This window comes from Pseudopipra pipra, chromosome 3, assembly GCF_036250125.1.
Source record: "Pseudopipra pipra isolate bDixPip1 chromosome 3, bDixPip1.hap1, whole genome shotgun sequence".
Lineage (NCBI taxonomy): Eukaryota > Metazoa > Chordata > Aves > Passeriformes > Pipridae > Pseudopipra > Pseudopipra pipra.
This window is the reverse complement of record NC_087551.1, coordinates 60,316,231-60,388,319: the sequence shown is the minus strand read 5'-3', so window position 1 is coordinate 60,388,319 and position 72,089 is coordinate 60,316,231. Positions and strand designations below refer to the sequence as shown.

The 72,089-nt window shown below is 38.9% G+C and overlaps 1 protein-coding gene and 1 long non-coding RNA gene across 5 annotated transcripts in view; one reads left to right on the top strand and one right to left on the bottom strand.

The window, feature by feature from the left end:
* The window catches only part of LOC135411654 (uncharacterized), an 11,036-nt gene extending 6,301 nt beyond the window's left edge, over window positions 1-4,735 (top strand). Inside the window, exons 2-3 of one of the 3 annotated variants that reach the window (XR_010429247.1) lie at window positions 670-750; window positions 1,914-4,735. This is a non-coding gene — a long non-coding RNA (uncharacterized LOC135411654). Of the gene's footprint in view, window positions 1-669 lie in introns of all 3 variants that reach the window. The other 2 variants (XR_010429248.1, XR_010429246.1) reach the window with 2 other exon arrangements.
* A 30,635-nt stretch (window positions 4,736-35,370) lies between these two features.
* Window positions 35,371-71,650, bottom strand: MED23 (mediator complex subunit 23). Of its 2 annotated transcripts, XM_064649466.1 has the most exons (30): window positions 71,501-71,650; window positions 70,000-70,031; window positions 69,808-69,895; window positions 68,884-69,008; window positions 68,634-68,745; window positions 67,754-67,852; window positions 67,093-67,194; window positions 66,271-66,340; window positions 64,577-64,689; window positions 63,401-63,496; window positions 62,829-62,846; window positions 56,236-56,436; window positions 54,650-54,793; window positions 53,038-53,183; window positions 52,227-52,472; window positions 51,905-52,047; window positions 51,197-51,371; window positions 49,732-49,895; window positions 48,495-48,619; window positions 47,809-48,014; window positions 46,702-46,882; window positions 45,025-45,195; window positions 43,681-43,897; window positions 42,619-42,855; window positions 41,070-41,235; window positions 40,022-40,094; window positions 38,633-38,847; window positions 37,979-38,099; window positions 37,146-37,277; window positions 35,371-36,482 (listed from the first exon to the last, which is right to left on the bottom strand). In XM_064649466.1, the coding sequence occupies exons 1-30, from the start codon at window positions 71,558-71,560 to the stop codon at window positions 36,309-36,311; spliced, it is 4,152 nt and encodes a 1,383-aa protein (XP_064505536.1). In that variant the 5' UTR covers window positions 71,561-71,650; the 3' UTR covers window positions 35,371-36,308. The 2 variants fall into 2 exon arrangements, with proteins under 2 accessions (XP_064505536.1, XP_064505537.1); XM_064649467.1 differs by lacking the exon at window positions 62,829-62,846.
* Window positions 71,651-72,089: the final 439 nt, after the last annotated feature.

Below are 72,089 nucleotides of genomic sequence, written 5' to 3'. Positions count from 1 at the left end.
AAAATTAATGGTGAATCATTTTTATTCTTTCAGTTGAAATGAATGCAGTGCAAAATTCTTTTGAGAAAATGTTGACTGAGAAGCAGTCTCTGACAGAGGCAACTTTCTTCTGAGCCATCTTACTGCAATTGCCTGTGATTTCCCTGCTAATGCCCTGCTGGGTACTATGTGTTTCTCACACACAGCCATTCTACCGTCAAGATGACAACAAATGTGGGATGATTATTAGGGAAAGTCCTTGTGCGGACAAACTCTCTGCAGTGATACACAAACCCTTTTCTTACTTACAAACTGCTGCCAATGGCTCTACTGTCACATTTTTCTCTGGACTGGATTGGCAAAATCTCTACAGCATGGCACACTATCTGCGGGATCTCTGGGTACAGTAAACTCCTGCAACTGTAGGTGCCTTTGGGCACTGGTACCATCTGGTGTCTCTGGCTCTCAGCTTAGCACATACCATTTTGTTTTTGAAAGATTGAAGTATCAGGTCATGCCTCAGCTCCTAGGAGGAAAATTGACTGATCATTATGGTTTGTGATCTGCAGAAGGTCATGATGCAGATGTAGACACCGCTCCTGATGTGGCCTTCTGTAAAACTGATGAACTGCATTAAGACCATAAGTTCTCCCCAGAAATATTTAACGTGACAGTTTGTTTTTCTTTCAGTAACAACATGTGGAGGCCGAAGAACGTATAACCTATGCTTTGCAACCTATGATGCTGGAAGAGCATTGTGTTCTTCCTTTGGTAAGCCTCTGAGTCAATTTGCATTTAACCATTTCCTTAGCCATGCTGAACTCCTTTTGGTATTACTGATGAAGCTCATAGCTAGAAATGACACCCAGCTCCCAATGTGGGACTTGTCAAGTAGTTCCACTTCAGAGAAGGTAATGGCCCAAGGCCATGATGGTTTCACTCAGAGGATGGGGACATATACTTATGATATTCTGGTTTCCACAATATGGGAAAGGAGAGTGATTAACTTTGTCCTTTTGAAGCTGACCTTTGTGTTAGTATCTGCACAAAATTTCTTCATTTGTGGGAAGCTAAGTAGACCTCTTCCCTGAAAAATCAGTTGCTTTACAGTCTTCCAGATACCTGAAAGGTGCCAACATACTCTCCACCCTCACAGGAAACTTTAGGTGGGAAGAACTCCTAACTCTGTGATTGGATAGAGGTAGCAACTCCAGTACAAGGAGAGTGAAAACACAGTGGTGTACAAGAGGAGATAGAAAAGAACTCTACAAATTTGAGGTACTTTTTAAAAGAACAAAGCCAAGTGCACTTTAACAAGTGAAAAATTATGCACAATAAAGCAACTGCCCAAGTACAGAGTAGGGGACGTTGGTTAGAGGGTGCCCTGCAGAAAACACAACATCCTAGACTTGATCATAGTCTGAGAGCAAGTTAAAAATAGCCATCATCCTTAGAGGGAAAAAATGGAACACCATCTCAGAATGTAAAAAATGGAGTATCTATTATAGTATAGTAATACATAATTCCTTTGGTTTCCTCAGTACTGGTGAGACCCAACTGCAGAACCAAGTCCAATTTTGGTACTTCAGGAAAGAAACTGAGCAATGGGAGAAGGTCAGCTGAAGAGCAACAGGAATTATCAGTGGTCTAGGAAGCACAACCCACAAAAAAAGTTGGAAGGAACATAAATTGTTTGTCCTAGATAATAAAAGAAGCAGAAAAGATATGACACAAGTCTTCATGTACTTCAAAAGAGAAAATTTTAGAAGAAAGGCAATAATTTGCTCACAACATTTACTGCAGAAAAGACAAGAGCAAATTGTCTCCAGGAGACAAAAGATCAACATTAAAACATCAAAGGAGGAATGTGAGGCTCTGAAATTGATATGGTAATATTCCTCATTCATATCTATACTGTATGTTCTTATTTACAGGCACAGAAGGTCTCTGTTGAAAATTTTCCGCAAGATTACTTCCCATCCGTTCCACTGACAGGTGCACTGAGAGATTGATCACAAAGCTAAATCAAATGGTCGTCTGATTCTGAGGAGTTAGTACTGCCCTTCACTATATTACTAGGTGAAAATGCACCACAGCAAAAAAATTCTTACAGGAAGATGCTCTCCTTACTGTTCATTGCAACCACGCTGATTTTGTTAAATGTGCATTCACAGACTAGGCAGACCCAGACACATATGGCACGTAACTGCTAATGCTGTCACAGTTCTTAAAGGTGATTGCCAAGAACAATTCATTGAAGTGGGTAATTTGCTTACTGTGTAAAGAAAATTAGCACCTTTGAAGCCAAAGTCTGGAAAAAGAAGAAAATACCTTCACTATTATATATTTTTGTGAAACAAGCAGCAATTAATCTATGTGGGCAGAAGTGTGCACTGGGTCAGAATAGGCCTAGTAGGAGGATCTATGACCCTCTATTATCACTGAGAGGGTAGTAATTGATAGAGATACTTTGCTTTAGCATCCTCCCCTTGTGATGTGGTCAGCTTAGCTGCAGCTGCAGATGCTTTTTTTGTGATAAAACTGTGATTTGAAAAGTTAAGGAGCCTTCTGTTACAACTAATCTTTCCTTAGTTATGAGTGACCTGAAATAAAACAAATGTTGTAGAACCAGCATGGATGTTATTCTGCAAGATCACTCAGCATGCAGCCCCTTACTCAAGTGACTCATGGTCCTGGGGACTACAGGGGGGAACAAACCTCCCTCCCAGGCTCTGCACTGAACTCACAGAACTGGTCTGAGCTAGAAAGTGAAGATCTTTCCAAGAGTGATCAGCCTTGACCAAAGCAGTTCCCCTTCGGAGAAAGAACTGAGCCATGCCAGCTGGTGTCTCAGGAGTCTGCACACACAAAACACACATGCTTCAGCAGCAGAAGTCAGCGAAGAAGGATACCCAGCTTACTCAGTGTCTTTTGGAGCCTGACTTACTTATGCATCTTATAAAGCAAGACCTTGGTTTTTTGTGTGAAACCCATCACCACTAGCTGTTCACTAGAAATAATTTTGGAAGTACAGATTCTAGAAACCTAGTTGGTCTGGGGAGGAAATAGCCCAGAGATTTTGCTCACTGTGATTTGTAAGTTGTGCTCTGATTTCAAAAGCCCTGCTCGTGCACAAGCACTGAGGAAATAAGGCAACCCAAGCAAGTGCTGTCGAAGTGCTCAGCAAAGCCAGCAGGGCTGTGCCACCAGCAGTGCTGGCACCTGGGGCCTATCCATGTCTCTCGTTCTGCAGAGCTTGCAAGTGGGATGAAGACATGACTTAATGAGGCAGCTGGGAGCTGAATCTAAAGTGATAACAGAATACACAAGGGTGATAACACACTAGTGATCCCAGAAGACTATGTTTTCCTTACAGGGAAGAAAAAAATATTCTTTGTGAAGAAATTATCCTTAAATACTGTATTGTGTTTTGGGAAATATGTGAAAGATATAGGTCATTAGGAGGGTATAAGGTGAAAAGGGGATAGCAGTCAACTGGCAAAGAATTGTGGCTTCTTCATTAATAACTCCCAGCAGTATTGCAAAGCAGGAACAGCAGGCCATGTTCAGCCAGGAAGTCCATCCTTAGAGGAAACTTCTATTCTCTTCATATGTTATTTGTAAGTACTGTGTGAAGCTTGAACCTTAACAATTTTTTATGACATACAATTTGCAGACATACCACTGTGTTTTACTGTACATGAGAAAAGAGAAATCAGCATGAAATTTCAGAATGAGATATACATGTTGGGTGAGATATACCTTATATCAAATAACGCTTAACTGTTAATTTATACCTTTACCAAGGAGCAAAGTATGAGATGACATTGCTCTGCAGTACCATATGGTATCTAGTGTCCATCCATATTGGAAAAGAGAGGAAAAATAATAGTCTTGGAGAACAGGATGCTTTTCATAGAACAAGTGCTACGGCTATTCCTTTTAATAGCAGGAGCAGGAAAGCTGAGGCCCTAAAAACACTCTAGACACAGTAGCACTGAGAACAGTTGCAGAGCCTAGTTACTCTGCTCACAAACTCAGACACTTGAACATCAAATCACTTTTCAAAATAAAATTACACACTTCAATGTTTTATCTTTCAGTAAAATTCTGCCTTTAAAGAAGGAGATACTTTGATCTTTAATTCGTCCCTATTGATATGGCTGGAATGTGTCCATATGGCTGATGTAGTTGCTAGGCTACTCTTGATAATTTTTGATCAATCATGAAGACTGGGAAAAGTGCCTGAAGACTGGAGGAAAGTAAAGGACAATCTTGACTTGAAGAAGGGCAAGACAACTACAGGCTGGTCAACCCCACTTTGATCCCAGGAAATGAGAAGGAGCAGCTGATTCTGGAAACTATTTCCAAGCATATTAAAAACAAGAAAATCATCTGAGTAGTAAGCATGGATTTACCAATTGGGAAGTCATTCTAGACCAACTTGGTAAATTTCCATAATGAAATGACTGGCCTGGTAGATGAGGGGAGAGCAGAGGTTATTTTCTACCTGGACTTCAGTAGGACTTTTGGCACTGTCTCCAGAAAATCCTCATAGAGAAGCTGTTGATATATGGGTTGCACGAACAGACAGTGAAGTGGATTCAAAACTGACTTAACAGTCACGCACAGAGAGTGGTGATCAGACACAAAATCAGCTTGGTAGCCACTAACTAGCAAGTTTGCTGATGATACCAAACTTGGGAGGAGTGGCTAATATGCTGGCAGGTTATGCTGCCATCCAGAAGGACCTCAACAGGCACTTGTGAGGCCACACCTGGCATTCAGTTCTGGGTTCCCTAGTACAAGAGAGACATGGACATACTGGAGGTAGTCCAGTGAAGGGCCATAAAGATGATTAAGGGACTGGAGTACATCTACTGCAAGTAAAGGCTGAAAGGTCTGGGACTGCTCGGTTTGGAGAAGTCTTAGGTGGATCTTATCAATGTGCATGAATACCTGAAAGAAAGATGCAAAGAGGATGGAGCCAGGTGCTTTTCAGTGGTGCCCAGTGACAGGAGGGAAGGCAATGGGCATAAACTGAAATGCAGGAGATTTTGTCTGAACATTAAGAAGCACTTTTTCACTAAAATACCTTTTTTATAAGTACTTTCTTGTAAAATTGAAATAATGTATTGAATTATGTATTTCAAAATGAGATTGTGTACAACTGAAGTTGATAGCTCAGTTACGCAGGAACTTGACATTAATCTACTTTCTAATGCAGTGACTACAGTGTATTGCAGTTCTATTCTTGATTATTCATGAAACAAATTATTATGTGTGTCCTAGTTACAGGGGCTGGGACCAGTTTATTGCTATGTGGGTATAGCCAAAACTGTGTATTCTATACCCTCTATGTAATTTCTGATGGACTGTTAATAAATGGATTGTTTGCAGCAGCTGCCAGGGCACACCTGACATCTCAGGCTACAAGCTGAGTGTTAAAACCCTGTGAGGCAGAGGAGTGTTTCTTTGTCTTCACACCAATGACTTAGCTGTGATAACTCCCCTCCAGAAAGGCATTAACACCTTCACACCCAGCCTGAGGGGTCATCTCTGCTAATGGGTCACTATGGACTGGTATAATAGGCAGCTGCAACATTCGAAGATTCCAAAAATCTCCCATAACTCATAGAGTTAAACTATTGTGAAACTCCTTGTTCTGGGGGAGGTACTGGGCATTCCCACCTGAACTTGAGCATATATAAACTTCAGGTTTTGAGACTTCTGGTATCACTCATTGGATCGAGAAGAGGACCAGAACTTCAAGAGGACTGTGACTGCCACTTTCGACAGGACTGCAATCATCGCCCAGACCAACAGGTTTTCCTTTTCTTTTACTTTGCACCCAGTGGGGCCACGTGGTGCTCAGCATAGGGGCTAAGGAACACCGTTCTGTTCTTGTCCCAGAGTGCTGGCTTATATATCTATTCGTTGGGGGTGAAAAACAGTTTTCTCTGTATCATTGCATTTATTGTAATCTTTTTTAGTAAATTGTAACTCTGACTTGTAATCTCTCTTGAGTTGGGTTAATTTTTCCCACTGGTTTACTTCTAAACCAGCACATGTGTGTGAGCTGGATGGTATTATTCAATGTAGAATACTTACTTTAAAGTATGAATTTCTTCTTTCTGTGTTTGACTGGAAAACTCAAACTAGTTCTTAAGAAAAAGAGTCTTCATGAAGTTGAAGGATTTGCTGCTTTAAATTTCCACTGACATCGGCAAATGTCTCTTGCACCTTCCAGAGTATGCCCTTTAGCAGGTCTTCCCTTTCCTTTCTGCCAATCCTTCTACTAAGGTGTTGAATCCGAATATATGGGTGCAAAAATCCATTGCAGAACAGGTTTTGAACACCAGTTATTTCACACAAACCATTAGCAGATATGGGTGATTGAATAACAATTTTCACCCAGCAGCAGAAGCATCAGAGCTGCAACAGAACTTGTGACCTCTGAACAAGCCTCCACAGTTATGCCACCACCAAATGATTAGCCAAACATTTCCCCCTTTCTTCCATATCAGGAGCATTACCTCCTGATGGAATAATGATCATAATTGTAATAACAGCTGTGACAATTACGGAAAATGGAGGTCACATTGCATCATTATCAATTCCACTGCAGTGGCTGTACTCTCAGTTGTTTCCCTTCATTTCCGAAGCTGAGCATGACCCAATGAATAATTATAGCTTTAGTACTGTCCTCTATGCAGTGAAATGATTTAAATTGAAATCCCTGTGATCATTGTTTCATTTCAGGCTTTTGACCAAATGCCATCTGAAAGGTCTAGGCAAAAATCCTGGCTACTAGAGGTAGCACTTGGATGAAGCAAAATGTCATTGTATATTCGCAGAAGTTCATTCAGATTGTCAGCTAACTACATTTTTAATAATGTCCTCAGAGCACTTGGAGTCAAGTTGCTTTTTGAAAACTCCCTCTGCCATTCAATTAAATGAATTTTGTATCTTGGAAATGAGTCAGATTTCTACTTATCTGGAAATAATGTGGCAGAGGTCAACATACTTGAATTAATGTATGAAGTTTCCACTTATTGACTCTGACCTCTAAAGCTCTTTTCAGTTCCTTTTGGTGCACCTGCCCAATCAAATTATTTTCAGTCACTGGGTTTTTGTCCAAGCATCAGCCTGGCTGGATCTGGGCTGCCCCTGCAGGTATCTCCGTGGGCTTCTGGGGAGGCTCAAACCACTCATTTTTTCACAGCATCACAGATTAATGCAAAACATGTGCCTTTGGCTTATCTAGTCTGTTGTAAGAGCTTTTCAACCCCACTCTTTACCTCCAAGATTTCTGCTGAGAAATACACATTTCTTCTCTTCCATTCTCAGTGATCATATTTTTTGGGGAACACAATTCTGGAAAAGAAGCTCAGATCTCCATGCTATGCAGCCCATATAAAATAGAATTGTTGTTGGGGGAAAGAAATATTTGTGGCCAGAACCCATTTTGAACTGCAAGTCTAAATGGATGTATTCTCAGCCAAAAAGCTCTGGACCTGGAAACTCTGGGAAACCTTGAGGACTGCAGGCTTTTTAAATTAATTAGACATTTAGACACTTACTACTAGTACTTCAACTAAATCCCTCTGGTCTTGACTTCTCTCTCTCTCACCACTACACAGTTTTCCCATCAAAATGTAAGACCCGATGATGGCATCATCACTCTGTTCACACAACCAGACATGCAGAATTACTTGTATCACATCTGGGAACTGTTCTCCTGGATAGGACAAAAAAAACACCAATGAACTCTGCAAGGTGATAGATAATGCCACACAAAGAAAGAAATAGGCTCCTGATGGATTCTTGGAAAATGATAAAAGGATTAAAATGAAGAAAGGAGTGATATGGAGATAACACGGCCTTTTTTCATGAACATCCGAGCTGCCGGGAACTCAGGAAGTGGACCCTTAGGCCTATTTCATCTGTCTATCACCCCAGAATTAATTTATTGATTATAGCCACTCAAAAACTGCCTAAAGAAAAAGGTATAGAAAGAGATTTGACATAAGCAAAAAACTGAGGGGAAGTTCCATCAATGCTGCAGAGGTAACTGACAGGCTACCCTTTCTCCCTCAACCTTCTTGGGACACTTTGGGCTGAGCAATTGCTTTTTATACACATACACTAATTTTACTTTTGCTCTGTAGTACTTTAAGATCTTTACTTATTCTTTGTTAGTTCTTTTGGCTTTAGAGTTTTTGTTTATGTTTTGTGGTAGTAATATTCTTTGTAATCTCTTTTTGCTTTAGCATGTGTGCCTATGCTTTGTATTATTATTATCACTACATAGTTTAGGTGTGCTTCTTTTGCAGTTAGACTCTATTCCAGACACAGTGAACCCCATAAATTGTCACAAATTTGAATTAATAAACGTGTTATTTCATGAACTATTAGAGTGAGTCCATTTTTAGGTGCTGACAGTTTTGTCGATGGCGAAACAACTCCTAGGAAAAACCTGCTGAGGGGTTTTTCTACCGCTATTCGGTGTAGTCCTTATATAAATAGGTATCAAATGTCCTGTCCTCTCGGTGAGTCTGTTAAGTGAAGGGTCTCATTAGGCGAGACGTTAACAGACTGTTTTGGACATTAAAAGGCTTTGATCTCCTAGGTGACGCTGGTAGCCAAAGAAAATAAGTTAATACAGGTTGGGCAGAAAATTCTTGTTTTCTTCCCCTTTTCACGTGACAAAGTCTCAGTAGGTTGGAGCTCAAAAGCCCAGCTCATGCTAATGTGACTCCACACGTCCCTCTCATTGCCTATAAGATGTCTGTGAGTGGTATCCTTGCTGCACTGAGAGTAGCCCAAAATCCCAACTGTACTTAAAGCAGATGCTGCCAGGAATCCTTCTGGTTTTGTACCTAGAAAACTACATGCAAGAGTCAGAAAAGGTGCTGTAGAATCTGAGAAAGCTCATGGTGGTTGCAGTCAGTAACAGGGATAGGAGATGTTTCAGCTGATGCCAAGGGATGCAAATGTATTGTGTCTGGGCTGCAGAGTGGGGAAGACTAGCACTCTCGCTTGAAGTATCATCACAGTTGTGTGCCATGTAGATATACCTGCAGCTGTTCTTGGAGCTGTCCCCAGGTTTTGGCCTTTTGGCAAAGTGGATCCCATGGGGAAAAGAGAGTAGCCAATAGCTAAGGAGGGGGAGAGAGGGGTGGGAATGAGATTGAAATGAAAATGAAGACCACTGTCCCACTGCTGGTTTTAAGCTGTGCAAATGAATTTAGCTTTAAGCTTGTAGTCCCCCCTGACCTTATCTATAGCAGAAATGTCTGTGTTGCAGATTGCAGTGCTCTGGCTGAACAACCACCGTTTCACAGAACTAAGGAGGAGAATACGCTGAAATATTTAAAGGTAAATACACTGACATTTATTTGACATGTGGTCTTAGAGTTACTGACCAGTCAACATAAAGAGGCTTAAAAATCTTGCTAAATCTAACCAGAAAAGCAAAACAGGATGCTTGTCAGGCAATTGGATTGTCTAGGAGAAGCCTGGGTTTTCTTAACACAACATTGATTTATGTCTCTAACTTAAATCAGAAAAACACAGAATCATAAAATAACTTAGTTTGGAAGTAATTTGTTCCTAATTTACGCTCAAAGCAAGGCTATCTTCAAAATTAGAGCAGACTTCTCAGGGTTCCGTCCATTTGAGTTGCAATACCTTTAAGGATGCCTAGCCTCACTGGCACCTGTCCCAGGGCCTGACCAATCTTGCTGTGATGCTTCTTTCTTCCTATGTTCAATCATAATTTTTCTTGCTGCATCTTGTGTTTGTTGTCTCCTGTCCTTTCAGTGTGCACCTCTAAGAAGAATATGGCTATGTTGTTTCTAACACTATCCATAAGGTGGTTGGTTGAAGAACATGGTTACCTCCAAAGCCATCTCTTCTGGATGAACAAGCCCATCTCCCTCAGCCTCTCCTCCTATGTCACATACTTGTGTTTTCCAGTCCCAAACATTTCCTGGTGGTTCTCCTTTGGAGATCTGTGTATTTACACCTATAGTAGGGGGGTCCAAAGCTGAACACAGCGCTCTGGATGCAGACTCACAAATGCCAGGTAGATGTAAATGAATCATTTTCCTTTGCTTGCTCCTTAGGGTCTGGTTAATAATATCTTCACCTAAGTTTCACAAGGAAACCTCACATGGAGGCAGAGTGCCCAAGTAAGTACAGACCCACAGTATGTGTCTGCTCCCAAGCTTTTCTCCTGGAGTGTTGGGGACCAAGGTGAGCAGTAGCCAGGCACCTCTCCTCTTCCTGTTAAGTCCCAGAGCCAGTAGTCATCGTGTTTGCTTCTCTTTATAAGAACTGGGAGCAGACCCAGGACACTCTGGACCAAAAAAAAAAGATGGTGGGAGGATGAAGTCCTGCATAAAGTTGCCATAACATTGTTGGTGCAATACTAATAATTTTGTGTGTTTGCACACAGGAGAAGGGTGAGACATCTGTAGAAATTCAGCTAGTCAAATGCTTGCTGAAAAAAAACATGAAGGATATCTTCTCAATAATCTTCTTGTTACATTTTCATAAAAAAAAACAGAGTAGGCAAAGAAATAATTCAGCTTAGCATTTATTCCTCTATTATTTCCAGGCATAAGAGGCATGTGACCTCCTGTGGAAACTTAGCTAAATCAGGTGGTCATCTACTGTTTGCATATTGCAGCTTCTGCTCTGAAGCTGAGCATGTCCTAAAAAGTTAAAAAATTAGCCCCTAAATGTAACTGAAAGCTGTGATGCCTTATGTGGAGTTTAGTAGTAGGAATGAATGACATTCCTCCATACCTAGTTATCAGCTGATGCCATTCTTGAGAAGGTGAGTCAAGATAAGCTGTCTGTAAGATGCTGCCTCAACTCACCTGATGCTGTTACAGATCAAGCTCCTCCTCAGGTCTAGAGGAGGGCTTGCATCAGGGGCAAATATTCATCTCAGAGGGCCCTGGAGGTACAACTCCCTCAGTGAATTCATAATGCCACCAAGAGACTGGGTGGGCCTTGGTCCCCAAAGAGTACAAGCAAAGGGTAATGGATGGTGGAGGCCTTGAGAGACCTGAGAAATATCGTAGCAGAGGGCCCCAGGATGTAATTATAAATCAGTCAGACAAGTGCAGGTCATGAAAGGGATACAACCTTCAGAGTCTAATAGACCAAATTTTAGGTCACAACAAAGGAAAATAAAGAACATATATCAAGTGCATATGTGTGAAAGCATCCCTTTGTGGTGTGAGCTCAAAGGAAATAACACAAAGGTACCAAAAATGTGAGCAAAGGCAGAACACCAAGAGCAGTATGGCTTCAGTATAGTCATCCTTGCTAAGGACTCCACCCCTGATCAATGCCACTACTCACCTGCAACGGGTCTTCCTCGCCTTCAGTAGAGTCAAGGCTGCTTTTTAAATTTCCACTGACCATGTTTTGTACTATATGATGGCAATTTGTATGTGAAGTTATATTTTTCTTCCACACTTAAGTAAATTATAATTTTAATTCTAATTTAATTCTGAAATACCCTTCATATAACAGAAACTTTATCGAGAGTAACACCCCATTTACCATTTATCAAACACAACCATCTAAAAATAATCCTTCTTAAGTTTACACAGACTTCAAACAGCTGAAGGACCTCAATCTGTAGGAGGGATTTTTCTCTGCACAAAGAAGAAATTAATGCATTTGTCTCACATCAACACCTTACTAATGGCCATATCCACAGTCCACTGAAACAAAAAGCCTGAGGGTTACTGGGTGTGGTGGTCTCTGGATTGGGCCTCTAGCTACTGAAATTTGAGTAATCTGTCGGAAGAAAGAACATCCGAGCCCTCTGAAAGCTCATTTAAATAAAGTTTTTAATAATCAAAACATAATGTATACTACTTTCTAGTTTGCATTTGACATCTACACTTCTCATCACCATGACAACATAGCAAAGTGACCCATCATAGATTTTTCTAGAAATTTAGAGCAAAGTGTTTTATCAGCTTGTTAATTCTGAATTAAACCTTTCTAAATAAAGGGAACAGCAAGGCTTCTGTTCACTAAACTGAAATGCAAATACACGGAGTTTCCAGAGTTCATGGTAACCAGAAGTCTGCAACACTTTTCAGAAAAAAATGTTAATCAGTTTGAACTACTTTCCTGTTCAGGTAGAGAAGTGAGGAGATGTTTTTACTTTCTTTTTCTTTCACTCTCTAAAATCATTGCTTTTAAGTTTGGGGTTTTCGGTATCAAAAATATGAAAAAAGTACTGCGTGACAGCATGTTGGAAAATATCCATCAGTTTAAAAGACAAATATGCAATTAAATTATGAATGGATTTCAAATATGATTTAACTAAAATTACACAAGATTTAAAGACTGAGATAGATTATTCTTTTCTCCCCTGAAGCCCATGTTATGCAATGTAATTTAAGAAAAGTATTTTGTTCTATTGGCTTATATAATAAACAGGGTCAATTCCAAACAAGGAGACTGACTTCACAGATGGATTTAGCTACCTACTTTAGCTACCCAGAATGTATATGAACTTCAAAACCTTCATCACTGAAACCTTTCAAGTGTCTCCCACTGCTGGATTTTTGTGCTTCCTCTAACAAGCTCCTTGGGTTCCTGCTTGAGGCATCAAAGCCCCCAAAAGCCCCCTTCTCAGGGAGATCACTTACCTCCTGACTCCTGCTCTGGGATCCTGCTGGGGTTGGTACAAAGTGCCCATCACTCTATCATATCTGGTGAACAAAAGCAATTGCACAGCTGGGATCCTGTCCTGTTTTCTGCCTTAACCATTTATTAGAAGTCTCACCTGAGACAGGAAGACCAAGATTATCTCTGTTGTTTGCATGGTGTTCAGCCCACATCTCCAACGTACTTATGGATTACACAGCCATGAGATGCTCTGCAGCTTACGAGAGAGTTCCTCAAGTCTCCTGGTTTGAACTATACCATTTTGCATGGGAAAAGGAATGATAAGTATTACTCATTAGCTATTTTACAGCTTACTTGGTCTATTATCTTGAACTAGGTCTTAGATATTTCATTAGCCCAGTGAATTTAATAAGGAATTTAATGGCCTAGAGAGAAACCTGATTAAAAATTAAATATTACAATGTCCTGTTGTCCAGGAATACTTGTAGATGCAAAAAACTTCACCTGGGTTCTTACACAGAGCTGTTCCTAAAAGTATGATACTGCTGCCTTCTAAAAGGCTCATGAGGGCCACATGGATCTGAATGTTGAATCAGATATGAAAGCCTCGAGAGGCTTTCTAACCTCAGGAGAGGTTAGACCTAAAACATTCTTTCAACATCCTTGAATCATCACCCCTTGCAATGCTAAGTTATGGAAAACCTCAGCTAGAGGATGGGGAAAATTTTCAACTTTCAGTCTGGCAATTTGTAATATCTCAGTGCTGAGATTTAAAAACATCTGGATTCACATAGTGTGGTAGTTTAATACGCAGGAGTTTTGAGATTTTATGCAAATAATTTGCATTTATGGCTGCTAAAATGCAGGACCCAATGCTGAGAAGAACAGGACAGCCCATAAAAACCCTAGCCACAAAAAAGACCAAAATGCTAAATCACACCTTATTTTCAGTCAAATCCCCATGCCTAATATTTTCCCTGCCAGCACAGAGTGAGTAAATAGGAAATTCTTAATCCAGGGCTTCACACAGATTTTTGTCTTCTGAAATCTGGACCTAAAGTGCTGGACTCAAATCCCACTTTGGTTCACAGGAGTCTTTCTGCAGAGGTGCATGTGCACAGGAGCAGACCACCATCTCACAAGGGAATATAGGATTATACAGCAGGAACAACTTTTCTGTGCTTGTCTCAGCGGCTGCTATGCTTTCCTGTGGGTAGAGAGAGGAATCCCAGCAATTAGATTAAAAGTCATTTTTCCCTTAAAATCCTATTTCTGAAAGAGACAGGTTACCTGGTACAAACAGAGGAGAGAAGTGGGTAGAAATGAGTAATGTCACAGTCTGGCTACCCACAACAAGGAACACTGCCTGCTATTAGGAAGCAGTGCGAAGCCTGGATGTGTAGGAGTGAAGTGCACTGTACTGTTTTAGAAAGCCTCTGAAGAAGAGAAGGCTCAAGGGAGATGTTATGGCTGTCTGCCACTGCCTGATCAGAGCATCTGAGAAGACAGAAGACATGACAAATTTCTTTTAGATATTAGTAAAATCTTCTTTGGCATGAGGGTGGTCCAGTATTAGAACAGGGCCCAGGGAGGTTGGGGAACCTCCATCCTTGGAGACCTGATTAGATACAGTGCTGAGAAAGGTGATCTTGTTATGCCTGCTTCAAGCAGGAAGTCAGAGTAGATGGGACTTTGGAAGATCCCTTCCCACCTAAATTATTCTGTGATTTTTCTGAATCTGTCTTTCAAGACACACAGAGCCTGTCAGGAATAAGCCTTTGTTCTTTGGTCACACATTGTTATGATCTTTCTCTGAGTAATCTGGTCTAGTGGAAGGTGTCATTGGAATTAGTTGATCTTTAAGGTCCTATCCAACCCAAGTCATTATATGATTCTATGATTCTTTGATATGTTGAACACACAAATAATTTTCAGTGTCCACACATACAAGTGGACAATCTAGACAAGGTCAAGCTTTATTTTCTTTAAATATGTTCAGTGGAATTAATCAGGAAAATTTATATTTCTGAACTTCTGCACAGTACTCCAGCAGATAATCTTGGGATGTTGATCCAGACTTTTGGAGGTAAAACAAAATAAATTAAATTCCCAAGTCTGGATTTCCCAGATGGAGACTTGGACCCTGATACAGACCTCATTAATTGCAATACAGGGGTTTATCATTGTTTTCAGTGGCTTTTTGTCTGAGGAATTTCTGGAGGTAATTTCCACAGAGGTATACTCAAGTTGGTGTTGGGACATCAGCACATTATGGATGAACCCCTGGTTATACTCCAGTGCCCATTCTCACTTACATGCATAGAAGCATAGGATTTTGCCTCTTTTGGCTGTTACTTGTAGGTTCTTGTTAGAAGCCTAAAGAAAATAAATTATACTGAGCATGATTAAACTGTCACACTTTTGAGGTCTGCTCATTGTCCATATGGGCATGCTGCAAAAGTTTGATATAGAAGTAGACATAGTACAGAGAAGGCTGGTGTTGATTTCACCCACAGCCTGTACCACGAAGGAACCTCTGCCCTTGAAAGTGGCTGTGGTGCTTGTGATTCAGGCTTATAAACTGTGCCTGAGCTCATGCAGATACACAAAGCTTCATGCTCTCATCTGTTCCCATTCTAAATTAACAAAGCCTTAATTATAGGAGCAGAGGAGTGGAAACTATTTTTGAACAAATTAAAATACTCCATCATATGTTGTGCGCTTTTTTCTAAGCAATTGGGTTTTTTCCCTCCTCATTAATGCTTTTCACTGAGGATGCTAATGATTCACTGAGCAATGATGCCATTGCTTTTAGTTAATCAGTGCATTAGCAGTCACTGCCGGTGTCAAAATGAGACCAACCTCCTTGTCTCCCATTGAGTATAGTTCACACAGTGAATGTTAAGCAGTGAAAACATCCACAACAAAAGGTGTGTTGTAAGGTAGCTTTTACCCAGCTACCTTTCTGTTGCAACCATCATACCAAACTCCCAATGAAGTATTAATATTTGTTCTCCATAAACAATAAATTCCTCTGCATTTTCTTCTCATCTGCAGAGAGAAAGTTACACAGTTAGAAAGGAGTCAACCCTTCAATAAAATGGAAAGAAAAGTTTTCAGTTGAATAATTTATCTAAAGATTATATAGGGCATGCAATGAAACAGGCTACAGCAGAAACGTTTGAGGAATCATCCATTTACATGGCAGTATTGTCAAACTTTGACTGGGGGATATAGAACTTGATACTTTCAGGTTTTTACTACTGTTTAGGTATCCATTTTCACAATAATTTATGTTTTGTAAAGATGAGGAGAATATCGGTTTCAGATTACAAGAGTCTTGGATAACTCTCTGACAGAATATGGGGAGGGCAGTTGGCAGGTCTCACTGCCAAGATAGACAGAGGATGTGAAACAAAAATATGAAACAGTCAAGACCTGACTGAATTTTTGCCATTTGGTTTTGCTTTTTATTATTTCTGTAGGTAGATTGGCAAAAAAAACATTCTCAGTATTGCTCATTACTGGTTCCTTTTTTCAGATTTTATTTTTTGTTTATGCTCTACTGCTGTATTTTGGACACTTTTTGCTGGACTTCTCATACATGTCTCCTCCCATTGAAGTTTCCTTCTTTGACCCCAAGATGAGGCAGCCAGACAGATTGCCCATGGGTATGGACACTGAACTGGAGGATACAGAAACTTTTGAGAATTATTTTAATTTCAATCATTATCTCTTCACAGAGCCAGTGGAAAGACTCTCATGAAATTCTTTAGTTATGAGATTCGGCTCTTACCAAACACCTACTTTGAAAATGATGAAGACAGAAACTCTCTATTTAGCTAATGTAACAGAAGTGTAGTGGAAATAGATCAACACTGCTGACTGTTTCTCTTGCAAGGAATGAAAAAGGTAGTTTAGTATCTCAGCTCAGGAAGAATTTGGGAACATCAACTAGAATTCCTCCTTTGACTGTTAGAAAAATAACATAAAAGGTTTGTTCCTTACTTTGGCTTATGGTGATATGACTGCTGATAAATTCAAACTGGAAAATGCACCTCTAATTAACTCACTAGGTAGTTGCTTGTTACATAATTTGCCCCGTTTGTGATTCAAACTACTCAAGGATAAAAATAAGGCAGTGTCTCACTTATATTTTTTTAAAGCTGAATTGGTAGCATTGCTGCTGTTGTCCTATTTCTCCATGTCAAAAGCCAAACAAAGGCTCCTACTGAAAAGTTGTTTCATCATAGAGAACGCTGTATGATAAAATGTTTTCCCCAGGCAGGTTTAAGAGGGGCTGACCCTCAGATGTGGAAATGCACAGAAACCACCGTTAAAAAGTGAGTTTTGTGCAAACAAACTTGTTCAAATAAACTCGTCAATGTCTTCTCAAGATGCATAGATGGTAATTATCATTTAATCCAAGGGCACATCACATGTTTTAATGGCCCATTAGCCAAAGGCAGGTCTGTGGGAACATGCTAGCGAGATGAATGGGAAGAGTGGCAGAGTCAAAGTGAAGGGAGGAGCGACGGGAAGATAATGGGATCCAGAGGGCCAGGAGACCCAAACCAAGCTCTTTTGGAGAGTTTCAGAAAGGATACGGAGGGAGAGTGAGTCAGGTGTTTAAATGCATGGATTTAGGTCACACATGAAGAGTAGGGAGTACCTGACCTCCCCCACTCTTGGAAACAAACAGCTTTAATTACTCCAAAACAAATATTAGCCTCTCAGATTAAAACAACCTAAACAAGTCAATAATTCATTCAGCTAAACCAAAATATGTTGTGCATAATTAAACTCCTTTCAGTTTTGGTTGTTTGGTTGCTTTTTTTTAAGTTTTGCTTCCTTTCTATACTAAAACCTGTTGTTTTGAATGAAACGTCAAACCATTGTAGTTAAACAGCATTTACATGAAGCACTTTGACATTTTCAAACCAGTACTTTGTTTCCATGTCCCTTTTTTATTTTTTTTTTACAGTTGAGGGATTTTACAGATCTATGTTGCAAATGGAAAGAATACAAGCAGAACTGACCCAGTTATATACGAGTTTTCTGAGGTGCATCTGGGGCTGTTTTCTGAGCTGCTAGTGTGCTGTAGCACTGAGGGCTATATAAATGTCTATGGGTAATGTACAAATAGATTCAGAGAGGAACTGGACAAGATTCATTAATTATTACTATACAGGACCCTATGAACATCACTTTCAACAGTAAATTCTTAAATTGCAGATTATGAGTGATATTTACCAAATTATTGACATGCAATAATAAGTGTAGTGGGTGCCAGGGACATGAATATACAAGGCCACTGTGTTTTCTGCAGTGCAGGTTCGCCCTTCCTGCACTGCCACTTCTGGCACAGGGCTTAAGCTGCCTCTCAGTGGCAGCTTGCAGCTGCAAGGAACAGCATCATGGGCAACCAGCACCAAACTCAGCTCTTTTTAAACCTCCCTGGGGTGGCCCCTCATCCCAGGTCCCCTGATGCCATCTCACCATGCTTGTCATAGCTTGGTGAGACTGGTGGGCATTGCCTATCCCTCTGCCTGTGTCACTGGAAGACAAGTTTCTGCCTACTAACAGCCTGTTCAGCCTGAGAAATTATTTAGGCAGACGAGACAGTGCTCAGGTGAACAACAGACTAACCCAGAGCATCGCTAGCGCACTGCAAGGGTTGCTCTATTCACCTTGCTCTCCTGACCCTCAGCCAACACAGGGAAAGTCTCTGCATAGCAAGAAAACACAGCAATACATCTTACCTTCCCCTCTGGTTCACTTTAAAACGTACTGACAAAGAACTGTCCTCTGCATTTCTTTTCTTTTCATTTTATTTCCTTGTGATTTTATGTCCTAATCAAAGTGCTTGTGAATCCCCCACTGTGCTATCACAGCGTTTTAGGGGTTGAAAAAATTATAAGAGTCTTTCCCCAGCTGAGAAATAATGAAGGAACATCCCTGATCTTTATTGCTCAAATAAACCCAAGAAAAACAACTGATAAGCACAAAATCTTGCATGTGATTTACTTTCTTATCTTTAATGTGGGATTTGCACTTGTGACACAATTTCACTGCTGTTCAATACATATGTCTGACTTTTCTCCTTTGTGGAGGAAAACTGGGGGGGGAGAACTGAGCTGCTTGAGGAAACTCTAAGGTTGAATTTGTAACTTTTGTGGTTTTTTTCTTTTATTTTTTCTTTTTTTTTTTCATAATTTTCTCATTTATTTAGTGCACAAAATTACAATTCTGCATATTGCCGAATACTTGCAACCCTTCTACTTTGCAAAAATCAACTCCACATGGTTTTGAAGCACTACCACATCAAGGTTTATTATGGCTACATCACTACTTGGTGTAAAGGTGAACACCTAAGACTGCATGAGTGATCTTTGGAATATATGAAATGACTAAATTTTCATCTGTAATTTGCTGGGAGTTTATATGACAGGGGTACAACACTTTGAAAGAGCACGCACACAGTTTCATTCTTAGGGAGGCAAAATCCAGTATGCCTGGAAGTCAGGAATTTTTACTGAAATGGCAGCATTATCATTCTGATGAAGGTTATTATGCTACTATAAATACCTGGATTTAGTCCCCCCTCTTCAGGAAGCTATAAAAGATTCTTCTAAATTGCAATTTATTGAGTTGGTTTCAAGGATCTTAGCCAAAAGCATGAACAGCAGAGGACTATTTCACAGCTTTCTCATCAGGACAAGCAAAGCTCTTGAAGGGTACCGTGCAGACATCTCAAGGAAAGGGAAATGTTAATATCTGTAGATTTCTACATCTTTGAAGGTCTGGAGCTTTAGAGCACCTAATTTTGAAGAATAGTGGTGCCTAAAAATCCTGCTGAGGGGGATTAAAGCTCTGTTATATAAGTTAATGAGAACAGATGCAATAAGAAAGATAGTTTCTGTCCCAGGGAACTCTAGACCTTGTACATGATGAGACACAATAGACAAACATGCTAAATATGTAGGGAATTTGGCCAGTGTAAAATGATCATGTTTAGTATGAGCATCAGTTGCAGTTGAAAGGCAGTTTAATATCTCACTTGTAAACTGAGGGGAGTAGTAAAGCTGAGTGTAATATTTCTGTGTGACTACTGGGACTTCTAAAGCATTGGTATGTTATCTTTCACACACTCCTGAACCTCCATACAAAATTTGTATGAAATCACCCAAAGCTTTTTTCCCTCCACTTTCTGCTGATACAAACAGCTGCTGGTTTGGAAGCTGTAACTTTGGCAAGGCTCTACAGCACTATGCAAGCAAGTTCTTCTTATGAATGGTCAGAAAAGTAATGGAAATGTCTTTGTTATGAAAGGGAGAGAAAAAAAGGACCAAATGCTTATGTCTCTATCTAAAACTTCTTTTTTTACCCTCCTTTCTCTGTGGAAAAAAAAAATCCACCTCCATCTTGATGATCATTCTAAATTTTGACCTATTTGAATTGTAGTAGATTTGGTACGGGGCACTTTAGCCATGATTTCAGATACTATAGGTGTTGACCAAACAACTGAAAATTTTCTGTAACACACACAAACCAGGGCAGCACCTGACAGTGACAATGGTGACAGCACAGGAGCACAAGTTTGAGAACTTCTGCAGAAGCCAAAGAGGACAGTACCAGGCTCAAGGGAAAGGATGCACTTAGCAGTTATTTCACAATTTTTCCTGTTATTTCCTTATGGCTGTCACATGGCCCTAATTACCACTATGTATATATGAGTACTTTACAGTCTCCATGGCCCAACTAGGAGGTAGGGAAGAAGTATTTGCCAAGTTTTAACAAATAATTTCAGAGCTTTGTCTAAAGTCATTTGGGAAGACTGTGTCAGAGAAGGTCTTCGAGGTACTTTTAGAATCAGAATCAGCTGGGTTGGAAGGGACCTCAGAGATCATCAAGTCCAACCCTTGATCCACTACTGCTGTGGTTACTAGACCATGGCACTAAGTGCCACATCCAGTCTCATCTTAAAAACCTCCAGGGACAGAGAATCCACCACTTCCCTGGGCAGCCCATTCCAACACCTGAGTACCCTCTCTGTAAAGAATTTCTTCCTAATATCCAACCTAAACCTCCCCTGGCACAGCTTAAGACCATGCCCTCTTGTCTTACTGATAGTTGCCTGGGAGAAGAGACCAACCCTAACCTGGCTACAACCTCCTTTCAGGTAGTTGTAGAGAGCGATGAGGTCTCCCCTGAGCCTCCTCTTCTCCAGGCTAAACAACCCCAGTTCCCTCAGCCTCTCCTCACAGGACTTGTGCTCAAGTCCCTTCACAAACCTTGTTGCTTTTCTCTGGATCTGCTCCAGCACCTCAATATCCTTCCTGAACTGAGGGGCCCAGAACTGGACACAGTACTCCAGGTGTGGCCTCACCAGCACTGAGTACAGGGAAGAATCATTTCCCTGGACCTGCTGGCCACACTGTTCCTGATACAGGCCAGGATGACAGTGGCCTTCTTGGCCACCTGGGCACACTGCTGGCTCATGTTCAGCTTCCTGTCAATCCAAACTCCAGGTCCCTTTCTTCCTGGCTGCTCTCCAGCCACTCTGTCCCCAGCCTGTAGTGCTGCAGGGGGTTGTTGTGGCCAAAGTGCAAGACTTGGCACTTGGCCTTGTTGAACCTCATCCTGTTGGAATCAGCCCAACTCTCCAGCCTGTCCAGGTCCCTCTGCAGAGCCCTCCTGCCTTCCAGCTGATCGGCACTCACCCCCAACTTAGTGCCATCTGCAAATTTGCTGATGGTGGACTCAATCCCCTCATCTAAATCATCAATAAAGATATCAGACAGAACTGAGCCAACACTGATCCCTGGGGGACACCACTAGTGATTGGCTGCCAACTGGATGCAGCCCCGTTCACCACCACTGTCTGGGCCCGGCCCTCCAGCCAGTTCCTAACCCAGCACAGGGTGCCCCTGTCCAAGCCATGGGCTGCCAGCTTTTTCAGGAGAATGCTGTGGGAGACGGTGTCAAAGGCTTTGTTGCAGTCCAGGTAGACACATCCACAGACTTTCCCTCATCCACCAGGCAGGTCACCTGATCATAAAAGGAGATCAGGTTGGTCAGACCTTGCCCTTCCTAAACCCGTGCTGGCTGTGTCTGATCCCTTGTCCATCCTGTAGGTGCTGTGTGATTGCACTTAGGATGATCTGCTCCATAACCTTGCCAGGCACTGAGGTCAGGCTGATGGGCCTGTAGTTTCCCAGGTCCTCCTTCCAGCCCTTTTTGTGGATTGGTGTGACATTCGCCAACATCCAATCATCTGGGACCTCCCCAGTGAGCCAGGACTGTTGGTAGATGATGGAGAGAGGCTTGGCGAGCTCTTCTGCCAGTTCTCTCATCACCCTTGGGTGGATCCCATCTAGTCCCATAGACTTGTGGGGATCCAAGCGGCTCAGCAGGTCGCTGTTTCCTCCTGGATTACAGGGGGCTATTCAGATTCTTATCTCTTTCTACAAGCTCCAGAAGCCAGTTGTCCTCAGGACAACCTGTCTTACTGCTGAAAACTGAGGTAAAGAAGGTGTTAAATACCTCAGCCTTTTCCTCATCTTTGATAACTATATTCCCGCCCATGTCCAATAAACAATGGAGGTTTTCCTTGCCCCTTCTTTTGCTATTGATGTATCTGTAGAAGGACTTTTTGTTATCCTTCACAGAAGTGGCGAGATTAAGTTCAAGCTGTGCCTTTGTCTCTCTAATTTTCTTTCTACATGACCTAACTATATTCCTAAACTCTTCCTGAGTAGCCAGCCCTTTCTTCCATAATTGGTAGGCTCTCTTCTTTACCCTAATTTCCTTCAAAATCTCCCTGTTCAGCCAGACCGGTCATCTGCCCCATTGGCTTGCCTTTCGGCACACTGTGACAGCCTGCTCCTGTGCTTTCAAAACTTCCTTCTTGAAGCATGTCCATCCCTCCTGGACTCCTTTGTTTTCAAGGGTTGTTTCCAAGGGTACACTCTGAACTAGTCTTCTGAATAGGCCAAAATCTGCCCTCCAGAAGTCCAGCGTAGAGGTTTTATTGACAGCCCTCCTTGCATCCTTGAGTATTGAAAACTCTGTTATTTCATGGTCACTGTGCCCCAGATGGCCTCTGGACACCACATCTCCCACCAGCCCCTCTCTGTTTGTGAACTGGAGGTCTAGTGGTAGGCTCATTTACCAGCTGGAGCAGGAAATTATCCTCTATGCACCCTAGGAATCTCCTAGACTGCCTCTTCTCTGCTGTGTGGAGTTCCCAGCAGACATCCAGCAGGTTAAAGTCACCCACGAGGACAAGGGCTGGCAAGTTTGAGACATCTGCCAGCTGCCTGTAGAATAATTCATCACCCTCGTCATCCTGGTTGGGTGGTCTATAACAGACTCCTACAAGGATGTCAGCCTTGTTGGCCTTGCCCCTGATTTTGATCCACAGGCACTCAACCTTATTGTTACTGACTTCAAGTTTCACAGAGTCAAGAGACTCTCTAACATACAGAGCCACCCTCTCCTACCTTGCCTGTCCCTTCTGAAGAGCTTGTAGCCATCCATGGCAGCACTCCAGCCATGCGAGTCATCCCACCACATTTCTGTGATGGCAAATGCATCATAGCTTTCCTGCTGCACGATGGCTTCCAGCTCCTCTTGTTTGTTACCCATACTGTGTGTGTTGGTGTACATGCACTTCAGCTGGGCTGCTGCTATCACTTCTAACTCAGGCTTTCCACCCTTAGGCTCATCTCTAGAGAGCCTGGTTTCAATCCCTTCCCCCTTCAAACATAGTTTAAAGCCCTCCTGATCAGCCCCACCAACTTATGGGTAGAGTCCTTTTGCCCTCCCTAGATAGATGAAGCCCATCTGATTTGAAGGAACTAGGTACCATGGAATTTGCCCCATGGTCAAAAAAACCAAAATTCTGCCAGTGGCACCAATCCCTTAGCCACCTACTGATGAGTTTTCCTACTCCTCTCCTCTTTCATTCCTGCTACTGCAGGAACTGAGGCAAACACCACCTCTGCTCCTGTCCCATTAACTAATCGACCCAGCGCCTTGAAGTCCTTTTTAATTGCCCTGGTACTTCATCCATTAATATCATTAATGTCATTAATGTCATCGCTGCCAGCCTGGACTACCAACAGTGGATAATAATCTGAGGGCCGAATTAGCTCAGGGAGTCTCCAACTAATATCCCTCACCCGGGCCCCGGGAAGGCAGCAGACCTCCCTGTGGGATAGGTCTGGTTGACATATAGGGCCCTCAGTTCCCCTCAGAAGGGAGTCACCAACTACAACTACCCTTCTTTTTTTCTTTATAGCTGTGGTTGTAATCTGTCTGGTAGATGGGGTGCAACCTGGAGACCCTCCAGGCAGATCTTCCTCTTGACTGTCCTCTATCTGATTCTCTGGGCCCAGGGCCTCATACCTGTTCTTTAAGGGCACTGTGGGAGGTGAAGGGAGTCAGGAAGGGATTCTTTTACCTGTCTGGTCAGAGACCTGTTTCCACTCCCCCCCATCTACTTGATTTGCTCCATCTGCCTGATGGCAGGAGGGGCAGGGATTCACCATCTCCTGCTGGACTTCTTTCTGGGGCAAGAGGGTGCGACTCCACAAGTCAATTTCCCTTTCACTTTCCCTAATGTTTCTTAGCCTCTCTACCTCTTCCTTGAGCTCTGCTAACAGGCACAGCAAATCATTCATCTGCTCGCATCGTACACAAACACCACTCACACTGTCCTCTGGTACTAAAGCCAGGCTCAAACACTCTGTGCAGCCAGAGACCTGAACAGTTGTGTCCTTCTTGGGGGGTTCTGTCTGTGCAGACACACCCCTTGTGATAACAGCAGCAGCAGCGGTTTTTGCTTTTTTGGAAATCATTGCTGGCTTAAGGGTAGTTGCAGGGGAAAAAAAAAAGAAAAAGCTCACCCGAGAGAGCTGGGAGGTGGCTGTGCCCCTCCTGCTTGCCCTGCCTGCGTGAACTGCCTCCCAAACTGCCGTGCCATGTCCCTGTTTGCCCACTCCTGTTTGCCGCGCTCTGGGTCGAAGAACAAATCTAGATTCTTGCAGTTCCTTCCTGTAACTCAAGCCATGAACCTTGATGGTTTGTCAGCATTTTATATTTTAATTTCTCAAATACTCCCCCACTCTGTAATGTTTCATCCTAATGCTTTTTAAATTCTGTCCTACTTTTCTGTCTTTTAGCTTGTCTAATTTCAGGGGAAAAGATAGAAAACTGATGCCAAGGAAACCTGTAAATCACTTTATATAATTTGTAACACTACTGAAAAATCTGTTTGGGATTTATGTCAGTAAGAATGAAATATGCCATTTGCAAGCTGCCTTTTATAATTTACTAAGCAAGCTGAAAATATTTGTTAAAACAAGCTTTGTTAGTGTGTCATTTACTGGAGTAGAAGAAATAGTTTGTTGACAGATCACAAAAATTAGATTTTTATGGTCCCCCATCCACTTCAAAGGGCTTTCTTTTCTCTGACAGGGGTGAGACAGGATGCCACTTAAGCATTGCATATGCTCTAGAGGACCATCTCTGTTTTTATTTCATACAACTATCCTTCCTGTATTTTCTTCCAGTTAGCTAAATACCATATGTTCCAACACCTTAATCTGAAAGAAATAGGTATATAGACACACAAGTTAAATGTTTAAGGGTCACGTGATGCACACCTGAAAAGCTTTAAATCAAACATTTGTGTCACATAACCTGCTTTGGGCGCTCACTCGATTGTGTTTGCCATCAGGCAAACCTGGTGGCTGGGGTGTCTGTGCCAGTTGGAGAAGGCGGCCAAATCCCAGATCTAGATCCCAGTGAAGTGATATCAAGATTCCCCTGAACTTCACTGAAGTTTGACAGAGGATCTGAAGAAACACACTGAGCACCTTCTCCATTTCAAGACTTTTTTACATGAGCCAAAACATTGGGAAGGTGCCCAGAGCAAAGACTATCCTAAGGGATAGATACAACACTAGAAAAACCTCCTGTGCAGGACAGCTTAAACACACTGCATACAGTTTCCAAAGTAAATAAGGCCCAGACCAGGATGTGTATATAGAAATCTGTTTCACAGCTTGCAGTGCTGCAGGTTCTGCTTGCACACTGGCTGGAAATGTTATCAAGCCAACATCTTCTTGAGTGTTAATTTCATACACTGAGAGAAAAAGAGAATATAATTAGAGCACCCTATTATTTTCATTTTGGCAGGAGCACTCATTCTGAAGAGAAGAAAGAGGTGGCCCAAACTGCATGTGAGAATGGCGAGAGCACGATCAACATGCTCACTAAAACTCTTTGCAGTCTGGGAGGTTGGACTGTTGCCATAGCTCTTGTGATAGCCCATTTCTTAGAAAGCTATGGAAAATAAAATTAAATAGTGACATTCCTTTGCAAGGTGGCAAATATCCTAATCCTACTCACATGTTACGGTGATTGAGAGAAAAAAAACCCTAAATAAATAGTTTCTATCGAAGCTGCATGGCATATATGGTTCATTGCATTTTCCTGAATTCTCAAGGGATTTTTACACTTCCTCTGAAAATAATAATGAAAAATTATAGTTAATGTGCTTATTATTGTCTGGATTATTATAATTTCTCTTGCTCTCTTTTAAGGACAAAAAATCCTGTCTTCAACAAATGATTACTTCCATTTGCAACATGGCTGCTTCACATTCTTGCAGAGGTGAGGAGTTCAGAGCTGGAAGAGGCTGAATCCAGTGGAATTTGTGGCTGGTGGCTACTGAGGTTCTGCAAAGGAAAGCAGCGATGACAGAAGTGAGAGTGGGAGCATGGTAAAGTGAAGAAGTGGGATAATGCCAACATGGAGCCTGTGGAAAACCAAGAAACTGCATTGCAGTGGCTCATGCATGACAGGGCCACACTTCGAGGGCTGGTCTGAAGTCTCTCCAGTTGTTCACTGCATGAGAGAGGAGAAGGTCAGGGGTGCAAGAGCTGAATGTGGGGAAGCCCAGGAAAGCAGGCATAAAAAACGTGTCAGGTGTCCCCACTCTGCAGAGCCCTCCCAGAGTGTGCTTGCCCAATTGTGCCTCACGCCTGGGGCAGAGCTTCTCGCAAGTACTGGAGTACAGAAATTTTTCTCTGAAATGTAGCAATACTGTAGGGAATCATGAAAATCCTCTGGCCTTGCTTTTGTGTGCCTTTTCCTTCAGAAAATGCTGAGTAAAAAAAAAAAAAGGTTTAAAAAACCCCAAGGAAATCTCAAAGGGAATTTGAAATAGTTCCCAGAGTGCAGAGGTGACAGAGTTCTTATCTGTCAAGGGTTATCCATCTTATTAAAGCAAATGCCTCAGCCTACAGTAAAATTAAGCTGCTGGGGAAAACAAAAAGGAAAAAGAGAAAAAATGATTTGACCTAAATTATAAATAGCAACATGAATCACATTCTGTGAAAGCTTTCTTCCCTCAAAGATACTCTAGAGTGCTGCCCAGAATTGCATGTCATGGAGACGTGCATTTCTCAAAAATTACTGAAGAGGCATTTTAGTGATATGACAGACTGCAAAACAGTCTAAGAGAACAGTAAAACAACTACTAACTTGCAAGATATCACTTGCAAGGACAAGAAAGCAGTAACTACTGCTGCTGGATTTGTGCTTTTGTTTTTCCTGTGGACGGAAAGAAAAACAAATTCCTCCTTACAGCAACTTCAATTCTGTTGCAGGTGTCATAATGAGTGCCAAGTCGAAGCCATGAGCCAGAGGAATGGGAGCTCCTCTTTGAAAAGTAATAGGCAAACAGCATCTCCAGCTTTTGTCAGACCAATCTAGAAACACTTTTTCTTAGAGCATGTGAGGCTGCAAATCATGAAGTTGCCACAGACTGTGACCTTTCTTCAAGGCTGTTCGTTCTTTTTGAGCAAAAACTCAGAGCTTTGTGGAAAATGTCTTAGCCACATCTTTTTCTAGTGGGAGGAAAAGGAGTTTTCATAAATGTTTCTTTCAGAATTGACATTTGTTGTCTTTGTTTTGAACTTAACACGGTGGATGACTGGGGAAAATCAGAAGTTAATTTTGTCCACTGTTCAGGATGACTGAGCCCCTCAGCAGTGTCTCATCTCACCTCTCTCTTTTGGCTTATTTCTCCAAACTCCAAACCTTGCAGAGCTCAAACCCAGCTATTAAAATGTGTAAAACTGAATCTAAATATTGGAAGATGCCCTTTTTATTAAGAAAAAAGAGGACATTAAAATGAAATTAATATGGTGGCTGTTCTCTCCCATCTGTAGTGTGGGAGTTTTATTTGTCCTAATGAGTAAAGAGAGTTTAAAATTCTCCAATCAAAGAGTGGAGATTGGCACACATCTACCTTAACATAATAAAATAAACTTATTTGAGGCTACCTCTTGAACTAGATACAGCACATACAGTGATTTTGCCATTTAAATTTGAGGCCCATGGGACTCCAGACCATAAGGCAAAGTCTGGATGCTGTTCAGGCTTCCCTCGGTTGCTCCATTCTAGAGGTGGAAGGCTCAGAAAAGCCTCTGTTGTGAGCTGTTGAAATTCAGCTTGACCTGCAATGTGTGAGGTCTCAGCACACTCTTCCCTGTACCCACAGTCAGGGCCCTCTGAGGAACAAGCAGGAAATGGTCCATCATCCAGGAGGTAGCAGGAGAGGTGAAATCCTCTCCATCCTGTCCTGTCCTCAGGAGGGCTATGGTACTTCCAAGGCATCACAGGTTTTAATCTGAAATCATAGGTAGGAAAGAGACTGTAAGGACTCTGATTTCAGCTGTTCCTGGTGCTTGCACTCAACATCTCTGAAAAAGGCACTTTGCTGGAAAAATCTGATTCTCCAGCTGAGCTCTCATAAGGAAAACAGGCACAAAGCCATTAAAGAAGAGGAGGTGACGTGGCTGATATGTGACCTGCACTTCCAAAGTGTGGGTGCATGCAGGCCTAGCAACCTGTTACCAGCGTGGGCTTGGTCCTTTGCAATTCAACCGGCAACAACAGCCTGTGCTGTGGCTTAGATCAGCACCACACACCCATCTTCCTTTCCAACCTCACAGGGCTTTCCCCCATCCCCAATCTACTTCAAAAGCTACTAAGTAGCCCAAACATACCGGTTCTACACTTAGGACTTCATGCTGGTAGCCCTCCACGAGCACGTTCACCACAGGTTGCATCATGTTTACCACAAGCTGCATCTCCTGCAGCATGGAGACCGGGAGATGCTCATGATGCTGATATTCCCCCAGGCCCTGGTTCTCACTCAGCCTCTCCCATGAGAGCTCCTAGACAGGATCCACTCTCAGAAGGGAAGTGTCATTTTTATTTTCACAGGGCAGTTCTGCAATTAAGGAGGAGGGAAGTCACTAGAGGCACAAACAAACAGAATAGGTAGGAAGGGAGAAGTGGAAGACAATGCTGTTGCTGAACTCTTTTTATCATGTAGTTTAACATGGCTTTCACTCACACAATAATGCTAATTCTTCAGTGGTAGAGAGGATACATTGTCTTTCCCCTTTCTATCCATTGCTGCTGCTTAAGAGGCTACATGTCTGCTGACAGCAGATGACAATCTGTCTCTCATGCATGGAGTCAATCTACACTCCCCCTAGTCATTTCATCACCTTTTAAAGAAAGGCAACAGAAAAATAGGGGATTTACTTCTGCAAGGGCCCTTCAAGGCTAGTTCAGCAAGGGCTTAATAATACAAAAAGCAACAGAAAAGATTAGCTACAGCCAGGACTCCTTTCTGCTAAATTATACCTTAGAAACAGCATCAAGAAAGGAAGGAGCCTATGACGATTTTCTTAGAGAATTCAACCTCACAGCCCTTCAGAGAACACTAACAGTTTTCCTTTCCCATGTTTATCGCATCCTCACTTCTTAAGGTTCTTCTCCATTTGCCAAACACCTCCATAAATTCATTCAAAGATATCACACATGCATCCTGCTTTTGCAGCACTCACAGGAAAACTGATATGCTAATAAGAAAACTCAACAATTTTTTTCTTCCTCAACTACACAATTTTTCTCTTTCTGCACACCTTCATTTATAGGTTGTAAGTTCTTCAGTGCAAGGGACTGGTTCACTCAGGACCTGGTTTTGTGCTCTATACTTTGACATATTTATTAAATAAGGGCATGCCTCAGTTATAGCTGCAGTGAGAATCAACACTGAATTTTTCAACTTCAATCATACAGATAATGCTATGCTGTCATTTCACAATGAACATGTCAGTTGTATTTTATACACCTTTCAGTGGAACTTTACTAATTTTAAACATACCTGCTGTTGATGCCATGACAAATACATTCTTCAAATTAGCATGGAATAGGCCCCTGCAGGACTTGTATCTCAGTGCCAATGTTATAGAGGACTGTCAGACTGCTTTCTCTCTGCTCATTTTTCGCTGTTTGTAGCCATCACTCATCTGTTTATAATGATGTGAGTCTCATAACTTACCAACACTCATATGTCCTCTCCTTGTTTATCTTGTTGTATTTAACATGTCCAAGAGATCACTAGGTATTATATCCCATCAGAACATGTTAAACTACATGATAAAAAGAGTTCAGCAGAGATGTACTGATGGGATATAATACCTAGTGATCTCTTGGACATGTTACCATGTGGATGGTAATCACACAACCCAACATCCTGCACCCAGCTTGGCCAGCCGATCTTCCTTGACTCAAGGAGCAGTAAATGGGGAGTGGCAGGCTCCTTCCCAGAGGCCACTTCAGAGCAAGAACCAAACCCTAGAGGCTTGAAGCCATCTCTCCTCTGGCTCCAGAAGGACCCCAACATTGCTTGCACTCCCAATTGCTTCTTTAATGCAATACCAACCAAACAACCCGTTCAGTCTCATTCATCTGCCTTGTGCCTTATGTCCAGTACTGGAGAGGAAGAACAAATGCTGTAACAGCTAATCCAAGCGTGACATCATCTGCAGCTTGTTTTATCCCACATTTTCCAGGGAATGCAATGCAAGTCTTAGCCTATCCCCTTCCAGCATCACAGATGGAACAACATTCCCTCCCAGGTCCCCAACATTACGGAGACATGCGTTAAGGAGAGGTGTGTCCAAAATCCATACTCATGCAGACCATAAAAATATGAAGCATATGAAACTTGGTTCATACATGTGATGAAGAAATCTGAGAGCGACTATGCTCTTCTGGATGTGCAGGCTGATTTAACTTGGCTCAGCCCACAGCAAACGAGGATCACCTTGCATTTCTGGGCCTACAGTCCCACAGCTGTGTTTCAGTCCCCAGGTAGGTCCTACCTCTAATAAAAAGCAGCAGGTTTACCACAGAGAAATTATTTGGTTTTTTCCACATTTCTTTCTTGAATCCCAATGTCAGCCAACTGTAATTTGTTATTGCACCAGTGTTTTCTGCTTTCACTTTCCAAACACAAATATCACCCTCCCAAATCTTCAATAAACAAATCTGGCCCAAAGCTTTACATTAGTCTACAAAGCTCTTCTCATGAGTGAAAATCAACAGAGCCTCACCGTAAATCTGGAACATCAAACTTTCAATTTGTTTCTAGAACAACAACATGATTAGAGCCCTGCACAATGTGCAAATTATATATCTAGGAACTATTTCATGTTGGGGTTTCTTCCTGTGCCTGCATGGCCTCCCTCGGTCTCTCCTTCCTCATGCAGCTCAGCTTTATGCTTCAAAGGCATCTGGGTTCCTTAAGAATTTCTCATGCAGCACTGATGTGGGGGCAATTAGGTGCAAGGGCTTTTCAGCTTTTTAATTAAAAGTTAAACTATAAAGCAGCCTGGGCCTGCTTGGGGTTGTGGCAGAACTAAAAATCCTCTGCCTTTGATGGCTGACAGAAACCCACTGCGTTCCTCTCACCAGGACAGAGGATTCCCTCACGTTTCAGCAGAAAAATATTAGAAGGTGCCCACTTACCTTTAAAACAACTCACTCCTATTAAATCTGACATCAGATGCACACCATCAAGTCATAGAAGGTTTCTGTGTGAAACACTAATGAGGTGAAGGACCAGACCTGGACAGCAACACAGTTCATGAAACCTTATATAGAACAGTCATACAGGAAAGAGAAAGAAAAAGGAAAAAAAGACACCCCACCAAAAAAAAGAAAAAAGAAAAAAGAATCTTTCTTTTGATAGAAAAGATTAGAAGAAAGGATGCAGAAGCACAGTGGTATCTCTCTGATCATGGCTCACAGCAGATGTGCAAGTGAAGAGACAAGGGAGCTGGATGGGAACCTCTCCATGTTGGATTTCTGGATCCTAAACTAGACAAAGAAGTTCATGCCCTACTGCACTTTTATTTGCTGAAGGAAGAAATGCACAGGGAAAGCCAAAAACATTCACCGCCTTTTAGAGTTGCAGAAGGTACTGCTAGTTAAATCTCACGTAGACATTTTATTCAGCTGTTCATTCATTATTGTAAGATTACTTACAACAAGTGTGGCGGGGGTAAACTCATCTTGTGGAGAGTCACAAGAAAGTTAATTCAACAGCCAAAGCAACCATTTACAATGATATTATCCATTGTTTGGTTCACTTCAGAAAAGGCTGCACAATTTCAGGTACAGCCTGCCAAGCCACAAATATCCTTTTATGTCCTAAAAAGTCTTAGTGCTAAAAATCATAAGGCCGTCATCTATTGCCTTTTTTTTTTTTTTAGGTGATCAGGTATAAAAATCTGTCATCAACTCTGGCTCTGGTAGCTGTTGCATTAATCAATGCTTTTAAAAAAAATAATCTGACACATTTAAAAGACTAAAAATCTTTGTATTTGTTTGGAAGATTTTGCAAATCCCATAGCTCTGTGGAGTCCTCCGGTAAATTTATGAGGAAGACAAACAAAACATGTTTCAAACATCAAGGATAACAGTGTAATACGGCCTCTAAGTTGTCAAATCTTGGATCGAAATGTTGGTAGTTCCAAGGAAGATCTGAGTGTTCAGTATGTTGCATTATACTCACAATCAACTGCAATCAGATTAAATTTCTTGAAGAAATCTCCCTCTGGTGGCTAAAAAAGAGAATTCAAATCTTCCCTAATCTAAATCTGGGTTTTTTAGGTTTAGGAATCTACTGACTCAGTCAGTCATACTAGAAAAGACTGTTCAAATCTTTCTTAATCAATATGCTACATGAGAGTCAGATGAGGTGAAGGAAGACTGGTATGATTGTGTCTATTTCATACTGGCTACCTATGATTTGGAATACAAAACAAAAAAACAAAAGCCAAAACCTAAACCTCAGATTTATGTTACCCCTCACTACTCACAACTACTTTGAGTTCCAGCGGACTGACAAACACAATATGGAATTTTAAAAACCAACCATATGACAGCCATAACCAATTACAAACACTTCTGAAATTACACTGGAATTTTGTTTCGCTGTGCTAGCACTTTAGAAAGTGAATTTGGTTAGGTGGGTTTTAAATGGCAAGACATTTAACTGAAAGCAAGAATTATTAAGGATTAATTTTTAGACTAGTATTGCTGAAGATGCAAATGTAGATTATTGCTAAAGAGACACCTTGTTCCAACTAGCGAGCACCTTCAGAAACCTGGTGAGTTTTGCAGAGAAAGAGTACACGCATGTTGAGAGGAAGAGACAGTCTTCCCTTTGCATTTTTTAACACGTAAAACATGTAAATCACTAATCCTACTAGGTAAGCAAGGGTCCTGATTCATAGCACTGTTAGTGGGATGTACATCCTTTAAGCTATAAGTCAAAGTTCAAATGTAGTCCAGTACTGATGAAACACAGCTTTTTTGATGATTTGCCAGTGCCAGTTCACCTGAGGCAAATCCCATCCACATAGTGCCAGACTGGTGCACCAGAGTCAGGTTCTTAACATAACTGTACATTTGGCAAGGACACAAAGTGGAATGAGGGAGCTTTAAAGAATTCCAACAGCTTTCATAATTGGTTTCTGAAGACAGCTATTCAACTTCCCCAATACTGCCCAAAATCCCAGTGACTGAAAACAGGTGCTAGTTTGAATATTAAAAGGGATACTCTGGGTCCCACATAAAGCACCAAAATTATTTCAATATCAAATAAGACAATTCAGAAAGATGCTCAGAACACACATGCAGAACAGCCATGAAACACACTTTCTACACGCTTTTCTATTAATGTGCTCCAAAAACTGTTTAGGAAGAAAGGAAGTCTCACTGTTGACAGAAATTTGCAGACCCACAACCATAATATTGCATCTCAGGTCTGCCCAGAAAGCCTATGGGAAGGCCTGTACAGAACAGTTCACTGGATTTTTGGAGATCAACTATGTTCATCTTGTTATCAAAATCAAGTCTAATGGCATTAGAGTGACTTGGCTCCAGAATGGAATATAGGACGTTCAAAACCAAACACAGAATCATAGAAGCATTCAGGGGTGAAAAGACCTTCAAGATCATCGAGTATAACCTTTGACCAAGCACTTCTGTGTTCACCACTAAACCGTACCTCCAAGTGCCACATCCACATGCTTGTTGAACACTTCTAGAGGTGATTCAACGTCCTCCCTAGGCAGTGTATTTCAATGCATGAACAACCCTTCAGTGAAGGAATTTTTCCTAGTATCAAATCTAAACCTCCTCTGGCACAACTTGAGGCTATTTCCTCTTGTCCTTTCACTTGTTACTTGGGAGAAGAGACTGACCCCCACCTGGGTACAACCTCTTTTCAGGTGGTGTAGAGAGCAATAAGGTCTACCCTGAGCCTCCTTTTCTCCAGGTTAAACAACTCCAGCTCTCTCAGCCTCTCCTCATAGGACTTGTGCTCCAGACCCTCCACCAGCTCCACTGCCCTTCTCTGGACACGTTCCAGCATGTCAATGTCTTCCTTGTAGTGAGGGGCCCAGAACTGAACACAGAATTCAAGGTGCAGCCTCACCAGTGCTGAGTACTACTGGCACACTTGTATCCTAATATCCTACCGAGTACTGCTGGCCACTTCATTTTTGATACAAGCCAGAATGCCATTGGCCTTCTCAGCCACCTGGGCACACTGCTGGCTCATGTTCAGTTGGCTGTTGACCAGCACCCCCAGGCCCTTTTCTGTAGAGCATCTTTCCAGCCACTCCTCCCTGAGCCTGCAGCACTTGCATGGGGTTGCTGTGATCCAAGTGCAGGACCCCACACTCGGCCTTATTGAACTCATACCACTGGCTTCAGACCATCCATCCAGCGTGTCCAGATCCTTCTGCAAAGCCTTCCTGCCCTCCGGAAGATCAACACTCCAACCAAACTTGGTGTTGTCAGCAAACTGACTGAGGGTGCCCTCAATCCACTTGTCCAGATTAGTGATAAAGATACTACGCAGGACTGGCCTCAGCACTGAGCCTGGGAACACCACTTGTGACCAGCTGCCAGGATACAGCAAACATAGGCAAATGTGTTTTCCTGTCAGACTACAAATTCATTAAAGAGCACTCACAGTTCCACTACTCAAATACACTTGGCAGAATTTAGGATCCAATTACAATACAAATGACAGCAGAAAAAAAACCTTCCACCCATTAAATCAACAGCTCCTTTTTGTAACTTAAATTTTTACAGAGAGATATAAATCAGACCTGAGCTTACCAATCTGGACTCTATTTGTAACAGGTTAAAACTGTCATTAATGTACAGCTGACAGAGAACCTGGAACATGGAAGTATACTTGCTATGGTCAATACTTATTTTTAAGGTAACAGGTATGGAAAATAAATACGCTTAAAAATACTAAAATGGAATTTTAAAGTTTTTTTAATTAAAAATTTGTCCAAAAAGATGAGTATTTACAAAACATTGAGCCTTTCAATTCTGTTATCAAAACCTGCTGAGCCCAGTACACATAAACCTTACAGTAGAATATTATACAAATCCAAAATACAGTAAGATCAAAAAAATTCATCTGATTGACTTAATAAAAACTACACCCTCCTCCAAATAGGAAACATCAAATATGAACCAGTGCAGCTGGAACTGAATATGCAGACTTCCAATAGATTCATTAGAGACAGCCTCTGGGCTGTAACCTAACAGTCTAGTAACTGACACTAGATCAAATCCATTGCTTGTGTGTTTAATGTAATCTATATGTACAAAATTTACAAATATTTTCAAAGGTTCATTCCTAGTCTTTGTAAAGATGTCATAATTAACTCAATAAAATTGAGGCAATCTCTGTCTAGGAGTGTTTATGTATAAGGGCTTAAATTGTCTGCCCAAAAGACAAAAAGAATTTAAATTCTTCTGCTAGACTAAAAAATAGAAAATAAGGCAGAACTCAAATTTTAAAAGGCCATTTTTTACCAGGTTACACACACTGAGTGTCCTTTCTTATTACAGGCAGAAAAAAGGAAAAATCCACATGACTCAATCTCAGATAGGGAGCAGGATATGGTAAGCTCTTCAGAAGTCCATGTGTTTGTTTGCAGAGAATTGTTATTCAGTGATTTCAGAGAAAGGCAACACAGACCTCATCTACTGTCTAGCATAAAGAGCTAAGAAGACTGACACGCACAGTGATAGGCAGCTTCATGACGCAAAAGAAATCAAAGCAGAAATCTGCACATGGTTCTCTTTCCTTTTATAAAGCACATAAGATTTCAGATCAGATGAGGTTTCACCTTGGTCAGTAACAGAAGGAAGCCTTCACATCAAGGTCAGCCAAACACTTCATTTTACTGGGTTACTGGCAAAGCAACATTGACAGGCACTTGGCTGGGCTGTTGTGCTGGTGACCCATTACTGAGAGGTGGTTGTGCAACAGCAGCTGATTCCATTTTGCTGATGTGTGTTATGAAGCGTAACCGAAGTTTCAAAGCTGGTCTTAAATTACAAATTATTTTCTCAACCTGTTATAAAAAAAAAAAAAAAAGCATTCGGTAAAAAACAGGAGTATTTTTATGTGTCACTACTGTACACAAACATCACATCAGCACAACAAAAAATGGAAAAATATATAGTAAATAGAGTTATTTACATTAATATTTTATTAATCATGCTAACTTTTGGACCTCTTCTGACAACTAACCTTAAAAAAACCCTCCCTGCTGTAACAGTTAGACACCAAAGCTCTGTAAAACAAGTAACACAATTGATTTTTCCCTGAATGTGGATGTGGATGCAGTCCTGCTTTTGTAACATGTGAAGATACATTAATTAATCAGAAATTACGTAAAAACTTAGAAGATATACAATGAAATGAGGAAATGTTATGAAACATCCAATAGCTTTATTTCTAGCAATTGTTTTAATAATAGTATTTAAAGCACCCTAAGGCTGTATTTTAAATTTTGGACTACATAAATTAATCTTGGAATCTGAGATACCTAGTCTACTGCATTTGAAACTTTTAAGTTAGTAGAAGTGCACCAACTTCCTAATTTGTCTATAGAGATCTAGTCAACTGTTAAGCAATTTGATGTACTGCTACCTATGAAAACAATTTATAAAAAGGTTAAGTTACTATATGGGAAGAAAGATTAATAATGTATCAATATCTACTGTTTACTTACTTGGTCTTTCACACTATCACCTGTAAACATATACTTCATATGATACAAAAAATCACATATAGGATCCATGTAGTTCAGGTGGGAGCTGTACCGATCTGCATTCAGGAGCATTTCATAAAACGCCACTCCAATCTGTTTCCACGGACACAAAGAACAGCCCAAATGAAAATAATTTTTAAAATGCTTCAGAGTAGAAATACAGTTAAACAGTATAATAAATGTGTACTGCTTTTCAGGTATCTACGATTCCTATCAATTCATTTTCTTACAAGGACAAATGGGCAGATCTAAGTCATCCCATTATGCTTAACTAAATGATTCTCAAGTTAAGCTTTTCTTTCTAGAAGAGTGTTTGCAATATGACACTTTTCAGGTCATCTGCCTACTGGCCAGCTCTGTCTCTTTTCTCCTCTCCTACCCTTATTCACACTGACATGAATGTAAGAAACAGCTTATGTACCTCCATCCTCACAATTCAGCTCTTGCACACTTCCTTCCAATGCACAGGGTTTTTAAAACAGGCAGTAAGTCTGATGCATATTTTGCATGCAGTTTGAGAGCCAAAGAAAGCACATATTGCTTGATATTTTTTGGGCTGTATTTCTTTCCTTGTTTAAAAAAAAAGTTCTAGGTGTTTTATCCAATAAGATTTCAGTTAACTGGGTAGGGTGAATACCAACTCAGCAATTCAGATTCTTCCAATTACTGTTTAATTCATAGAGAATTTAATTGCAAATATTTATTAAAGATTTTGACCATATTCTGCTTTGTAATATAATTGCAAAGCTAAAATAATATGTACCATATAAAGTAGACCACAAGCTACTCTTTACCTCTATCATGCATCGTGTCCTCTCCTGCTGGAACCGTTGCAGAAAAGGACCAACAAGGTGGTAAACGTAGAGCAACTGGAACTCTGTTTTCACTATGGGTATCAATGATTCTGTGAGGAACCTGCAGTATGTCAAGACATTTACTACTTCAGCTTTTGCTTATTTTGGGTTTTTTTCTTCCTTCTCCTGCCCTAAATTCTAGCCAAAACATCACATTCTCTCTCACAGATTTAGGCCTTTCTTTTAGAAAAAGCAGTGTAACTCCACAAATATTAGTTATTTCAAACATTAGTTATTTCAGGGATGCTCTAGAATTAAGAATAACATTTACTGTTACAGTTGATGCTTTGGGAATATGCTACAGTTAATACTTTCAGAAAAATTCAAATTAATAAAAACATAAAAGCTAATGAGGATAAAAAAGGCTCATTAAAGACAGTCACACTTTATATGATAGTCTTGAAGCCCACAGACAACAGGAGTTATGTCAGTGGAAGAGGGAGCTGGAAAAAACTTGTGACCCATCTGGAGAATTTCAGAGCTCTCCTGTACATATTTATCTGCTGGTGTAAGGGCTCTCAGGTAGAGCTTTGCCATCTACAATAAGTAAGGAATTCAAAAGACAAATTATTGATCAAATATCATTACACCTACTTAGGAATGAGAGAGAGCTGTCCAATGCTAGAATGATGCCAGACAGCATGTGCCAAGGCCAAAGTGTAGCTACAGCTCATCTCAGAATAAGACTGGTGACATGCCGTGAAGTCAAACAGCTGGAATGGGTAACCAACCCACTCTGTCTCTGATGTCAAGCTGGGACTGTTGATAACATTCACAATGCAATCATGGAGAACAATCCAGTATGGCTCCTGGGGGAAAAAAACCACAAAACAAAATAAAACAATCAAAAAAAATCCCAAACAAACAAAAAAACCACATGCACAAGAAAAAAACCAAACAACCAAAAAACCAAACAACCCAAACAAAAAAGTCAGAATTGCTTCTAAAAAGAACACTAAGAACACTATCTAAGATGTTTCCTCAGCTCTTTCTACTATTATTGCATTTCTAAAATGTGTATATATATAAATGTTATAAACAACGTGGTAGTTTATAACCACATCTGACAAAGATGAAAACTGAAGCAGCACACTACAGAAAGCATCTGTGTTAGCAGGTATGGCACATTCAAGAGTGTGGTACAATCAAGACACATCTAATGAATTTAATTGTTTAATCAGCTATTATAAAGGTCTCCAAAAGAAGCAAAGCAGAGGCAAAAAACCTTAATGGAAGGGGACTGAGAATTTTCTAGTCTTCTGAGTGCAGGCACAAACAGACCAAAAAAACAATATGAAAACAGGAATAACAAAAGGCAAAGACTATAGATGAAGATGCAAGGAGAGGGAACAGGAATAATAAAAAAAAAAAAATAATAAGGATTAAATCCATGTTGGCTTCTTTCCAAGAAGAGGAGCCATTTTATTGCAGAAGAGAAGTCACAAGGAAAGGATAGTTGTGGCACATATAAGCAAGAGGTACACAAGATCGTGTAGTCTTGGTCAGGTATCAAGAGTCATGATATTCAGAAGATCAAAGTTCCTAATGATACATGAACTATAGTACTGCACACGTTTCCTTTTGCAATCTTAGGCACATCTCATTACATGGTTTAAGAACTACAGGATGTGAAAATGCAGGTATTAATAAAAAAATAGCTTGGCATCAGAACCCTTATAGATTTTCTTATTACATTGCTCCAGTTCTCAATACTACACACACGGCATTTAGCTATATATTTAAATAGAAGTGATTTACTTCTTTTCATCCTAGCCCCAAAAATTAAAAGAAAAACCAAAAAAATGGTCAATTTTTCCATGCTGGAGGAGTAGATGTTTCTCAAACACGCACACAGCCTTCTGACTAGCTCTTTGTGGAATCTACAGATGTTAGCTATAAGTTTTTACAGCATAATCTAGGAAGATGATAAACCTTTCATGGAAGAAGATATTTTTTATTTTAAAATACAACATATTGACTCACTGGTAAGGCTGTGATAATTAGTCCAATTGCATTCATCCAAGCTGTGATGTTCTCTCTTGGTACCAGGGGCTGACTAGAGATAAAGAAAAGAGAAAATGAAAGCTCTGAAAATACACAATTGCAATTTGTGTTTCTCGTGCATCTAAAGGCAAAGAGTATTTCTCTAGCTGAGAGACCTATAAAAACATAAACAGGTATTTAGAAAAGTCAGAAGATGATATAAATGCTACTGTGATGTTGTGTGCAAAACTTTGTTTGGGCACGTTTTGCATTAGTAGCAGGTTTCCTTCAAGGTCTACAATCTTTCTTCCTTAAGCTTTAGTGCTTAAGGTTTGTTTGTTCCTTTATTGACTCCTTCCCTCCAAGTGTCCAAAACAGAGCTAACAATAAAATATTACTAAGCTGAATGAGGCCAAATCCGAATCATTTCAGTCTGTCATTGCTCAAAGGTGTCAACTGAATGACTACAAGAATACTAGGTCCTTTCTTTCATTACAGTACTTTTCACAGTGGTTGAGCAAGAAACAGAGCTATGGGTCAAATTTAATGCATCATGGCAAAAGGCTAGCCTTGGCACACCACTGTTTCAAAATACCTCTGATTTACATTAGCATCTGGAGGATTCAAAGTTCTGCCAATGCTTCTTGCCCCTTTCTTTGCATTCAAAGATACTGTGATGTTAACTGATGAAATGTCCTCCTTTCAGCATAGCTGAAAGAACAACACACTTTTTCCAGTCTCTGCTTCTGAACCCAAAGGATAAGACCTTCATCTGGGTGAGGTCTTCCCTCTAACTTTTATGGGCATCATGCCAAGTCAACTGTTCCTGAAGCACACACAATCCACTACAGCAATCTAACACGTGATTTTTCTGCTTGACCCCTGTAGCCTTGTTTGTCATCCAAAAATGCTTTATACATATAAAACTTAACCTATGTACACTTCATTAACAATTTAAAAAAAAAAAAAATTAGTATCATGGACTACCTTGGCAATCTCTAATTATGTATGATATATTGCAGGAAACTGTTTCAGAGAGCCAACATACCTCTTCAGCACAACATTCAGTAGAGCATTGCCCACCTCCTTCCCTGGAACAGCCAGAGCCATAAGCTCAACACAGGTAACGTGCAGAGCATGGGCAGCTGGGTTAGGAAACTCATTGAATCTCCAGTCACAATTTGGAAATGGACCAGGTGATTTGCCTGCCATAGGTGACAATGATTAAGGAAAAAAACCCTACCCAACACAGACTACTATAAGCAGCACACTGATTGAAAAAAAAAAAACAAAAAACAAAACCAATGCATATACCACATACTAAATTGAACTGAAGGTTACTGAAATAAGTAGAACAACCGCACTTCATAAAAAATAAGAGATAAAGAACAAAAGTATCAATATGAGATACTGATATTCAACCACTGAAGGACTGCATGAATACATAGCTATAAATATATTACACACACAAGGCCATGCAAAGGATAAAGTTCCCCAGTTAACAGGTGGAAAAAATCAACACCAACCACCTCATTCACTCTCTGCTTCCAAGATGAAAAAATGAAAATAACAGGGATTTTCTATTCTGCATAATCAGAAACCATTAATTTGCCTCTCTGTAAGATCCTCTATCAGACTTCTTTATGTACTTTATGTAAAAGGACCACCTGCTTATCTCTGAAAATATTCCACTTTCCCAAACAAGACTTAGTTGAACTACATACAGAAGAGTTTCTAAACACGGTTAACATTTGCATAAAAGCAGAGGTTTATGTTTTTAGCTTTCTTTGGAGAGACCAAATAAACTTCTTTCAAATTAGATATCAAAGAAAGGGAAGTTCAGGAAAAGAAATGAAGGAATACATAAAATCCCCAAAATTGGTCAACTCTTGTAAAGCTGCTCCAGAAAGAAGCCAAAGTCCAGGGAGATCCCAGTAGTGCTGTTCTCTAGTTTGCCAGCTATTCCCATAGAACTTAACATCAGCTCTAGTCATAATGGCAAAAATTAATAACAGGCAGCAATTAAGAAAACATAGGTTTGTGTTAAATAACTTCTAGCTTTTCCTTCTTAAAAAACAGATTCTCAGCAGTCTTTAACAGCACATATATCAAGCTTCAACTAGACACAGCTAGTTATATACTATCTTAAATGTGTCACTGCTTCCAATATTTCATTCTTAGTAATACTGATAATGGCATTGGAAAACAGCAAGCTCATTTTAGGCAATTTTTTTAAATACTTATGCTTTGCACCAAGCTTATTTTTTTGTGGCAATTAGAAGTCAATTCAGAATGCATAAACATCAGTAATTGTATTTCCATGTGATGCTTTTAACAGTGAAATATTTATATAGTTGTACTGTACTTTGTTTTCCCCGTATCTTTCAAGATGTTTACTAGGGCAACACAGTCCTTGTGTAGAATAATAAGGTACATGGAAGTAATCTAATATGAATTTAGACTGATATATGCAGCTAAATAATGACTCCAACCTTTATTTCACATCTGAACTGACAGGAATTGAACTTTATATTTTGATGAAATGAAGCTACAAAAAATTGTCATAGCTGACTTAAAGCAAACTTTCAGAAGGATATTGTCTACCAGTCTTCCAATGAGCTTGCAATAGTAAGTGTCATCAGGAACCCATGGATTTTCTTCTCGGGGATTCATAGCACATTTGAGGTAAGTATCACTTAGGCACCAGCCCAGCGGGCGATTATCTTTGAGAGAGCCAATTATGGCATGAACAAGTTTTCTCTTGAGGTTTGTGCGCTCTCTGAGATGCCCCTCATAATAGTGAAGAGTGTTGTACAGGTAAGTCACTGGTCGGTCTGCCAAGAAGAAAATGGAAACAGCAAAAACCAGAAATAATTTCTAGCATCACTCTATGTTTATGGTGGCAAATATAAAACTAAAACCAAGAGCTATACAAGACTAAGTTGTTTGTATTTAAGAGCAGCACATATGGAACTGATTCATGTTCTTTATTTCAATATACTCTAAAAAACCGATCTTCCTTTGTCTTGTACATACTTTAATGTGTTTGCAGAACAAAAGAAATGGAACAAAAAAGATCAGTATTACTAACAGTTCACATATTAATGATAATATTAATATATTTGTAAACAAACCAACTAAATCATCTCTTCATATAAAATAGGAAGGATTCAGGCATGAATCACAGTAAAGAAAGAACATTGTAAATTGTCTGAGCATAACATAGCAACAATATCTATAAAAAAAGACCTTATAATAACAGTGTAGTTATTAAAGCATCAATAAAATCAGGTAAAGTTATTTGAATCTTAAGTAAGGATAGAGAGAGGAACTGCTTTTCAATTGTTTTGGTCTTGGTAACAGAAAGTTTGTTAGGACATCAGTCCAAGTACTTAATGCTAGAAGGGAATGAAAGGGAAAGGTGTGAAGGAAGCATGAATTAGCAAGAGATACTTGATTTAAAGCAAGTTCACTGTTAGTAAGCTGAAATTCACTAAACAGGGAATATACCTCTCTGTATAAATGTACACAGGGTTTACAGAATATGAAAGGAATAAAACACTGCTGTGCTAGTACATGAAAATTATGAGTGAAGGAGATGAAGGAGAATAGAATGACTGCAACAAGAATATATCTGTGTGTATTCATGGATAACTTACCATGAAACTTGTATAAACCTCCCAGATGATCCAATAAAGTTTCTAGTGATTTAGACACTGGAAGCAGTTCCAGAAATCTATGAATTACAATATCAAACACTGGCAGAAAGCGCAGGCATACATTTCCAAAATAAATTGGTAAGTACTGGGGCTGGATCTGAACTGGTGGATTGACTTGCTCTGCCAAGCCCTCGAAATAAAGTTTTTCAGGATATTTCTGGAGGGAAAGAAATCCAACAAAATCTAAATCTCTTTCCCTAGAAGCAATGGATTAAACATTCAGCATCTATATTGCTTTAAAAAAGACACTTCATAATCCTCTTTTTATCACATTTGAATTCAACGTGATGATTTCACTGTAAAGCTTACTGAAGAAAATTCAACTCTGACTGAAATCAGTTATTAGACTAGTAGATAACAACTTAAAAAAAAAACAAAACGCAAAACAAAATTTCACCACCACTCAGAATGGGCATAAGAGAACACTAAGCATATCAAGACAAAACTGGAAGCAGCCAGCACTTAACTGTCCTTTGTTAAGTACTTCAAGAGGAAACCTGGGGGAAATCAGCACTACTGAAATTTTCTGCATCATATACTGAATTACAACACCAGAAATAATATGCATGGAATAAGTTCCCTGGGAATGAACTGGAGTGCACACAAATAACAGATGGGTACTACTGAGCTTATGACGTTTTTACCTGTTAAAACACTGTATGGCTAAGGCAGAGGGCTAATATAGACCAAATAGCTTCTGGAGCAGAACTAGATGGCATGTGTTAAGTTACATGAGAGTTTGCTTGTATCTGTTCCATCTCAGTGTTCATTTCGTTTTTGACAGAACAGTCCATTGATACATCCTTTTCTAGCCAGCAGAAGCCAGTACAGTTATAGCAGCATTAAAAGCTCAGCAATTTTCTTCCCTAACGTATCAGGCTATCATGTTCGTGCCACACAAAAGATTGAAGAAGCTTTAATAATTAGAAGAAAACATAGGTTTAAATATTGGTATAGTCATGAAACACTAGAAAGAAATACCTTCTCCCTGATGCATAAAAACTGTTCTAAATGAATTTCAGTAAAACTAAGATTTTAAAATCATTTGAGTTAGATAAGCAAGAATGAACTTCCAAGCAATTCTTAAGCTGTTTCTTTCTTTGAATATTACTGTTTTATAATTTTAAAGTTATTACATATAGTAATTTATTATTTTCACACTAGCCTAAACAAATTACAGCTTACTAGGTAACTCCAAAAACTGATCAAGCTGACCTGTAAGTGATGGCTGATCTCACATCCACAGAAAGTATTACAATAAAAGAATGCTATTAACTTTGATACCTTGTGGTAACTCATGTGCTTTGTATGCCAGTCATTCTGCAGCCAGTGTTCTGGAGAATTCTCCTTCACAAAGTCACTCACTCTGTTTCTGAAATCATTAGGCTTCAATAAGAGTAATTGAATTATGAAGTAACAGACTTGAGCTTCATTTCCTTCATGACTACGCATAGCCTGAAACAAAATGGATCAGACAATATGAAATTACAGTTGACACTGCTGTCTGCTTTATAGCCCCTAAACATTGCAGCAGTCACATTTCCTAGCCACAGTAGGTACATCCACACACAAATTCACACTGAGCATATGGTCTTTCAACTCTATTTTTCAATAGATTCAATCCTCATCCCATTCTTTATTCCACAGGCAGAAAGTCTTAAAACTCCCTAGTGATAGCACTTTCTCTAACAATTGTAGCTCTCTTTTATCTGCCAGTTCTCTTATTGAAAATAACCAATTAATGACAATGAAGGTGAGATTGCTTCAAACTTTGGCCACTCTGATATGTTTGGACTTGAGTTTGAAAACCAAACTAGAATTCAAACAAACAGTTTTACATTAAGATGAGGTTTTAAATTATACATAAAGCATTATTACTGAATGAAAATCTAGTTCTCTCTGGGAAAATACTGCTTTATTTTTAGGCTAACATGAAAAAATACAGAACATCATTTCTCCCTTATGATGAAACAGGCTGAATTCTAAACAAAGCATATACTAATGGCTACAAGATTTTCCATTTGTTTCTTAATCATGGCATGCCATATCCCTTCTACCTTTCTTCAGAAATCACAGGATCATAGAATCATTTAGGGTGGAAAAGACCTTTAAGATCATTGAGTCCAACCATTAACCCAGCACTGCCAAGCCCACCACTAAACCATCAGTGCCACATCTACAAGCTTTTTGAATACCTCCAGGTATGGTGACTCAACCACATCCCTGGGCAGCCTATCCCAATGTTTGACCCCCTTATTTTTCCTAATATCCAATCTAAACCTCTCCTAGCACAACTTGATGCTGTTTCATCTTGTCCTATTGCTTGTCACTTGCAAAAAGACACCGCCCCCTGCCTGGCTACAATCTCCTTTCAGGTGGTTGTAGAGAGCAATAAGGTCCCTTTTCTCCAGGCTAAACAGCCCCAGCTCCCTCAGCTGCTCCTCATAAGACATGTGCTCCAGTCCCTTCACCACCTCCATTGCTCTTCTCTGGACTTGTTTCAGCACCTCAGTGTCTGTCTTGTAGTGAGTGGCTCAGAACTGCCTGTACCGCTGCACGGGGTTGTTGTGACCCAAGAGCAGGACCTGGCACTTTGCCTTGCTGAAACCTCAGACAACTGGCCTCAGCCCATTGATCCAGCCTGTCCAGATCCCCCTGCAGAGCCTAAATAACTGCACAGCTCTGAGGTCAGAGACCCAAATCACTAATCACGGCACTTAGTAACACTAGTTCAATGGTTGCCGCTAAATAACCAAGAAATGCTTTTCCTGAAGGCTCAGAGAACTACAAGACTTGAAATTTTACACTGCTTAAAGAAGTAATCTATTATTTTACTTGATTATTGGTTTAGCAACTAGTATTTAAGACCAACGCATTTTTAAAAAGATTGCTCCTATGAAAGTGAATCAGAAAGCAGACTGCATGAAGAACTGTCATCTTATCTTCTGAAGCAATACTTACCAAACACAGTATCAACCTATCCAGCGTTACAATATTGTATTTCCACACCATGTCATTGAGAATCTCAATGCATTTATTGAGCTGCTGGCCTCCTGCAGAGGTAGAGAATTCATACACCAAGAAATCTGCAAATGTTCTGACATGTGCCACCAGAGCTCTGGCCCCAATTCTTTCTAACACTCTAGCAGGGAAGACAAAGAAAGAAAAAAAAAAGGCAACAAGAAGTTGTTACAGTTATTAATATATTTTTAACTGGTCTACTTGATACACATTAGTGGGTTTTAACACAGTTGTCTTATTAAAAAAAAAAAAGACAAAACTCCCTCCCTTTACTAAATTAATTGAAGAAAACCCCAAAGCAAAGCAAAAAAACCCAAACAACAGAATTCCAAAGTCTGAATACTAATCAGGAGAAATGCTTCAAGTTCACCAATTTCATCTGCAGTATTCTGCCCAGAACCCATGCTTTACTTATGCAATTTTAGTTATACACCTCTTAGGACAATCTTCTGAAACAAAACTTCATTTTTCCACGGTATGCACTTTAATACAGCCATAGCATTATTATGCTATTTCCTCAATGCACTGAAGAGTAACACATGCTATCATAAATACTGTTTCAACAGACCTAACAAGGATTGAAAAGAAATAAATATCCTTTTCACAACTGGAACTGATGCTGTTACTACCAAGAACAAATAAAAAAACCATAGGATTACTACTTCCATAATGAATTTTCATCTTAACCCAACATTTGTTTTTTAAAAAAATACTTGGCCTTTATCCATGCATAAATTATAAATAAATGTGTTATATTTTGTTTACTATTTAAGATTGTGTGAAACACTGCTATTATAAGTAAACTGATTAGTTCAAACACATCATATCCTTGTTTCTCACCAGGAAAAATATGCATTGCAGACCAATCTTAAACACTGCACAATTATTACAGTATGCTGGCTAGTACCTAGCTCCACTCTCTTTTTTCATGCTCTGCATGCTCTGAATGAATTTAAAAAAATCAAGCTGTTACTGCAGAAGGCCTGTGTCCTCAGAACTGGGAATGCTGCTGTAATAAATTTGAAACAGCATGTCTTTTAAGCTCACCTGAAGCCAATTTGATTAATGTGATCAGTGTCTAACAGCATCTTCCATAGGAGACAAAGAAAAAGCGGGGATGAACCTTGAGCAGAAAAGTGTGTGATTATGTCATTTTCATTGGTCATAGACTTCCACTTTCGGTATTCTTCTTCCACATTCTTCTTCAGGTTAAAACGGCTTTCCTGAGGTACATTATTCTGCTTGAAGAACACCTGAAAAAAGTAGGCTTTGCTGTGACTGAGAGCCTATAGAACAATATTTGAACAGGTAAACTTTAAGAGTTCTTACTTTCTTACGAGTTCTTACTTCCTTTTACAATACAACCTATTAGGTAGGGTTGTTATTTCACTGTGACATAACAGTGACTGTTTCATCACTAACATGACAAACTGCCATAGAAAAAAAGGCTTCTCCAACTTTTTATTTTATTTTTTTTAATTTTTAAAACATCTGATTTGCCTTGCACCAGAAGTATCAGTTGACCAAATATAGCCTAAGAATACTCCAGGGGAAGCTAATGCTTTTCTGAAGAAATAGCAATGTCACAATCATGCTGCATTCTTCAGGGACTTGAGATTAATGCAGTCTAGACAGGGGAAGAATCCCACCAACTCACAAAAGGCAAAGGATGTTGTTAAGAGGGTAAGTTCACTGTGTTTCCAGTTGTAAAATCATCAGTTTTAAACTATTACCTGCAGAGGAGCTGGAAAACAGCTTAGTGTATGTGATGCCCAGTTATGTGGAGTAAAACTCATGATAGTCTGCAGTATGTCCTTGCACCAAGTTCCCTGAATTGAATCAGAACCTGTGAAAAAATCTAGAAAATGGATCAATGATATTAGAAAAAACATTTCTTATTGGTATTCCTTTTGTCATCATATCCATCAAAGCTTTGCTAGTTTAACTCAGTTTCCATTTTGTCCAACTTCTCCCAGCCCTTTTCTTTGACTCTTATTTACTCTACAGAACCACCTGGATATTACCTTTCTTATGCTATTAACAATAAGAAAATTATTTTTAGGTTTTGAGCTAGAAATAAAGCAATCATGATTTTAACATTTTATATTTAATTTCCTGTAATGGCAGTAAGATAAGTTTCTGCTGATTAACTGATTAAATTTTTTTCAAAAATCCTGAGGAAGATAATGATGATGAAGTTGCCAGATGAGATTTTATATTGCTTTAAAAAGGCTTCTCAGAAGCACCTGTCCCAATTAAGTAGAAATAAAACAGAAGCCTCATTCCTCCAACCCTTGTGTTGATTTCATTAAAGGTTCAGAAATGGTTAAAAAAAACAAACAAAAAACCCACAAAGAAGTCCTTTTCCTTTCAAATCACCTCTACCAGTCTTTGTGAATCAGTTGTTCTAACTCTCCAGCAACTCTCTAGACTAGAATCATAAAAAAGGAGAGAGCTAACCCGTCAAAGCTAACAAAAACCTGATCCATGTCATTGCACATTGTTAAAACATTAAAACACACCACAGAAGCTTCCCCTTCTCCCTTCCCCAAGAAAGGAAACTCAAAACACACACTACTTTTTCTTAAATGTAAGCTGCAGAGGCTTCCACATGAGCAGTACAGTTGCTGTGAATATTCTATGGTTTTTTTTCTAAATGGCATGTATAAGTAATCAATCCAAATATTTAAATTTAAAATAATGAACCTAAAAATAAGTCAGTAAAAAAAACCCAAACCCCAGTCATATGGTACCTCTGTGTAAACTTTTAAACAACGTCTGATTTCACTACAGCTTTAATAACAGCTTCTTGCCTAAATAAAAGTAGCTAGAAGTTAAGATTACACTTCTTTCAAAACCAGAAGTGCATGGAATATGTTTTATGGCTAGATCATTTCCATGATATTCTATTGAATAGTATTTTAGAGAAATGGCTTGACCACAGCTTTTACTTGGATGTACTGCTATTACCTGTCACATGTGTTGCCCTTGCTAGAGTTAAGATCAAAGCCCTGTTGAGTTCTTCTGATTCTCCTGAAAGAACTGTTTTGGGATCACTGAGGAACCGTGTGAACTGCGGTTGGACTTCCGAGCTGCCCAAAGCTGTGATTAGCCTTAGAGCAGTGCTCTCAACACTGAAAGAAGGAAACAGTCCAGTTAGCAAATCATGTTTCTACTACTGCTTCTAAGGTTCCAAAACCACCTATTTTTCCTCCATTTTCTGCTTCAAATAATACAAATCCAAAAAGATCTGTTTTGAAAATTATGTTCTTAATCGTTTTGAAAAGTTTGCTTTTTCTGCTGTTTAATAAATTTGTTATCAACTATTTCAGTACTTGATTTTTAAATAAAGCACTCAAAAGTAGATTTAGTGAAAACTCCAGCTGCAGAGCCCCTGAAAAAGAGCCTGAAGTCTCTCCAATTTAGAGCCCCCTCACTGTTACCTTTTGCACATCTTCATCTAAAGAAGGGTACACAGATGAATAAATATATGCAAAGCCAGAATAAAAAGGCATGAATAATGCATAGGAAGCTTCAAAGCTAACTACCACCTTGAAGCAGACAGCACTAAATTGTCCTTATTAAAGAAATGAGGAAGTTGAGGAAGTACAGCTTTTGATTAAAAGTACTTTTATTTCCAGTGCTTTAGATGGAAGCACTTTTCACACCAGGTAGTTTGAAGTAATTGAAAAGACTTTTATAACATTGTGTCTTTGAAATACCAAAGCCATAGATAAGTTTATTCCATTTTTGTTGCATGCAGTGCTTATTAAAAGTGACTAACATTTGTATTTCAGATTAAGATGACTAAACAAGAGTGAGGTGAATAAAGAGAGCAAGACCTTGAATTTAAGGAGAAACTTGTTTTAATTTGGTTTTTTTATGCTTGATAAAGGATACGCAACTGGGCAATTTGAATTTGGACTAAGAAACTGAGAATCCTGGTCCAGTGGAAGGTGTCTCTGCCCATGGCAGAAGAATTGGAACTACATAATCTTAAAGGTCCCTTCCAACCCAAACCATTCTATGACTCTATGAATTCACTGTGTAATTAAGATTTTCTGGGTATGAACTGATAATAATGAAGTTGCTCTGTCTCACATACTCCTACAAGATTTATTGTACTCTGAGAGTGAATGGACACTATTTTCTACAACTTTTCTACAATAAACCCCAGATTCTACATAGAAACCGAATCTCATACTCTTCAGCTTTGTTAACAGTAAGTTACTCTTAAAGCTTTTCCCTGGAATTATCTCCATAACCACTCTAGAGCTTCTCTAACCAGGTTTTCCATCTTTTGTGTATTTAAATTAGCCACTGTTTTATGCATTGTTTACGCTGATATAAGACACACACCTTGATGGAAGTACTCATGTCCCGTTTAAGCACAGTTCTCACGGGATTATGGCTAAATATGGCAAACGTCACTCACCACAGATGAAGCTGGTTCTGATTAGTCTGTGGCACAGCAGCCAAGGAATGAAGATGGCTGAGGAGCTGGACTCTGTAATGAGGCTGGATGTGATGCATCCGATAGCTAAACATTTCTAGCAGAGTATGCAAAATTCCCCATGCGTGAGATTTGAACACTGTTGGCAGGAGCTGACCTTATGAAAAAAAATTTGTTAAGTAAGTTTTAGAATGGATCACACTTTGAAATACAACTATAGAGCACACTGGTGTTATTAGGCTGCAAGTCAGATATTTGATTTGAAAAATGTACTACCTCCAAAGAGCATGTGTGCAAGTGCTGTCTGAAGATGCTGTAAATGTATAGAGCTTAATAATTTTTTGAATTAACATATACAGCAGACATGCAAATTATTTTAATGAGGGCGATTAAGTATCCCGTGTATCTAATTAGGTAACTTTGCTTACAATTTTCCATTAAGCATGTTTTTGCACAATGCAGCATAACTAGGAAGGTCTTGACCATACAAGTGATGGCATAAATGGACAGCAGCACATTCATCTGAAATTTACTGCAGCACTAAGACAACTTTTACAATTTCTATTATATTAAAATAATTTATATAAGCTGCATCATTATATTTTCAGTTTTATTATGGTCTCTAGTTGCCATTAAAAGAAAATACTACTTAAAAAAGGAAGGGGGGAAAAAAAAGGTTTTCTTTCTTACTGATAAAGCCTTTGATGCCCAAGGATTCTATTTCCATATAAACCAAAAGGCGACTATAGGTTTCCACAAGAGCAGGAGCCAAGGCCACACTAGATTTTGCATGGGCCAACTTAATCACCCTTGTAGCTATGCTATGAATTAGACTGAGGAAAGAGAGAAAGTGTTTTTCGATCAAAAATATGGACTTGAAATTTAAGAAATTTATTAACTAATTAACAGACCCATACACAACATGTTCAGGCACAGGAAATCTTTCTCATGATAATTAGCCACAAACAGATTTATGGGTTTAAAAACAAAAAAAGCTATCTGCATACTGTACCTCATTTTGGCATGAACTGTGAGTGAATCCAAGAGGTTCATTGGCAACGGGGTAATAGACCCTGATGCCGTACAATTAGTCCCTGGAAGAGGTGTTCTCATGTTGCCATTTCCATAAATAGTCTCTACTAGTACACCCATTGGCAAAGTGAAACACTCTGAATTGGTTGAATAAGCATTGCACAACAAGGCAATTTTGTAGTCATTCATCTGTAAACTTTTATTCCTTAAACTCTGTTGCAAAAACCTGCGTACCGAAGAGGTTAAACATTAGGCAGAAAGAATGCACAGACATTCCAGAAATACCACCACAATAACTTCAGTCAAAAAAATCCATTACAAAATAGTAGAAAAAAATCAAAATAGTTGTTAATTGCACCACATCAAAAGAACTACAACTTATGCCACAGTTTCATTGTGTTACGATTTTTCTATATTAAACAACTCAGCAGATAAATACACTTTAAAAACCACCTTTCGAGATGAAAACTTAACCCAATGTACTGCTTATCCACACTTTCCAAACCACAGCATAACAAAACCAGTCAATTTACTTTCAGATTCTCCATTAGCAATAAAGACTTATTATTCTGCAATAAAATATATCATTTCCATTAGCTGGATGACAGCATTTCCCTTTTTATGAAATATTTTGAGTTTGAACTTTGTCTTTTTGATAGACTTTGAACTCATTCCTTTGATAACCTTTATACAGCATCCCATCACACAATACATCCTGAATACAGACTTGGAACTTCCTATTTCATTATGTCTAGGCACAAATCAAAACATAACAAAAACCCCACACTCACTCATGGTGAAGTTTGAGAGAATGAGGAATGGGAATCTGTAACTTGGAGTTGTCACTATGGGCCTTCCGATTCAAATGAATCCAAATGCAGGTCATTGCAAAAGCATGAGTTGACTGGGGTTTGTTAATATCAGGTACAGGAATGCACTAAAGAAAGAACACATGAATGTGACAAATCACATGGATTAATGTGCAGAAAACCGACTTAGATAGACAGTATTCACAAGGTCACGTTTTTCTTTTTTTCTGACCTGCAGCACCATAAGGAACATTTTTAAAGAATGGATTCTACCCTCATCGTTGTATGCAATTTTAAATCAAGAGCTCTGGAAGAGACCTGGACCTCAATAATTATTCTGAAAAACACTCAAACCAAACAAATTATCTAAGACTTTGGCAAAAGGAAATTCATGCTTAGAGTATACAAATTCCAGACATATATAGTTACAAAGTATGCGCTTTTCCTCTCAGCCTCACACATACATTATTCTGAAATCAGTTATGCTATGTGCTTCCATAGTAGGTACTCAGTGGTTCACCAGTATTTTCTGAAAAATCTAAATTGTTCAGCATCACAGTTAATCCTTAAAGATTAATACATTTCTTATGAAAAGGTAGAAATACACCCCAAAATTAAAAGTTTTGGATACAGACTCAGGTAAATTACTGCCACTGGAAAAGGCACTCTGTCTCTCTCCTTTTGCCAACACCAGCATTTCTTTCCCTTTGATACAGTTCCTACTGCACAAGCACCACTGGCTGCACAAGTGAGACCACCACTGCATAATCAACAGGACTGCAAGACAGATACTTGTAAGAGCAACAGTCATAGATAACATTTAAAGTGCTTGTGAAATTGAACCCTAAGACATGTCCTAGTCACACAAAGACTTTAAACAATTGTAACTCGGAGTCATCACTACAGCTAAAGTAAGTAGTCCCATCACTCTTCCCGTATTTTATGCTGACAAAAGCAACTGCAAGCTCCTGACACAAATTGTACCGAAGAATTTCAGTGAGTCAAAACTAATATATCGGGGAAAAAATTGTTACATATCAGTTTGATACACCACACATTTGTATTATTATAACCACTGACCCAAAGCAGAAAGCACTATGAAAAGAGTTAGCAATCACACTTTACAGTGCTATCATGATGAGAGTTTAAGAACTTCTAACTGTCCCTTCCAGAAGAATGTATAAAGCATGACTAGGATTGGATCTGTCCCAGCAGAATGAATTTTAACTAACCACTCAGTTCTTAGCAACTGAAAGTGTCTTTCAGTGTACTATTCTGTTACAGCTCAGATGTAACGATAAAATTACATGTTTGTCCTTAATAGTCTCCTCAGTGCTTCAACAAACTCCTCAAAACTTTAGTCAAACCAAAGTCAAGGAAGAGAGGAGTCAACGTAAGTTTTTTCTTGCCCCTAAAAACAAACATGTTTACATGGATAGGAAATCCAAGTAAATCCTAAATCCTAAAAAAAATCATTTAATTATGAAGTATCTCTCTTCAACTATGCAGCACATATGTGTTTTAAGAGTGACTCAAGAATGATAGTAATACTGACATATAAAGGTCCCAGTTGAATTAAAAATTAGAGACTTACTTCTTTCTCAGGATACAGGAGGTCAAAAAGCTTCATAACTGGGAGGAAGTCAGCCAGTGCATTCTTCTGGATGCTGCCAGAGATGAACTGGAGGAGCACCCACATTAAGTGGTCTCTCCCCTTAATGAGACCACGGCCTGCCAACTGTCAAAAACATTCAGTAACAGATAAATACTGCACACAGGAGAAAAATCACTGCAAAGATTCCTATAAAAGTACAAGGGCAGACTAAAACAGTTCCAGCAGAGATCAGTGAGAATTTTATAGTAGGACTTCAGTAGAAATGTACATCATGTTTCCAGAAAGAAGAGAAACAGGTACATTAGTTGTAACACACAAACAGACTCTGGGAGAGGCAGAACAATTAATGGTAAGATTTAAAATGCATTTAACTCTTGAGGATCACTGCTTTAAAAAATTAGCAACACTTAAATACTATCTTAAATTGTCACCCTGCAGCCTTGTAGTGAAGTACAGTATTGTCATTAGCATCAGGCCACAGGTTTTATAAACTCTTTCTATAAAGGAAGTCTCTGAACCAGAACAACTTGGGCTTGCTTCATCTGCACTCGTGGATTTTTTTGTGTGTGTGATTTAATTTACCTGTAACAGCAATTCTCTAACAACCAATACACTACTCTTATCTTGCTTACTGTAGTGTTATATTAGATTTGTTCAATTGTTTTGTGTCATTACTATTGTTTTGATGGTTTATCAACAGTAATTACAGAAAAACAGCCCTGGTAAAATTAATTTTAGGGATAACAAAGAGAGCAGAGAACTACAATCCATCACCAGTAAAACATAGTGTACAGTTACATTTTTATGTAACATGGAACTGAGGACAAATGAAGATGGAGCAATGTGTAGTGCATGTTAGAAGCTGTATCTAAATAGCCACAAGTTAATCCTATGAGGAGAAAGAACACCCCTTTCCTACCATCAACAGCATACAGCTCTCTAAGCAAAGAGCTCAGGATGTTGCTGACTGACTGTAACCCCTCGTTTCCCTTCTCAGGACTGGCATCACCCTTAGAACTCAGAGAGGCATTGAGCACCAGAGAAAAGGGCAAATACCAGTATCAGTTTTAATGGAATTATTATTATTATTATAACTTGGGAGTTTGATTGTCAGTATCACTGTAATTGGACAAAATTACCTTTGATTAGATTGCTTTGAGTTGATTGATTAGACAAACAGCAAGTTCCCGCATTCATTTACATGGCGTGTTTTTTAGTCCACAGACAGGGTGTTCATTCTGTTTTAAACTCAGTTGTAAACTAGATGCAACAGCACAGTACTTGGATCTTCTGAATTATGCCAGTTTATCTCTTTATTCTAGTTATTCACACGTTTTGAATCCAAACACAATGCAACATCCCATATATGAATATACTAAATCCAGACCTAGCTCACAGCACCGTAACTTGAGAATCTGACTTACTCCTATACAGCACAATATTAAAAATTTACTTAATTCTTGCACATAAGGTACTTCTTGCAGGGGTGTTGACAATTTTTTAAAACATACTTGTTTCGTTTTTTAAATCCCTCTTACCACGTGTGAGCGATACAAACAATTTACCTTTTGATGGAGCGACAGGACCATATGAGGAAAACTTGCAAACTGAAAGAGCACAAAGAAAATGAGCTGGCTGGAGAGATGCTGCCACAGAAGCTGACTGGTTCCACCATCATCAAACTTCTCTTCAGTCTCAGATCGTTCCATGGCATACACCACAAGATCCACCAGCTGGTCCTCCAGCACAGGGCAACGCTGCTTGTGCTGTAAGGCAGAGATCAGATACAGTATTCCAAAAGCCTTGCCATTAACTCCAGAACTTGCACAGTTGAAGTTACAGTACAGTATTTTGAAAGAAGGCTGGGAAGCATGAGATGAAGTCTGAATTTAAGTTAAGGATAAGTCAGTGTATTAAAGCTGCACTATGTTACAGGTCACAATGACTTTTACATTTTATCATACATTACATAATTGCCTACTCAGTTCCAAAGCACAGCTCATCAATGCACAAATAACATCTGGGGATTTTGTGGATTTTTTTTAACAAAGGCAAGCAGAATGTTATTTCTTTGATCTTGCATTCACAGAAAACAAAGTCTTTTAATGCACAGGTAGGGGTTCTTTTGTTTGTTTGGGATTTTTTTGTTATTTTTTTTTTTCTTCCGTCTTTTCAAAAGTAGGGCTCTCACAAAGAAAAAGATGTATCACCTATATCACCAAATGCAGAGGAAACATCCCAATACCTGATGTAGGTATTTAATGACTATTCTCTTTTTCACTCTCATTTTGGGCTCACCTATAGCCTACCAACTTGCAGAGGAATTAACATCTGGTCATTACCCGTATAATTAGATGCTGTCCTATTGACACAACACCACAAGTTACAAGACAGCATCAAAAAGGCTTGAAAATTAATCAGTGGTATGTTCTACATACTATGAATAGAAATTACATCTCATAGTGATGAGCTCTTCGGATGTTTGACTGCCATAATCTTCACATTGAGCTACACAAACCCAGAAATAGATACACACCATCTCTGATGACTTCTAGCAATGATCAAGTAAGGAATGCATTACATATTCAGATGCACATTAATACAGATGTATGTAAAAGAAGGCCCACTACCTGTGAAGATTATAGATCTTCAGTTGAAAACCATCAAACATAATGTCACATGTTACAAGTTCTTTAATGCAACAACCTTTTCTTATTACTCTGCATTTGTATTGTTACACCCATGCAATGTACTGTTACTAAGGACAAAAACTTTCTGGGAATTAAACTTACTTTAGAAAGTGCTAGCACTTTGGAAATAATCTAACCTGTTTGTTTCAATGCAATCTGTATTCCAGAATGGTCACATTTATTTATTCATTTATTTGGGCTGATGCCTGTAACATAATGCAGCCTTAAAGAAAAAATTATTACTTTAATGATACAAAAGAAAAGGAGCTGAGCTGCTCAAACTCTAAACATGAAAATGCAGTATCCCTTTCTAGAGGCAAAAAGGTGTTTGTAAACAAGTTTTAAAATATCACCCAAATACTAATAAAACATTTTAGGGATGCCTTAGATGAGTTCTTTGACTTACTAGCCAGGCAGCCTAAAAAAACCCTTTTAACTTATAAAGATATAATAAAAGTAAAGAGAGATGCTGAAAGGAGATGCTTGTTCTACCTTTATTGATGATAGTCTTTTGCTTTGAAAAAAAAAAAAGATTCTCTTCAATTAAAGACAGAATGCAAGAATTGGAGAAGTTGTCAAAATACAGTGAACAGCATCCCCTACTGCATGCTCTTCGCCAGCTCAAAAGTGCAGAAAGCTACAATTCCAGCTGTGCTTTCTTGAAGCATGCTTAACACAAACCTCTAACTAGAACAGAAAGCATCAATTATACCTTTTCTTCCAGAACGCCATGTCATTATCACAGACCAACCATGGTACAGGTTTACACAGAGCAGTGTTATCACCATCAAGTCAGAATACTTCGGGTCTTTTGTAGTTCTTTTTTTTCCCCCCTCCCAAAGCAACTAATTATGAAGCAGAGCAGGGTGCAACAGACAACACTAAAGACTAGTTTATAATCCAGCATGCAAAACTACTATGTACAGGGCTTGAAATTTAATAGTTTTCTAAGCACTGGGTTAATGTCCAAAAGCCTAATCATGTTAGGCTATACGAATTTAGAATAAAGTTATTGAAAGAATACAACAGGAAAAATATTACTGTTAAAAAGAGAGCCAGAATTTCCAGTAGGACTTTTCATTATTATTATAATTCTAAGATTGGGAAAAGTTTAAGAACAAGAAAATTTAAAAAATTAATTCAGTCTTTTATTCTGAAAATCATACTTTTATTGCTTTAAGAACAATCTCCAGTAAGAAATATAGCAGTACTTCATGTTCTATCTTCATTAATTTAATTTTCTGGGAATTTTTTTTTCTGTATTTTCAGTGAATATACATTTTTGCACAGACTTCGTATTTGTAATTTTAGAACACTCAGAAATAAAATACTGGCTGCACAGGAATTTGCAGGATTGGGTCCTTGTTTTATTATTTGCTCACAACTGAAAGAACATCTCAGTATATACTGAGATGAATAAAAATACAGGTGAGAGCTGATTACCTTCATAAATAAGTAGGAAGTCATGTTATGGTATGGCTTAAGTAAAACAAAAACAAGCAACAAAAAACCCCCCAACACAGTTTTGGATTGCATATGGAAAAATATAGCATTCAAAATCACTATGCTTTTCTCCTAAAGAGAAAATAATTCAAATTTTTGTAATTTGGTTACACAAACACATATTCTCCATTTTGTCCTGAAAATAACATTTAAAAATCTGATGAATAACCTAATTGAAAACATTATTAAACCATAAAGAAATACAGTGGGGGGAAAAACAGCTACCATGACACTTCAATTTCTTGAGACTAGCCCTCTGATGATGGAGTAGTGGTAGTACTTTAAGTGGATCAAAGCTTCTATTGGATGGTGGTTTGTTGTTCTTATGTGAGTTTGGATTTTTTTCTTTTTTTTTTTTTTTTGGGTGGGGTGGTGTTTAGGTGGGCAAGGTTAGCATTAGATGTGTTCCTTCCTAAAAGAAAAGTATTTTAAGAAGTTGGTAAGGCTGGCTGACAGTTATGATAGTTTTTGAATATTTGAATATTTTAAACAAACAACATTTACTATACTTAAGAAATGGATTCAGAAGACCAAATCACAGAGACCAAGAACTCTACAATAGTAAATGGATAAATGATATCTCCAAAAGTCCAATTCAAAATGCCTGAAGTAGTTAATACAAGACAGAACGACTCCCACACTTCCATTTTCCAAGACTGCATTCTACAAAAACACAAAACCTTAAAGCTTATTCTTTGTATTATGCTTGATTCTATTTCTACCAAGTTTGGTAGCCATTCTCAAGTTTTCCTCATTAAAAAATGGAGTAAGTTTCAACAAGAAACTTGTACGTGAGTGTTCTCAATGCACACCCCTACAGTCAGAAATATATAAAAATAATCACCCCCCTTAAATTATTTGCCAGGTTAACATAGGTAATATTGGATAGTAAGATCCCAGCTATTTTAAACATAAAAGTGAAAGGAAAGTAAATTTTTGAATATTGCATTCTGTCATTCCTTTCACAATGCATGGACAGATAGGAAATAACAACAGCTTCCCCAAGCTAATTATCCTGGTTTGTAGCTAGGAGAGAATACAACTACACATTCACCTGAACAGATTATGGCATAGATAATTTCCTACTCAAAGCTGCAGATCACCACTGCTGGTTGAAAAGGTGGCCAACCAAATAGACTATTTAAAGAGCAAAATCATTTAATACAACTGCTGCTAATTAAAACTTTGTATAACAGAAACAAGACACTTGAAAATTACCTTCTCTTTCAAATATTCCCCAAACCAGAGAAATCAAAGTAACAAAGCCTGTGACTGTTTAGAGGATTACAGTAAGATTGTAACTGCAATTATGCAAGCTAGAATGGCTTTTTATTCTTCATGTAAGTGTGCACATACAGAGAAAGTAAAGATATAAACAAAAACATCCAAAGTGACTTCATGTCCTTAAGACATTACTTAAATTCCATTTTAAGAACCAACTGTAGGATCCCTAAACTAAATCTCAATCTGGTATCAGTGCACTAAGACATTTTCAACTGTTAATCATTTTCAAAAAAATAGATAGTTACATAGTTCAAAAAACTTATTAAAAAGATAACTAAGAATCAGGAGTAACACTCCAGCTAGTAGCAGAATATAAATTGACATAGAATCACAGAATCATTTAGACCACTAAGATCAAGTCTAACTGCAAACCACTATAACAGACATGATAAAATACAGTTTAAATCTCTACTTCCTATAGACTAATTCAAACAGGTATACAAGAGTACGTACTATCCCAGACAGAAGTACACAGTAGCAAAAACTCCAAGTCCCCAGACACCAAGAGAAGACACATTTTGAAGTCCATATTATTACATCAGGACTCATAGTCATACAATTGACAAGGGTATTAGAAAACCTCATCCCACAAGGAAACTTAGAATCCTGAAAGGAACACGTGAATCTATAAATATATGAAATTTTACCTTCATTTTTTACCCTGCAAGGTTAACAGGACAGCTGGATTTGTATGTTTTTTACACAACAAGAGATGGCTTGAATGAACAGTTTTCTAACATAGATCTGCTTAGTTAAGACTGAACCACAAAATTTCGTTGTTCATCTTCAAGAATATTTGAGAACTAGGACAAATCTGGCTGAACCATACCTAGATTCTGATGCCAAAAGATTCAAATGAAGGCTCCAATCCTGCAACTGGATCTGTGTAAATAGTTGACAGGGCATACAAGCAACTTCACATAAATAATTAATGATCATAAATAAATAATGATCATTGCTTTGAGGTGTTTCTATATTTATTTTGAAACAAACGTGGCACTATTTGCATTTCTATTATAGCAACAGTTCATTTCTGCAGGTTATTTCTCTAACAATAAAATACAAAATTATTAACCATTTTACTGAAAGCATTGATATAGTTACACAATTTCTGAAAAGCATGCTACTATTTTTGTCAGGTGGCTACATTAACAAACTCAGCTATAACATGAAGTTAATTTGTACCCAAAAGCAGTAAAATTTCAATGTTTTCCACAGTTTCAAGCAGAGTATATTAATGTTTAAATGGAACGTATTTCCTGTTCTATACCACTACACCATTCACCTCTATATTTGTATTTTTAACTCACATATCTTCAACTCACAAATTTTCAACAGCCCAAACATCATTATGCTGGTGTAATCGTAGCAGCACAGCTATAGTTCATGTTCTGTCAGCATTTCCTTTATAAGCTACATTCTTCACATTTGTTCCTTGGCCATAAAAATTCACGCCAAGATGAAACTTTGTGTAGGAATTCCTATACTAGTAAACAAATTTTAAGGAGTATAGATTAATATGATAAAGTAGAAGTTAAAACCCAGCATTTTTAACATAAATGTTTTTTGACCTGAAAGCACAGACCACCCATAGTTAAAAGAATAAAATGGGTTCAACATATTTTTTGTCTAGATCTTGTATAATTTACCAGCTACAGGACAGATAGAGGAATAGTTTGGTTTATTAACCCAATGCAGACACAGAAATAGACACACAAATACTACTCATTTAAACAGGAAACCTAGCAGCTCATTTCCAAGGTTTAACATTTCAGCTGCTTTAAGATTCTCATATATAACACAAAGTACTGTTTGCCAAGATGTAGGAATCTGCTCATTCAAAAACAGTCCCAATTCAGAAAAAGCACCGGTGTACTTCACTTACAATGGGAAATATACACAAGGTTTCAGGATCATGTAAATTTTATAGTCAAGTTACAAATCTGAAAGAAGTTTCTTAAATGGAAACACTGACACAACCTTCACTATAGTATTGCAAACAGCAACGCTATTTTATAAATCTTATTTTTTAAAGTAGGTGTGGAAATTTTTAGTGTAACAAGGGATAAACTGTAAATATAACACCAATAATTTCAAATTTCAAGCAGAAGCCCACTTGGTTGATTTGCTCAGGCGTTTTATTTATTTTAAACAAGTAGTCAAAATTTTAAGGAATTACTTTTTGTGTGGTATTCTGCACTACTTTTCTTTCACCTAGCTTGGGGAATATTATAATTGCCTGTTGGTAAGTTTTTTACAGAGGCTTCCTAATGATAAGAAAATTCCACTAGTAAACCTTTTTTTTTTTTAAATTATGTATTTACAGCTTTATAATTTTACACTTAAGTCCAGTGGTTCTTTTTCCACCTGCTTAAGGAAAGAAATTTTGAACTAAGCATCTCTCCTCATCTGAAAATTCCAGCAAAGTAAAAAGTTATGACTGGTAAGAAAAATAGTAACAGTCCACTCCAACAAAAATTTTAGGATCAAAGGACCACTGACTGTCAGCTTTATGCTACATCTCTCATATCTCTAGAGATCTGCAGTGAGAATCTGCCCTTGACTAATAGTCCTGCCAATTTCAAGCCCTGCCTGTACATGTATTCTCTAACTGGAATCAGTGGCTACAAAGCGGCCAGCGTATCGTTAGTCACAATACAACAGTAAGGTTGTGAACATACCTGAGCAATGTTCAAGGTCTAGAGCATTGGAGGATGGGCAGGACAAGACAGGACAGAACAAAAATAAAGGAAGAAAAAAAGAAAAGACAAAACAGTGACTATGAGGCCAGCCTCAAGGATCCCCAAGTCAGACTAAGCCCTCCCATTCTAAGGTATAAAAAGAAAAAATGTTAACAAAACAAAACCCAGCTTTCAACTACTCTAGTACTATAACATGCCAATATAACAGAGTACAACAATGCTTTAAAAACTAATGAACAATAACCAGTCTCCTACTGTCTGTCAAAGGTGTACTTGAGGCTGGCCTTATAGGAAAAAAAAGCAATGCAAAAAAAAAATCATATTTTAAATCTCTACTTTTCAATTTAACATTCGTAAAGCAATATACAAATGATAGGAATAACAGGTCCAATTAACCTAATATGATCTCATAAAAAAATAAAAATAAATTAAAAAAAAAATCACTCTCTGTACCTAAACTGTTTTGCTTAGTTAGCTATAGCAAAGAAAAGAGAAAAAGAATAGTGCAGATTCTATGCAGAATTAAATCATGTTACAGCACAGTACAGTACCTGCTTATTCAGACCTAGCATATTGCAGACCATATCCCTTGAATACGGTTGTTCCAGCACATATCTCAACAAAGCAGTCTGTGGCTCAAACAGATCCTTGAAAAAGAAACAAGCAATCACATACAAACATATATTGCCTCAAAATTATGTTTAATACTGAGTTTATGTTTAACAGAATTGAACAATGTAAGAATGAACGTTTAATTTATGCAGATATGTACTATCTGGCAAATTGTCTTGGTCTCTGATAACCAAAAGGAGGAAATAATCACGGCTCTTAAGAAGTGGCAGATTTTATGAGGACCAAGCAGAAGTACATTGTTCACCCAATAAAAGGATAGAACAGCCTTGAACTCAAAGGAAACAAGGTAAGAAAACTGAGGAAACACATGACCAAAGTGCACAAAAATCACGCGTAGTGTGAAGAAATCAGATGTGGAACAACTGCTCACTTCATCTTTCAATAGCTGAATAACATTAAAGAAAAACATTATCTGAAGCTGGGTTCAAAACAAACAGAAGGAGCTGATTCCTCAAGCAACATGAAGTTGAAATATGGCACTCCTTGTCAAAGGAATGTTGAGGATGCTAAAAGCTTAAAGGGGTTCAAGAAGAGTCTGAACAAATATTTGGAAGATGAAGGTTAACTAAATACATAGAAATCACATCTGTCTCAGGAAATACACAAAGTGATAATTGCTGTAGATTATGAACACTATACATGTTAATAGAGACACTATCTTTATATCCTTCCTTAGACAGGATACAGGGAATGGGATGCTGGACAACATGGATTTCTGTCCTGATTCTTTAGAGTTTTTAAGTTCTTTTAGTACATCACTATTTCACACTCAAGAGTTTTAAGTTCAAACAAGCTAACTTAAATATTTAAGTTTGAATTGTAAAATAATCTTTTTTATGCAATGATGAAGAGCACAGAAAAGATGAAATTACCATCCCATTGTCTTCCACATAGCCACTGCTTAATTACTTTTCCAATCAACTCTCCGCTCTCACTTGCTCTCTCACACGCACACACCCACAAAGTACATTAAATTCTGTCTCATGTTTTTCAGTATCATGGGCAGCAGCTGAAATTCCCCTCCCCCCAAAAAATTATATAGAAGTTTCATATTTATTGAATATAACATATTTAAGAAGTTTAATAAGGCATACCTTATCATATGGTAAGAGACCTTTCAAAGGAAAACGAAGGGTTGTAGGATCCAGCTTCCATGAGTTACACATGGCACCTGAGTTATTTACCACAGGAAGGAGACTACAGCGACCTACATGCAAAGAAACATAAATTCTAAACCAATGAAATTGGCCTATTCCCTAATCATTTTGATGCAAAAACTGGCCTCAGACACTTTTATGCTCTCCTTAAATTTCCACCGCTTAAAGCTTTTGACCATAGGATTGCTTCAGGCTGATTTTATTTATCTAACCAATTTTCAACTAACAAAATATCCAAGGAGTAAAATCCCCATTTAATCAGATTAGGTACCTTAAAAATAAAAATATTTGCAAATACCAAGCTAAAAGTACCTTTTTAAGTTACCAGAAGACTGTCCCCTTGCCATTGCTTGACCTAGGGATTTGATTTCGGTACACTGATGCTTTCCACAAAGAAAATGCCATCAGAAATCTAATTATATAATTTAGTCTTACAATTTCCCTTCATTCCCCCCGTGGGTAAGATTCTGTTCAGCAAACGAGTCAAACGTAGGGGTGTGTATTCCAATTACACTCAGTGGAAATCTAGTCGATTCAGTCAGCATAGGCCAATGTGATTCAGCTGATCACACATGAAGTGTTCTGTAAGCTAAATTTACACTTGTTAGTGTAGATTAGGCACCTGGGATTTATTTCATAGGCACCAAGCACACCTGTATATCAGCATCTAAATTTAGGTGCTTCAATTTTGACTTTTGACAGTTCAAATTCCATTACTTCTATTATCCAAACTGGCCATACTATTACCAGATAACCCAAAAAGTAAATATTTATTTCTTCCCTTCAACCATAACTATACAACTCATTTACACATAACAATGCTCGGAAAAAATTGTGTGTGATCCCCATGAGTCATATAAATAAAAGCTATGCCACACTTTCAATACAAGAATAACTACAAGCTTCTGAAACAAAATGCTTTGAAACATTACAGATGAATTTACATTCTTAATCTCTGCACTGAATAAGCTCAGCTGCAATAAAATCTAAGAAAGAAGGAAGCTGTTATTAAACTACTTAATTCTCAAAGCAAACATAAGACACTTCTATCTTCTGAAGAAAATGAAGCAAGCATCACAACTAAAACAGCAAATTTTGATCACCAGATTTCTAACAATAAATGAAGCTGAGCATTTCTTTCACAGAAAAGTAGAACCAGAACTTATACGAGCAAGGAAATGTTCACACAGAAGCCTGCAACAACAGAGTGAGGGCTGAGCAGCTACAAAAGCTGCAATGGAAGTTGAAGTCAGAAAACACCCATGACTAACACACCAGTGGATATGTATTAACTCAAAATCCCTGAGCACAGAAAACCTACAATTTTCTTAACGTCTACAGTACTTAGAAAACATATGACCATGTAACAAGTGGTTAACACTTAGTAGTTAACACTTCCATTACCAGGTTGTACCAAAAAATTATTTTGAACTCATCAATACGAATTTTCCCCTTCAAAGCAAAAACTGAAGGGAATCAAGCCTGAGAACTGACAAGAGTAAAGACATTTCATGAAACAAAAGACCTGAATCATTTGACTTCGATGATATATGTCACTAAAGGTTATAAGAAACAAAATAGTTCAAATAAATTAATTTATTTTAAAGTCATTAATTAAGTCATTCTCTTACCACAAATGGAATTTATCCTTGCTGTAGGTCTGAAGGTATCCACAAAATCCGATACTAAATTACCTAGTAACTGGGTGAGAAAAGGAGGAAAAAAATAAGAATTTAAGTTCCAGATAATGATAAGGAGCATTTAAGACTCAGTACTTTACACATTCTAATAAAAATAAAGGAATCTACTAAAATAACTAGCTTCCTATAGATTTCAACAAGTCAGAAAAATCATTCAGAACCTAAAATCACAAAAGAAAAAATGTGACATTAGAAAGAACGTGCAGGAAGCACTCTTCTCAACTTGCACTCAAGCAAGAGTTTATATAAGAACTGCTTCTCCTATGCAAACTATATTATTTCAATGCATAACACTTAGTAACAGATGATTTAAGGCAGGCTATAATTCCTGTTCATAATACATCTGTTTACCTCTGAATAACAACTCCATATAGACAACTGACACAGATCAGTACACTCTAGTTTAAATCTTGTCTCAAAAGTCAGTAATAATTTTCCCACTAATTCAAGGGAGTCCAGATTTTATCCTTTTCGTGACACCTATTTATTTTAACAGAATGCAAAATTAAAAACTGGATCAATATTACTTTTTTTTTTTGAACAATGACCATTTTCATGGCATCAAATATTTTTGTATCACTGAATTTAAACACAGCTGCTTCTGCAATCATATCAAGCCTGCCACTTAATTTATATGACTAAACACAGAGCTTACTGTTGAATGCATGATTTTAAATCTCCATGAAAAAAATTCAAGTAATTTTGTTTTGTGTGCAACAAAACTCCAGATTACAGTATTTGATATATCATTACCCAATGAGGAAGTTTTCCTTCGGGGTATAGTTTTCTGATTTCTGTAACTGCAAAGTAGGCAGGTAACAAACATGCATTTCTTTCCAAAATGTAGGCTACCACCTATAAATGAAAAAATACATCAGTGTAAAAGACTTTGAATAAGGTAAATGAAGGTGTAGTCTGCCTACTAATCTGAGATAGTCCATTAAAACAGATAAAAGAATTAAAATACTTTTTCTGAAGTTGTATTCTGATAGTACTACTCTAGTCTAAAACTTGTTTTTAATTGTATAAGCCTAAGTTAGACTGTCTAAATCTAAGTAAAACCATGCCTCTATGTCTGCCTACAAAGTACTGCCAACAATTACTATTTTTATTGACTAAGAAAAAAAAAAATAAAGAAACTAATCTGAGTATTAAATCTCATACATCTCACCTTAAGCAAGTCAAACATTAGGCCTGACTCTCCTGTTAGGGATTTTAATGCATATTTAGGATATTTACGAAAATTGCTTTGTTTCCTGCATAAAATGCATTTACAGTCAAGAATAAGGGCACAATGGCTCTTTCCTGTTTAAATGTACCAATGTTCAGAGCCATCCCACCTATTAGAAACTCACTAGCAACAACAGAATGAGGCCTATCTTTTTCTGTAGTGATATAGTATTCAGATAGTTACCTCTCTTGCTGCTAAAAGCTGCTGTACAACAGCTGAGCTCACAGTGTTTGGAATTGTTAAGATTTTCTCTAGGATCACTTTCAACAGGTCTCGAACACCCTAAAAGAAAGCACATAAAATTAACATCCCCAGATATTCTTTATTTTTGACAGAAAGATTACACAATCAAAATGGTCAGACAATATTTTGACAGAATTAGATCTTTGTTGCTAATTGTCAGAAGAGAAATGGCTGCTGAGAATTTGAACACTAATGACATAAAACTGCTTTGGAATGTCTCAATCTTAGGATACCTCAGATGAGAAAGTAACTTGATATTTTGACGCAGATGCAGAGACATCCAACCTACAATGCCTCGTGCAGGCTGACCAGAGTGCTGTGTTGCGTTTTATTTTGTAGTTTATTTTGCTCTAACGCAATCAACAGTGCTGATGAGCTGATTCTCTGCAAGACATGCGTGGTTTCCTACTCCTTCCACTGGAGTTGTACTCTGCCAAAGACTCAGCTTTCCAGACCCTTCTGCTATGTAGCAAGAGGAGTTAAGCAGATGACAAAATTTCAGCCTTAATGCTTGATAGTGTTACTTTCATATGTATACCACTTCTGCAACTGCATTAGGGTTATTTAGCCTGTAACTGAGAAAGGATGAAAGGGGACTGTAACAGAGAAAAGAGTAGGAAGAGTTACATTGTAAATACAAAATTACCTCTTAAGGTAAAGCTCCACTATGAAAAAGCATTAAAAGTGGTCTCACTGAAATTTTTTTTCTCCTGTAAGCAAAGCAGACTTTGAAAGACTGGGTGTCTCTGACATAAAATCATAAAAACAAAGCTACAAACCAACATATTTTAGCACAGAGAAAGGAATGGGTGGAAGATACCTTGTAGTCTACACCTCCAATAATCTTCCGGACCAATTTAAACGTTAATGCCCACAACTGAGTCCTTTCCCATTCAAGTGTATCAGAGTTTATCAGAGATTCACAAACCATCCTAGCAGAAGATAATGCAAGAATGAATGAAAGATAATAAGCACATGTTTTCCAGAACTAATTGTACAATGTCATTGTAAAAATACCTCCAATATTACAATTTCCATCTATCTGATCAATTCATTCCAACATAACTTACCTGGGTGGCAAAAGTCCAGTTTCTACTGCCATTGCTAGGCAGTCATAAAGAAAAGAAATTCTTTTAGGACTATGTTGGCTATGAATAAATCTTACAATCCACTGGACGCACTGTTCATGAGACTCCTGAAAAAGCAGTAGAGGGGAGAAAGAATGTATTTACAGGTAGTGAAACAAACTACAAAATTCATATAGTATCCTACTATGAAGAAATGAAACTAACATAAGAACAAGGCTATGAATTGGTGGAAGTGATCCACCAATGGTCCAACCTACAGTTTTTCCTACAAGTCTTTTGATCTTATCTTGAAGAAGTTCACTTGTCCAATAGAAGTTGTTCAGGTATCCAGTACAAGAAACATCTCCTAGTTTAACCACTGATTTCTACAGTCAACTTTGGTTTTCACATATAAGTTAGCACAGAATAAAGTAAGACAGAACTGTTCTATATTATTCTTCCCTTTTCAAAGTCATAATCAAATTCAATAAAACTAAAGTTGACCAGATGTCCAATGGAACAGTGATGGAACAGTGCCTGGAAGCACCTAGGTTTTGGGAGGTAATTTTTAAACATAAACATATAGTTTCTTTTTTTTTTAATTTTTGCCTACTTATTCACTTCTACTAGAAATTCTGTAACAAATTACCTTTATCTTGTTTATTTTGTTACTGTTATACTTCCATTTGTTTATCTGTATTTGCACTGCACACCAACTTCTGCTGAACAACTATATAACATTACAAATCTCAAAACTAATTTTTGTCTTGCAAAATCTTCCTATATTCTTTACTACACAATATCTGAAAGTAGATTCTGAATGACTGGACACAGACCTTACAGCTAAAGTGCCTGTCTACTAGACGAGGTATCTTTATATTAAAGAAAGTATATAAAGTACACATAAGCAACAAATAAAACGTTAACCTGGGAAAGACTGCTCCAGAACTGCCTAAAAGCTCCCAGGCAGCTGATCAGTTTGGTTCTCTCATCTTCAGGAGTGTCCATAAACATACTAATGCAAATAAGAACATCAGTTATTAGCAGAACCCAATGAAACAAGTAGAAAAATACATCTTTGCAGAAAATCTTGCACAAATAAACTAATATTACACTTACCCAGGAAAAGCTTCTTCAATTACTTCTGTTTTCTGTAAGAGAAAACCCCCGAATGAGCTACTGTTAAAACGTGTTTTTTAAAAGGTTTTCTAGGAGTATCACCCACCAGGACCTTATCAGCTATTGTCGCTCCAGTGTTTGCAACTGTGAAGTTCCCATATCTACCAAGAAGTCCATTCGTTTGTGCTCTACAAAACAGTGACTTAATGACCCAGTGACTTTGGTTCATAAAGGGGAAGTCCTGTTTAATATAATATCTTTCAATCATAAGGTCACTTGCCTAGAGGGCAAAGGGAAAGCAGTGGGCATACTTTTTATGGATAATGCTTTTAGTACTATCCCTCACAGCATCCTTCTGGACCAGCTGTTGAACTGTGGGGTGAGTGGGTTCACAGCACGCTGAGTGAAGAACTGGCTGGAGGGCAGAGCTCAAAGGATTGCATTGAGTGGGTCTGCATTTGGCTGGTGACAGGTCACTAGCAGTGTTCCTCTGGGCTCAACTGTAGGGTCAGCCCTGTTCAATAAATTTATCAATTATATGGATGCAGGGGTTGAATGCACCATGAGCAAATTTTTTGATGATACTAAACTGAGAGGTGTGTTGACTCTCTGAGGGACGAGAGGCCATACAGAAGGATGGCAATTGGTGGCATGAAATTTAAGAAGTGCCAGATTGTGCACCTGGGACAGAGTAATGTTGGGCACAAGTATAAATCAGCTACATATTGGCTGGAGATTAGCCCTTTGGAAAGAGATCTGGGGGTGCTATTTGACAGCTGGCTCAATGCGAGCCAGAGGGAGCCCAGGCAGCCAGGAGGGCAAACCCCAGTGTTTGCTGCTTATGAACACTGTTTTTAACCAGCTGGCCAAAGAGGTGATAATCCTTGGTGTGGCCTCACGTTGAGTAGTGTCAGCAGTTCTGGGGCCCGCAATTTAAGAAGGATGTGGAGGTCCTTGAACGCACCCAAAGCTAGTGAAAGGGCTGGAAGGACTGTCCACCATTGTGCAAATGTATTTCCACTATTTGTTCACACCTTATGCTGGCTGAAGAAAAAGGTCTCCTCAAGACATTCATCTTCTCACAGTCTCCTTCAAAGCGCCTCCTTAAACAGCTTATTCTGCAGTAAACTCAGTGCACTGAATTTGGTGTTGGGTAAGCCACCGGTTTTATGCCCTTTTTATGCCCAGTCCTGCTCTGCGTCAGCTTTTATGTAACACTCAGCGAAGAGCGATTTCAGCCCTGAGAAAACCCCCTCCCCCCACGGATCCCTCGGGCCCCGGAGCCGCCGCTGGCACAGCGCCAAACACGGCCGGGGAGGGCGGCGAGGCTTCACCGCACCAACTACGCCAGGACAATCAGTGGCCCCTCTTCCCGCTGGTTTTCATCTCCTTCGAGATGCCTCCTCTCCGCGAGGGCGCCCGGTGGGCCGCAGGAACCCGGACGAATCCCGGGCCTACCCACAACCCTGCGCCGCCGGCGGCGCCCCGGGGAGGGACTCACCACCACCTCCTCGAAGATGCTCTGCAGCTGCGTCTCCATGGGCACCATGGGGATGGCCATGGGGCCGGCCGGACCCCGCCGGGCCCTTTGTCAGTCGCAGAGCAAGGCGCCCGCCACCCCAGCTCCCGCCCCCGCCGGAAGCTCCTCCCGCATCCTGCTCCCCGGGAAGCGGCTGCTCGGCACGGCCGTTCCGGGCGCCGCCGCCCGCCGCCGCCTGCCCGGCAACGGGGAAAAGCGGGAACAGAGGGCGAAGGGGGAAAGCAACAACCACTTAAAACTTGGGAGTGATTTGGGTTTGGTTGATTTGTTTGTTTGTTTTTGTTTTGTTTTGTTTTGTTTACAAAAATATTTTCTTAGGCTTCTTTGTTTTTTGAATAATCCTTTCTTACAATAATTTGGCAAAATACTGGTTCTGGTTCTTATGGCAATCATCCCTTGCATTATTGTGGGAATATAGTTTGCTGAAATTACTGTGGAGTCATTCATTTGCATAGTAACTCATAGAACAAGCTGAAAATGCGTTTTTCTGAAGACACCTAGGAATACGTTATCACAGAATCGCAGAATTTGTCAGATTAAAAGGGACCAC

What these genes read in the sequence shown, in the direction of transcription:
- MED23 (XM_064649466.1), bottom strand. Translation starts at nt 71,560, where the DNA reads ATGGCCATCCCCATGGTGCCCATGGAGACGCAGCTGCAGAGCATCTTC. An exon ending in CATTGGAAGACTGGTAGACA is followed by an intron (nt 41,236 to 42,618) that starts ATATCCTTCTGA and finishes AATCATTGTCAC; the next exon opens with CTATGGCAGGCAAATCACCT. An exon ending in GTGATAGTGTGAAAGACCAA is followed by an intron (nt 36,483 to 37,145) that starts GTAAGTAAACAG and finishes TTTTTATAACAG; the next exon opens with GTTGAGAAAATAATTTGTAA.